The sequence below is a fragment of the Punica granatum genome, chromosome 7, assembly GCF_007655135.1.
Source record: "Punica granatum isolate Tunisia-2019 chromosome 7, ASM765513v2, whole genome shotgun sequence".
NCBI lineage: Eukaryota > Viridiplantae > Streptophyta > Magnoliopsida > Myrtales > Lythraceae > Punica > Punica granatum.
The window spans coordinates 23,127,059-23,198,613 of NC_045133.1; the positions used below are offsets into that span (position 1 = coordinate 23,127,059).

At 37.2% G+C, this 71,555-nt stretch overlaps 7 protein-coding genes and 1 long non-coding RNA gene across 10 annotated transcripts; 3 read left to right on the forward strand and 5 right to left on the reverse strand.

Moving 5' to 3' along the window:
- Positions 1–811: 811 nt before the first annotated feature.
- On the reverse strand, positions 812–1,768 carry LOC116213051 (ethylene-responsive transcription factor ERF011-like). Its single transcript, XM_031547857.1, has one exon. The coding sequence runs from the start codon at positions 1,600–1,602 to the stop codon at positions 1,129–1,131; it is 474 nt and encodes a 157-aa protein (XP_031403717.1). The 5' UTR covers positions 1,603–1,768; the 3' UTR covers positions 812–1,128.
- A 4,167-nt stretch (positions 1,769–5,935) lies between these two features.
- On the reverse strand, positions 5,936–8,119 carry LOC116213323. Its single transcript, XR_004158063.1, has 2 exons — positions 7,811–8,119; positions 5,936–6,360 (listed from the first exon to the last, which is right to left on the reverse strand). It is a non-coding gene; the product is annotated as an uncharacterized LOC116213323 (long non-coding RNA).
- A 13,902-nt stretch (positions 8,120–22,021) lies between these two features.
- Positions 22,022–24,544, forward strand: LOC116214768. The gene is made up of 2 exons (XM_031550226.1): positions 22,022–23,147; positions 23,846–24,544. Exons 1-2 carry the CDS (start codon positions 22,208–22,210, stop codon positions 24,355–24,357), a joined length of 1,452 nt encoding a protein of 483 aa, XP_031406086.1. The 5' UTR covers positions 22,022–22,207; the 3' UTR covers positions 24,358–24,544.
- A 278-nt stretch (positions 24,545–24,822) lies between these two features.
- On the reverse strand, positions 24,823–26,903 carry LOC116214769 (SUMO-conjugating enzyme SCE1). Its single transcript, XM_031550227.1, has 5 exons — positions 26,721–26,903; positions 26,504–26,587; positions 25,430–25,582; positions 25,222–25,335; positions 24,823–25,113 (listed from the first exon to the last, which is right to left on the reverse strand). Exons 1-5 carry the CDS (start codon positions 26,787–26,789, stop codon positions 25,051–25,053), a joined length of 483 nt encoding a protein of 160 aa, XP_031406087.1. The 5' UTR covers positions 26,790–26,903; the 3' UTR covers positions 24,823–25,050.
- A 1,363-nt stretch (positions 26,904–28,266) lies between these two features.
- Positions 28,267–32,241, reverse strand: LOC116215528 (probable inactive receptor kinase At5g67200). Its single transcript, XM_031551270.1, has 2 exons — positions 30,276–32,241; positions 28,267–28,992 (listed from the first exon to the last, which is right to left on the reverse strand). Exons 1-2 carry the CDS (start codon positions 31,696–31,698, stop codon positions 28,382–28,384), a joined length of 2,034 nt encoding a protein of 677 aa, XP_031407130.1. The 5' UTR covers positions 31,699–32,241; the 3' UTR covers positions 28,267–28,381.
- A 7,686-nt stretch (positions 32,242–39,927) lies between these two features.
- Positions 39,928–42,352, forward strand: LOC116213243. 3 transcript variants are annotated; one of them, XR_004158028.1, is made up of 3 exons: positions 39,932–40,243; positions 40,473–41,817; positions 41,953–42,352. XR_004158028.1 is itself a non-coding variant. In XM_031548112.1 (2 exons), exon 2 carries the CDS (start codon positions 40,401–40,403, stop codon positions 40,881–40,883), a length of 483 nt encoding a protein of 160 aa, XP_031403972.1. In that variant the 5' UTR covers positions 39,928–40,243; positions 40,375–40,400; the 3' UTR covers positions 40,884–42,352. The 3 variants fall into 3 exon arrangements, 2 of the variants coding, with proteins under 2 accessions (XP_031403972.1, XP_031403971.1); XM_031548112.1 differs by having other exon boundaries at positions 39,928–40,243; positions 40,375–42,352; XM_031548111.1 differs by having other exon boundaries at positions 40,473–42,352.
- An 8,823-nt stretch (positions 42,353–51,175) lies between these two features.
- On the reverse strand, positions 51,176–53,271 carry LOC116215025 (probable WRKY transcription factor 7). The gene is made up of 3 exons (XM_031550580.1): positions 52,375–53,271; positions 52,111–52,236; positions 51,176–51,729 (listed from the first exon to the last, which is right to left on the reverse strand). The coding sequence occupies exons 1-3, from the start codon at positions 53,088–53,090 to the stop codon at positions 51,567–51,569; spliced, it is 1,005 nt and encodes a 334-aa protein (XP_031406440.1). The 5' UTR covers positions 53,091–53,271; the 3' UTR covers positions 51,176–51,566.
- Positions 53,272–63,438: 10,167 nt separating this feature from the next.
- LOC116214030 (low-temperature-induced cysteine proteinase-like) lies at positions 63,439–67,520 on the forward strand. The gene is made up of 5 exons (XM_031549244.1): positions 63,439–64,070; positions 65,604–65,839; positions 65,942–66,082; positions 66,441–66,893; positions 67,113–67,520. The coding sequence occupies exons 1-5, from the start codon at positions 63,611–63,613 to the stop codon at positions 67,212–67,214; spliced, it is 1,392 nt and encodes a 463-aa protein (XP_031405104.1). The 5' UTR covers positions 63,439–63,610; the 3' UTR covers positions 67,215–67,520.
- The last annotated feature ends 4,035 nt before the right edge of the window (positions 67,521–71,555 follow it).

The window sequence follows — 71,555 nt, forward strand, 5'->3', positions numbered from 1 at the left end:
CATTTTTCTTCAAATAGATGATAGAGCCGCAGCCCAAAAGCTAGGTTAATTTTACTATGGTGATTGGCCCATAAAAGGAATTAAAATGTGCCCAAAAAAAATGTCCATAATTCGGAATCAAACTATAGTATAAGATTTCCAAATTATTAAGTACATATATCATATCATCACCTCCACCATCATCATCCCGCATGAGACAACCCGCTTTACGTAACCCTCTTATGACCCCAATTCAACCCCCACCACCCATCACAATGACGGCGACACCCTCTCCTCTGCCTACTCCGAGAACCACTTGCTTGCAGCCCTTCTCCATATCAAGGTTTCATTGGCCCTCCAGACACCACATGAACATGATAACCTTTTCCCTCCATCTTCGCCAACTCCTTTGGTGGGGCATTTCGACTTTTTTTTATGTCACCGCCCGATATTTAGAAACTTAATAAATTCGATTAATTCAGATTCGAGCATAGTTTATCTATTAAAGGAATCAAACTCTTCTAATCGTAAACTTTTTCCATTAACAATACTTGATCTTGAGATCAAATTTAAAGAGAATAAGTATCCAATCACTTCAATTAACCCACGTTCGTCTGGCCTTCCAACTTTAATTTATATACTGTTTCTCCTTCTTCTCCTTCTTATCTCCTTGACTAGAAAATTAATTTCTTGGTCATTGAAAACTTTAATCGGGCACGGCACTGCACAAGAAGGTCGTGGGTTCATCCGCAATCGCCGCATGTTGGGAGGCTTAAATTAAAGAACGTCAGGATGAAATCAATATCAAAGGAAACTATCTTCAATCAAAATATTCAAGACACAAACTAGATTTAGTTTTGGTTTTGCTCAAGGGCTCATATTATGCATACAATTATATGTCTATCATCAACCAACCCAGAGAACATACAATTGCGGCTTGTTGGTTCTTTCGATCCCAGGACGAGAGACCTATATGCATCTTCGCACACGATTAGCATGACCAAAATAGAAAACTTGCCTAACTATAGCCGCTTGTCAGTGCAAAAGTTCAAGAAAGATTAACTGGTTCAGTCGTGAGAAACATCGTATTACAAGATATAGTTCTATATGGAACTATCACATAATACGACGATTAATGACTAAAGAAGCTCAATCTTCGTCAGAGTTCTCCGACTTCGGGTACTCATTCAAGTTGGGCGTCTCCAGCATGAGCCGTCCAGAAGAATTTGATTCCGACGACCCGGGCTGGTGATCCTCCAATATTCTCACTGGTGCTTCCTCCTGTGCCTCTAGGGCATCGACCCTGACGCCGACCTCAGTGGCCTTCTTCCGGATGAAGGCGGCCGACAGGTCTGGGAGCTCGCCCCGGTCGACCTCCTCGAACAAGTCCGGGAAGTTGAGCTTCGCGTTGGGCCCGCGGAGGTAGAACACCGCGGTGTCATACGCCCGGGCTGCCGCGATAGGGGTCCGGTAGGAGCCCAGCCAAATCCGGGACCGCTTGTTCGGCTCCCGAATCTCGGCTACCCACTTCCCCCACTTCCTCCTCCTTATCCCTCGGTAGGGCTTCTCGTCGAGCTTCTGCTTCTGGCTGTGATGGTCATGTTCTTGGTCTGATCCTTCCATGGTTAGTTCCTTCTGTCTCTTCCTATTCTAGAAAACGATCATGCACTAATTAATAAAGAGCACTGAAGTGAATATTTATTTATAGTATAATAAAATTAAAAATCATTAATAAAAAAATAAGTAAATAATAATGGGGAGTGAGGGGGAGTGTTTGGTTTGGGGGAGTTCAGTGTTTAACTTAATAACTTAATTAATTAATTGCCTTTCCTTGCTTGGAGGTAGGGGCTGCGGCTGGTCTGTCGTCTGAGGACGGCGGCCACGTTGATGAATCGCTTTCAGATAAATCCAAACTCGGCCGACATACATAATACTTCTCTCTTTCCCTTGTATTTTTTGCATTAAGGGATCCCCTTTTCCTTCTTTCTCTTTCTTTTAGGTTTTTCTTTATTTTAAAATGAAAACCCGATGGGTTTAGTGATCATTATTTTGACTCTAATCATAAAGTATTTTTAATAAATTTTAAGAGTGCGTTTGGATTTAAAGTTAAGTTGAGTTGAATTTTGGTTTTAATTGGTTTGTAATGATTGTATTGTTGAATTATGAGAAAATATGTGAAAAAGTAATGAATAGTTGAGAGAAAATAATGATTAAGTAATGATTGTGTTGTTGAATTGTGAAAAAGGAATGAATAGTTGAGAGAATTTAATATTAAAAATTGAATTGAATTATTAAAAAAAATTAAAAAAATAATGATTGTATTGTTGAATTGAAGATAAGTGGAGTTGAGTTGAAAATTGTTTATAAAACAAACACACCCTAAATTTTTTTATTTATCATTAATAATATAATTTATCAATTATATCATATCTCGTGCTTAAAATTATTATCATAAACTAATGTTATTGGAATTGTTTGTTATTAATTCTTACGCTATTTGTGAATGAATATGAAATGGCATATTAACCATTCGGTTTTTTCACATATAAAAATTTCCAAATAAACAAACAAAATGCATGCCCAGCAATATAGCGGCTGGTTTGGCCGTGAGCGCCGACGTGGACGCTTCCCACCTTTCCGTCCCATATGCCACCGCTATTCCAATTGATCAAGCAAAAGCTCTCCTTCACCTTCCATGGGATGGGGACGCGATCATGGAAGGGGAAAAGGCTCATATATATGCCTTTATTGCACATGTCATATGGTCTACAATAGATCGATAACAGAAGTACATTGATCACCCCATAATAATCGTTTTTCACGTAATTTACGTGTCGGCTTTATGATATTAGACTATCAAAGTAGATTGACTACTTCTTTGGCCATAAAGTTCATGTTCATCACAAGTTCTTAGCATAGGATTAGTAGGTTACGTCACTGCTCACATTGTTGCACAACCTCCTATTAGCCTATCCACGCAGGTGCATTTAAAACCATGTACCCGATTATTTTGTTGGGTAGCCTTTATTCTACTGAACTAGTGATCTAGACGTTTCACATGTTAGACTTCTTTTCTTTTCAATCTCTGATTTGCCAGTGCAGCCGTCGAGCTGTCGATTCATGATTTAGAGGTGATGGCACCAGTGGTCAACTAATTCGTCCCCCATATTTGTATTGACGGCCAATACGACGGCAGTTGAAGTCCTGGCGGCGAGTTGCATTACTCATGAATGAAGAGGAGGGTTGTTTATGTTTCATGGCTTATGGTCTTAGTGGATTAACTATTATTCCATCGAACTTGTTCTCTCTAGTGGGCATGCAGAACCTTTTCTAGAAAACTATGTGATATATAATCGCTGCCGTCAACTGAATGAATCACATATATACCACCCAGGTGAGGAGGGATAACAGTACGGGACAATTGCCTTGATGTCCCAAGTTCGAATCACCTTTTGCACAGTTGCAGTTCTTCTAAGATAAAAGTTCTACGTGTAACTAGAGAAGTTTGTAAGAGGTTTACACGAGTCTAAGAGTGTTCAAGTAAGTTGTCAACCGATTACTATTAACACCTTGGTAGATGATTATGCCCTTTGAGAATAGTTATGCAGATCTAACATCGAAATTGAGGGGTGCGACTGCTTACGATTTTAAGTCCCCATTTCTCTGGAAAAAAAAAAAGCTGAATTAATTACAGAGGGAGGGTAATGTTTTGTTTTATTTGGTTTTTGCATGATGATGATGATGGTCATGTAGGGGCTGGTGAGTGCGCGGTGGCTCGTTGACGAGATGATTTTAAGTAGGGACGACCGAAAACTTCAACGAAAATATATACCTGTTGGTATCACCGAAAAATAAGACTAGAAAAATATTGGACGCACAATCTTTCATACATCTGTAATAATATGAACATTGTTCTGCACTCTGTGCTGAATTAAGTATAGACGGTGATATATTATATTTAATGACGGTGAAGGTCCCAGATACGCAATGTTCAAGGTCATGATGAAGATGTATCTAGTTTGGGAAATCCTATGATACAATCAATAAAAATGATTACACTATATAAACAAATAAAGTACTAAAAATTGAGTATTTTAATGAAAAAATTAATTATTTGAATAAAAAGTTAAATAAATCTAGTCGAGATCTAAAGTAAATTATTTCAATATTTCTATAGTTTATTTCGAACTTTGTATAATTTACTTTGAAATTTGTGTATTTTACTTTTCTTATTAGTTATTCACTGGAATTTAAATAATTTACTAACAATTGTAGTAATTTACTTTGATTATATAGTATAACCACTTTAAAGTGCGTCATAGACCTTCCTTCTTTGTTTGGGCCATAAGGACATAGTATTACCGTTTAAGCTTGACAAGGCTCTTGTATATATACATGTCAAATTTCGGTACAATTTAGTTTTTCTTTTTTGATGAGATTATGAGTATTCTCAATTAAATGATTGAAATTAAGGTGATGTTTGATAAATTAAGTACTTAAAAATTAACCACTTAATTAGTTAAGGGATAAAATGTATAGGAGGTGGGAATGAAGGATAATGATGAAAAAAAATTTGTGAATAACAAAAAGTACCAATAAGTGAAAATGATTTATTTTATTAAATCAAATTTTCTACTTATTTTATGAAGTCTTTTTTTCTAATGGTTAAATAGTTTAAATCACCATATCTCATTTTTCTGTATTTCTTCTATTCACTTTCCATTATAACTAACTATTTTTTACGCATTAATTAATTTTTATCCACTTATTTAATTAAGTTGAAATAAACCCACCATAAGTTGAAATGTTGACATTGCCCCTACCACGTAATACCACTTAGTTTGCCCATAATTAATTGTTTAATTAATTACTCTCTTGATATCCATTTTGAGAGGATTGGATAGGAAAATTCGTTTTTCATCGCTCACTTTCCGCCATGTATGATATATAATAAATTGCCACAAAGATAAGAAAAAAGTGATAATCGAGGACTCTGTGGGTTTTATTTTTATTTTTATTTTTTTGGCCAACGACGACTATGTGGGTTCAAATTAGCTCGTTTTGTCATTTCTCTTGGTCCTCGACTTAATAATAGACAAAAATTTAATTGGTGCTTGTATCTAGAAAGGAAACCTATGCAAGATGTCAAACGGATACACGCATATAAAGGCATTTTGTTGGAAAATCTTGTGGCTATAAATATTCGTATGTACGTGCAATCAGACCTTTCTTTCTCGATCCAAAGTTAAAAAGACCTTCATTAATATTCATGAGTACAGCCTGCTGACCAGCGAGACCTTCGCCGAGAAAAAAGGTAGTTCCAGATTCTGATAGAAAGATTTATCAGAATTTTCTTTCCAGGAAAATGCTCAACATATTCTTATAAGTACTCATATATCGTCAGCGCATTACGTGAGAATAACTAATTTGCTCTCTTTTTGCAAATTTTTAAAATATTAGGGATTTTTTTATTACAGGGAAGATTCATGAATTTATTATAATAATATAAAAATTTTAAATATTTAATAAAGAAATACAGATAATTTTATCTAAGTATCAATATGAAACCTCTTAATCACCAAATATAGATATGCGCCGCTGTTTTATCCTCTTTTCATAGTGTTGGGGAACTTTTAAGTGGTTGTCTTTGACATAGTCGAAACATTAACATAAATTTGTTGTTCTGGAGAAGCGCAAGAGAAGAAATTATCAATCCAGTGTCAAACAGATTTTTTTTTTTTCTAATTCTATCTTCTCCGGGATCTCTAGCTCATTTTTCTCCAAATTCTCACCAATCCCACCAATGACTCGTAAAACATCCGCCTAGAATTATCTCCAATATATTTCTTGTGCCAGTCCATTAGGTTCGATGTGGCCTATTCTACCTCACTTGGTGCCAAATGTTAACCCGATAGAGAGCGTAATTTGCATTGGGACCAAAGCCAAGTAAAGATGCACTTAATGTTAGACATGTGCTTGCATTTGGGCAACAGTTTCAAAGTCCATAAAACTATTCAAGCAAAAGAAGAATTTTGATCCTTTGACCAGCCCCTTCCTTTTCTTCACATGCATGCACTGATTGCATTTACATAGCCCAACTGTTGCTCCGAACCAAATTGAGTTACTTCTCATTTCCAAATTTTGAAGGAGAGCAAAGGGAAGAAGGATTCCAAATTGAAGACATATAAATATGCCATGAACCTCCAAAAATAAAAATAAAATAAAAACTCCTCTTAATTTTGATAAGATTTGCTAATCACACCCGTTACCTTCCACATACTTACCAAGCAATTTCTCAGCTTATGTTTCCTGAGCTCAAATACTCAATATGTGCTTCTCACAAAGCCTGAAGTCCGAAGCTGGAATGTGTTGAGCAACAACCTGAGGAGAGGAACAAACCAATAGCATATAAAGATCAGCGTACAAATAGAAAAGATGAAACTCTCAAGAACAAACCTCCTACCGTGCAACCGACCCATATTGACCAACATCAAGGTTGGAAGGAGTAGCTATACCGATAATTTATACACATGACAAACTTCAATGAAGCAATCTTTAACGCAATCTTAAATTAATCAATAAGAAATCAAGTTGTCAATAAAATAGAAAAGATTGAGGCTGCTGTCCACTGCCTATAGTATCGAGGTCCACGATTTCCACAACCAGATGGACGGGGTCAATGTTCGGTTCAACATGGGGATGGCCGGATGGGAATTCTTGATTTGCTTCCATTGCAGCCGACTATGATATCTTCTTCTAATATCACCTTCATATCTAGAAACGACCAAAATCCTTACCTTGAAGAAGAAGAGAAGAGAGTGCCAAATCAAGGATGAAATAAATTAGTATTATTTTTGCAAGTGCTGTTATCTCAAGAAGTGGAAAAAGAAGAGACTATGAGTATAGCGGTCAGGTTAAGTAGTTTCCTTGTAGGGGAAGTATAGGTATATCAAATATTAGGAGAGGGAGAATGTACAAAGTCGGTCAAAATGATATGAAGAGAGGGAGAGGTCTGGTAGTGCAATCAAAGTGGGAATTACGATAAAATAGTTATTACAATAAAATAATTATATATGTGTGTTAATTTAAGAATGGTGAATGGACATTTTATCAGGAATTGGGGGTTTGGTCATCAAAATTCGAGCAATGCCATTCATTCAAATGGAGTAATGATATTCATTCTTCCACTATTGTCTCGGATTATATATAGATCTGGTCATTTTTCGAAGGAAAAAAAAAGAATAAAATCTTGATGTAACCAAAAAAGAATAAAATCTTGAGTTAATATCAATTCAAACTTTTAGAGGGACAGAGATGTAAAAAAAAAAAATCAAATTTTCTCAACTGATATCATTAATCGAATTGCTATTTTTATCTTTCTTCTTTCACAAAAAGTGCAATCCTCTACAGTTCTACATTAGAAAAAGAAAAACAGAATGTAACTTTCGCATTTTTCAATGATAAAGAAAAAACCGTAGAAATTCACAATTCTCTCGTTTCTCTTATGAGATCTGTAAAACCTCACTCTTTAGGAGCCTCTCTATTGAAATTTATTTATTTATTTCTCAAAAAAATACTGAAAATGACATGAATATATGGAACAAATTGCCATTAAACAATTATAAGCATGTAACATTAGAATCACAAAGAAAGTAAAAATGATACCTTTATTTACCTGATAGATGATAAAAGAAATTTGGTGAAAGTGATTTGATGAAAAATCAGACATATGTTGAAATGAAACTCGAAATGATCATGGAAAGTAAGTAACAAATGGAAGCCATCTAGCAAATCCTCCTATCAGAATAAAGATAAAGAGAAAGAGTCATACCCGATAATCTAGCTTATGGAAAGAGCGGTGTTGGCAGCAAGGCGTCGATGAAGCAATACCAATAGATGGAAGACAACTGGTGAATTGGCACGTCGGAACTGGTCTGAGAATGATTTTCTATGGTGGGGTGTTTCACTGTTTGCAAAAGGATACTTATCGAAGATCGTTTACAAGAGAAAATTCGTTTTCAATGTTGGGTTTACCCTCGGGGGTGGGAAGTGGTGTTTGGATGGGCGGGTGGCTGTGGAGGAGGCCGATGGGGAGGAGAATTTTTTTGTCTTTTTGCTCGATGGGGAGGAGATAGTTGAAACCCACTATTTATGGCCCTATATATTTGAATGGGCAATGTTTTTCGATAGTTATTTGAACGAGCACTTTACTTTGATTCTTTTGTTTGTTTCTCTTTTAAGGCTCATCTTGGAAAAAAAAAACTAAGAAATACTGTCGAGATTCGATAAAATTAAATTAATACAGTGAAAATATCATCATTTTAGAGTGTCAAAAATCAAAAGGGTTTTTCAGAAGCGCACAATATCTCGAAATAAATAGTATCGGCAAGGGGTACAGTAACTTTTCGATGAAAAGGCAAGTGTACATTAAATCTAGGGGTACAATAGGAATTACAAAAATAGAAAGGCAAAAGAAAGGGTAAAATGGGAAATAAAAAATATGTGGAGAAACAAAAGTTTAGCTCCACACTTTTTATTTAGTACAGATATTTCAAAGGTGTCCAATTCAACGCAATTGATTGATTTTTACGGCAATAAAAATTTTGCATACGAAACACGTGAAACTTCTCAGATTATAGCAAGATTATAATTGTGGAATTCATGTTTATTTTAATAAAAATAAATCATATATTATATTATCAATACATTTTCAATAATTTAATACATGTATTAAATACAACTCACGTTTCGGCCTATAATTCAGACAAAAGGATTCTATATTTTCTTATTAAATTTCACATTTTTAATAATTAATAATATTTGAACGAAAAAAAATCCCCTAAGTGCGAGCATTATTTTCTATATAAAGTTCTATAAAGTATAAAGTGTTATATAATGAGTTGCAGGAAAATGCGTTGGCAAAAGTGATTTGCATAAATATAAATATACTTAATTTAAACAGACTCGAACTTGACAACCAATGCTACACCATTAATTATCATTATTAGCGCTAGACAATGATGGAACTCTATAGGAAGCATTGATATATTTTTGGGATTTATAATTGCAATTTAATGTTGATAATCTCTGTATTTTGAAAAAGAATCTTATAATCGATTTATAAGTAACTCTGGAATTCTAACTAATATATAGTGAAGTCTTAATTTAAAATGCATTGAAAGTGTCTCGTTATTGAAATCAAATTGACCCTTGAAGACACCTCATTGTGTCAGCTTAAAAGAGAGATATCTATCATACTTATATTGGATAATCCTTTAATGATGTAAATTTTAATTTCCAAGACTACCTTTAACGAAATATTTATAATTAATTACAACTATCTGGTTAAAGGTTAGGAATATATCATGGTAGTTTTGAAAAAAGAAAATGTCTTCTTCTCCACCACTCCCACTTTCTTCTCTATCTCTATTCCTCTGTCCTCTCGCTATTCTCCTTTTTTTTTTCTGCTTTTTGTTTATACTTTATCCTTTTTCACTCAATATATTTAATTAAATTTCAAAAAAAATTAATAGGACAAAAAATGTCGCGAGTTTGACATATTAAACGTTATCTCGAAATTTATTTTTTTCGATATAGATTGTAAATTTATAAATTTTTGAGGCGTCGCATGAGTATACTCTAATATATGTATATACTAGAAAAAGAAGTCCAGCGCAATGCCGTGGAATAGTTTTATAAAAAATGATTTATATTCTGAATTAACATTTTAATTACACAAAACTTAATATTTTTATAAAATTTGAAATTTTTAAAAACATTTTATTTGTAACATAATGTTCAGTAATATTTCTCAATATCTCATAAAATTAAATAAGCAAACTATAACATATTATTTGATGATAAAATCACGCTAAATTAATTAATATTTTTTCCAATATAAATTGAGATTGGAAGTTAAATGATAAAAAGTAATACCGAAATGCAAACTTAAAGTGGACTTATAGGGGTGGCCAAACAAACAAAAGAGGACTAATAGAGAAATTAATTGAGTGCTCATCGTGCTTGGATAAAAATAATAATTGGCTGAACAAAATATTACATGGAGTCTTTTGATATGTCAAACTTTATTATTTATTTAAAGCTATCTCAATATGAATTTTCTGTATTTATAAGGATTCGAACTTAAAATATTATTTAAACAAAATAAGTGTTGAACTGTTTGAACCGACCGACGTTGGTTAAATTTGGGCTTTATAATGGGTAAAGTGATTAAAAAAAGAAGAAGAAGAAGAAGGAAATAGTTGAAAAGGAAAGAAAAAAAAATTAAAATATTATATTAATGCAGTAGCTGAAAGGGGAGGAAAAAAGATCATATCTCTTTTATGTACGTGTAATCTATAAACCTATTAGAGTATGAAACTTGGCAAGCTAAGGGGAGTTTTAAAAACTCTCCTTTAGCTTATATAAAATGATGATGATGATGATGATGATGATGATATCTGCCAAAAGTGTGTGAAAGTACTGCACGATTAAGAAATGAGCCGCCGGGAAGCTTTATAATAATATTAATATTATACGCGCTGCCGTATCATAGCTTCCGATTGAAACAGAGCAACAGGATTCTCGTGGAAATCATATGATTTTAATATACATACATACATATAATATTTATGTATTACTTTCACATTTTTATATTCATTTAGGGAAGTATACTGTTCTATTTCAACATGTGTGTATTCTTCTCAGAAAAAGAAACATGACATAAAACTATTATCCAGCCGATCCTTTACCACTCCAATCTGCTTCTGGAGTTCATCTTTTCACAGCCCCATCACAGTTAATTTTCATCGTACCTACCTCCGGCTCCGGGGGGTTCGCCATTTCTCAGGAACCTTCTCCCGTAGTTCCTTCATGGCTTCTTCTTCAACCTTCGATATCTTCTTGCTCACTTGCAGGAATTCGGAGACAGCACTCCTTATCCTTTTCAACGTAACAAGTGGCTCTACCTTCCTTCTCTTTAAAGTGCAGTTCGTGTCTGCCATTCCAAATGTACCAGGACCTAAATGCCACTTTGGTGCAGAACTCTTCATCTCTAATATAATTAATAGTGTCATATTTTAACATTATTGCAAATACTACTAATAATCAGATTGTACATTATATGGTTTATAACTGAACTCAGCAACAAGAAGTGATTGTTCCAATAGTGTCATTTATGCCACAGGTGCGATAAATTTCTCTCCTTCCAGTCATTTAAGCGTTTTACCCGACGATTACTAGGTCGATGAGGAAAAGCTAACCGTAAATAAGGAAGTGAGGAGAAAAATCGAAGGGAAGAACTCAAGAGGAGGAGGAAGAACAACTTAGAGTACTATGGGCTTGACCCAAAGCAAGTGGGCCTCGATGAGGGCCCACACTATCCTTTTTGTTTTTTCAATAATTTTACTTGATTTTCTCGCAGAATGAAGGGGAACAACTAATTTATTGAAGTCCATTGTTTCAGAAATTTTATTTACACTGTACTTTGATTTTACAGAAAATAATTAAAAAAAAGAATGACCAATTAATCGGAGTGGTGAATCAATGGGATATATCTATATTTGTATAAATATTAAAAACCGGAACGACGCACCAAAGAACGCCACATAGGACGGAGCAAGTTTTTCCTTTCGTGACTTTTTGTGTCACTAACAATACCAATGAGGTAAGTGGCACAATTTTGTGATGCCAACACGCCTTCTTGAAACCAAAATGACATGCAATAGAAGACTAAAAGGCTAACCTATAATAAATCAATTAAATTGTCACATGAAGTCTTCCAGATGCAAAATTTTGGGATGAAGATCGACTGCATACATGCATATGAGAAACCATACCTCTCAAGGGTAGACAACATGTTGCAGTCACTAGACACATGAAGTTTCGATTGAACGGTCTCGAACACTGCTCCTTGAGTACTGCAAAGATAATTTAACATGCAAAATTTAGAAGAAGTCAACATACCATGTAATTTGGCAATTTCGTTTTGAAAAATAGCCTATCTTTAACACTTTATCACAAAATATGTTATACAATGATAGCAAAATAAAATAAAATAACCCGTCTGAAGGGAACGAAGCAACAACGAAGCATACAGAGAGAAAAATGATTGACTTCGAGTATCTAAGGACTTGGGATATGTTTGGACGGACTTTTTCTAACGTCCTAACATATTATAACAAAGACAAGACCTACGTGCACAATAACAATATAAAATATTAGAGGAAAATATATTAGACATGTAAATCTATTTTTCTAGATTTGTACACCGAAAATAAATCTATTTTCTAGATGCTATTTTTCTAACTTGTTGCCTAATTAATGAAACGCCTTATTATGTTGTATGCGCGTCCCTTTCGTCTAGTATTTCTTGAAAAGTTTCTCAATTTCTTTCTAGCATTTGTCACGCTTGAATATTGTGAAGCACATATGAACTAGCTAGAAAATATATTCACATCCATATTAATTGACCAACTTATTTCTATAAAAATTTCCCTCATTTTCATTTCTTTTAAGATTTTAATCGTATTATCATCTGGGGGGCCAATGACTTTTCATTTTTTTTTTCCTTTTCCAGCTTTTGAATTGTCTATATCTGTAATTCTTTATAGGTATGCAGTTATCGACCATAACAGATCTCGATAATAACCTTACAAGTTTACACCGGTACCCCATGCAGGGCGGGGCGTAGTATTCCATTAGAATATTGAAAATCAGTGTCACACTACCGATGTAGAATTATGTTTTTTCGAAGGTTCTCTTATCATATAGATGTTGTTATGACATTTGTTTTCCTCAAGATGCACTCTGAAAATTGTCTAAGGCCAAAATGAAAGAAAATGAAAATTGTAAAAAAATTATATGTTAACATTAAAAAATGATATACTATCTTTTTTTGGGCTAAAAAATTGATATACTATTTATCCAAATGGTGGATATGTTTCTGACTTAAAATAATTACTTTGTCATGATAGAAACGCGAACGATATATCTTAAGAGTGCATTTTAAGGAATACTCATCAAACAATAACTCTTATTTACTTGCTGACATAATTTTGACGTCAAGCAATACGTCACCAACTCCTATGTTATCCTCTCTTAACAAAAAAAAAAAAAAGAAGAAATTTTCACCAAAAAAATGAATTAGTTAAAAGAGGAAAAGTATATATAGATATATATATATATATATTGGTAATAAGAAAAAGTATACATGAAAAGGCCCAGAAAAGGTTAAAAGTTGCTCCCTGGCAAAACCCTATCGAATGAATCATTAATGGTGAGAGGCATGTCCGACAGGGGGGAGGCAAATTGGAATGGGGGAGCTATCTCTTGATTATATATAGGCCTATGGCCTTGCATTGCCTCGATGATTCTACCAAATCAGGATTTTTTATTTTTGGAAGTGGAAATGTCGGGACAATATCGATTAATGAAATTCGATTTCGGTAACATCATTAGTAACAATTGCGATAGTTGCTTTCCTCTTTTTACATCTTATAATGGAAGAAAGCCTTCTCCTGAACCTTTTTCGTTTTATCGTAAGCTTTACCCGTACGTACTTGATCTGATCAAGAGCAAATCTCACGTCCAATTCTTTGAGCGTTATGAACTCTTTTTTTTTTTTTTTTTAATCCGATGGTGGTTGATTGAAAATTTGAAACAAACAACTATGTTAATTTGACTAGCTATATTTCTGTGGTCGAATTTCAATCGATAAATCTCGTCCTCTTTTCATAGGTCTTTGCGCGGTTATTTGAACTCTAGCTTTCAATGCATATCTTTGTACATAGAAAATGTTTTTTCCTCCGAAAATTGCTTGTTCTGAATCCATGCGAATAAGAGACATTGATTTCAAGTGCCCCTCTTATTGTATTTAATTACAAGTCTGTACATTGTTTTTCATTTCGGGGGTCCGAATTCGGAGTTTATAGCATCGCTCTTGGTATATACATGTAGCATTTATTGTTTATTTCTTTTGATGATGATCGCGTATCTCCTTGATTTCTGGGAGTAGTTAATATTAGTATATCCTTGGGGAATTATGATAGACACCTTTTCTCAACTACCTCCACCTAGAGATCGATTCATGATAATATATGATATACATACATCTATACATACACGTATTTTAAACAAGCAAAACCTCTATAGGATATATTTGTGAATGTGTAAAGAATGATTTTTAATCACACTAATAATTGATGGCACTCTCTACCTTGTTATCTCTACCATATATTATGATGTGCCTATGTCACAATATATCAAAAGCCACACCATCCTATCATTTTCTAGGGTTCATGTACCTTATTATAAGTCGATATCAAGTAGGAAGAAATTTAAAGAAAGACTCCTACTACTAACTAATGAAAATAATTAAACACTTGTCTAAAGATTATATATGCTGTATATTGCAGCTGATTGATGCATCCAAGCTTTCTTCTGAGATGAAATGGGATTGCGAAGGAGGAATTTAATATAGAATTGAACAAAACGCAAAATCAGTTCTATTTAATTAGTGCAACTGGTTCGATGCATGCACTCTATTTGAACAAGCTTTATTTGCATAGTAAGGATGTAAAATCTGCAGAAAACACATCGTGATGAGGATTAAACTAATATCGAAATAAGAATTAGTTTAATATTTAAGCGGAAGACACCTTGTGAAGTTAAAAAAGAAAAAAATTAATTTAGACCAACTTATTCCCTCTACTAGCAACACAGTTGGCATAATCTTTAGCTTACCATTCGAGTCAACTCAAGGGGGAACATATCCTCATCTTTTGCTTAGCCTTAACAAGAAGAAGATATCCTAATATTAAGCGACATTAGCCCTTTCTATAACAAAAAAGGTGATACCACCAAGATGGTAGCCCAGTTGGTAATGGACTTCATCTTCCAAAGGGGAGGTCAAAAGGTCGAAACTCGACTTAAATATGAAGGCGCTTGCGTTAGTAGACCATTGTCCTCTACCTTATGGGAGCTGCTCTGGTCCACTGTGCACTTTGGTGGGATAATGATGACCTAAGTAGACTATGTCTCACTGAGCCATTTACCCATTCAGACAAATGGAACATTCCATGGCGGCTATGGAGCCCCTTTGGTCTTTAGTGGGGGGTTGTTACGCTGGTCTCCCCCTCTCAGCCTTTTATTTATCAAAAAAAACAAAAAACAAAAAGGCGATATTATTTTTCCGAAAATAAATTTAAATTGATTGATTTTAATTGGAAAAATACCTGCGTTATTGATAAAAAGAAAAAAAGGAAAGAGCAATATACTTTTATTTTGTCTTATTTATGATTAATCTAATTTCAAACTTTCTTCTTCTTTTTTTTTTTTTCTGGTAGAATTTCAAAATATTTAAAATTGCTTATGCCTTGATACATAGGTTCCTTAAATTAGCATTCTCTTATGAAGAAATATAGGGGTTCAAATTCAAGAAATAAAGAAAAAGCATTTTTTGCCATTTGACCTTATCGAAAAGATGCATTCCCCCTCCCCCCCACCAACCTTCTAAGTTTTTTTTTTTTTCAGTCCCCACCTCAGCTTTGCACCTGAAATAAGAACGTTATCAACTGCGAATAGAATTTATTTTGTTGACTATATTCGAAATCCCAGCATCCTATAGCTTCCTATTTATTTATTTGTTAAAAGGGCATAAACATAAAATAAAAGCATTTAAATTTTTTTTACTCACGATAACCGCCTATTTCCACTTCATATGAAAGGAAATGTAAGAAAATGCACTTCGTATTCACCATATAAGTATGTCGTATAAATGCAAATTAAGTTATTTACGACCGTGCAGTGCCTATTTGATTGGCACAATCGACATATAACAATAATCTATACATACTTTTTAGGGTGGAGAAGCGACAACAATAAAATGGACAGATATTCACATCATCGAACGAAAGAGGCACCGACCGATCAATGGTGTATCTAAACAACACAACTAGCTAGCAATGCAATTGTTGGACAAGAAATAGCCCTAAATGTTGGAACAAACAATAAAAGATTCACGTCTCTGTACCGTTTAAATTAATGGCTATTTAGCTCAAAATTCCCCCAACTAACTGGACACGCAGTGCAGTCTCCATTTGTTCTCGCGGGCCGGCCGGTGCCATCAAAGTGCCGCAACTGTGCCCTCCCCAAATCCAAATGTCAGACAGACAACTAGACAATCGGTGAAAACGATAGCCCCTTCCGCGTCCTGCAAAACCCCCCGGATTTCTAGAAGAATTGCCTTCATCGACTTAATTGTATCATAACACAATTTGTATTATAATCCCTCTGTAATCCACCTCTCCATAACCCGCAATTCGAACAAGCACTTAAAGTTAGATATGTGATTTTTATGAGGTGAGGTGTAATTAGCAAATTGCGATATCATCAAATATAATATATAAAAGTTAGAAATGGCCTATAAGATGCTATTTATTTTAAAACTCTCAACTCGTAGTTAATTGCCTTTGGGACTTCTCGAAGAATTCAATTCGCAATAGTGAGATTCGTGTATTTGAGTTTTTATTTATTCTGATTAAATGAATTTTAGCCATAATTTATTTGTATTATATTCAGCAAATTCTGAATATATGTTTATATTATTTGTATATATTGGTATATAATAAGGGTTAATTACCTAAAACAACACATGAACTTTGCACTTTTTTTCTTCTAAATATATCATGATCTCTGGAGAGTAGCACATAAATGCATGAACTTTTCATTTTTAAAATATATATATATAACGACTTTTGAAAAATAGCATAAAAATGCACGACCTTTAGGTTTAGTTGAGCATCTAACACGACGTCAATTATTCCGTCAAATTGTAACGACAACAGCTAATGTGGAGCTAACGATGTTACGTGGCATAACATGATCGGATGAGTAGACCCTATATGTTTTTATGTAATTAAAACACAATTAAAAAAATTAAAATTATTAGAAGAAAAGAAAGGGGATTCAACTTAATAACGGAAAGGGGGAGGGGGCCGACCGCGATGGCTACGCCGGTGGTTACCATCTCCCAATTGGGGTCGCCGGCTGTAGTAGGGCCCCAATTATGTGGGTGATGACCGTAATCGGGGCACCATCGCTTGAATCGAATGAGCCCCAAAATTGGTGGCTTTTTCATTTCGACAATGGGGGCCTTGATTGCATCCCCCGCAACCTAGAATCATCTCATTTCTTAAAAAAAAAAAATTCTTTCCCTTTAATTTTTTTTAATTTAGAAATATTTTTAATTAAATAAAAATATGTGGGACCCACTCGTCCAATCATGTTGTGTCACGAGACGTAGTTAGTTGTTACCCTTATATTTGACGAATAATTGATGTTGTACAAAAATAGTAGCTAAACCTGAAGGTCGTATCTTTATATACTATTTTTTAAAGATCGTGATATATATAGAAAAAAAAAAGAGCAAATGTCGTGCACTTATGTACTACTCTCAAAAGGTCGTGTTATATTTAGGAAAAAATACAAATATTGTGCATTTCTATGATATTTTATAAATGTCGCGCTATATTAGAAAAAATTATAAATATTGTACTTTTTTTGAGTAATTAACCCATATAATAATACGTCTTTTTGAAAAATTGAAAGTCTTCTTGATATTTTATAATAATTTGTTAAAATACCACATATTTTTCAAATATAATGCACTAAATATCTCATCAATAGATGATATGAAATATATTTTATATATTCTGTTTATTTTACTTTTTCTTACTCCTTTATTCTTACAACATATATCTCTAACGTTGATTTACTCTATATGTTCCCCGCATTTTTATAAGACTAGAGTAAGTATTTATATGTCAGTTCTTGCTCATAATTGATAGTGATATATCTACTCGATATAGATTTCTTTTATTTCAGTTTATTCATATTATACGTGTTGATTAAATATACTTGATTATAAAAAAAAAATTGATAAATTGTTACTGTGCAATATATGACCTTGTGTCAACTAATTTGATAGAATTTTCATGCGGTGCAGAATCCAGTACCTGCCAAACGCTTTGTAATAAAAAACGACGGTCGAGCGAGAAATAATGGAAAGATAGGTCGATGACATTTCGTAATCGCAATAAAAAAACATAAATATTAATTTATATGTGGTGATGACTCTCTCTCTCTCTCTCTCAGATGAGAAACAGCATAATTATAATCAACCAACCAACGCGTACTTTAATGAGGACGAACTGTTGGTTCGTTCGTGCCAAAAAGCAATGAACGCTACCGATTATTAACAATAATAAGGATGCACGACAGTGAACCTAATTAATATAAGAAAAAGAGGCAAATATGCTCCATTCCCGTCACATCTTATGTTGATAAAATTGAGTAATTTTGAATGAAATTATCATTGTGAACCAGGAAGATGGACGTTGGGACCATGTAGCACCCCGGGACTTGACGGCATTAAAAGAATCTTTGACCTTGTACTTGGGGTTGCAAAATGCAGTTAAATCTACTCCTCATTAAATAATTTTCTCATGATCCACGCCTTCGATTGTTCTGAGAATTATCTTAAACCAAGTAAATATATGAAACGGTGAGATGGTTTCAGTTTATTTAATTGTTGATAATGTTTGACTCGGCAGCAGCCTGCAGCATTTCTAGATGCAAAATCGTAAACCAGAAAAGATATTTGTTGTTCTTTTCTTTTTTCTGTTTTAATTTTCAAGATATATAGAATTGACTTGTTGTATAATTTTATTATCAATTCATTCATTCACAAACGTGCGCCCTCCCTTGCTTTCCATACGTGCTAAAAAGTCTTTGGTTTGAAGGATCAACATATATTTTTTGGTGAATTTTGAAGGCCGAACGTGACTTTCTCGCGAGGGGACTAACAAAGCCTTTTGCCACAACATTGAAACTAGTTCAATTATATTCATATATATGATTGAGTTCATGAGCGGTTGGAGATTGCTAGAAAGGTAGATGTATTCTGCTCGTACGACAACTTGTTCTTGTTGCCAACCTCTGGTAATTGATCTCTGAAGACACGAAAATATCCTAATATGATCATCAGTGATTCCAATAGACACTTTTTATTATTTTTCTTTTCATAAAATGTGAATTTGTAACGCATTAAATTATATAATTGGCTAAAAAATAACCATCATTTGCGGATTATAACAAAGTAAGGTTAGAGGAACATAGCTGTAAGTAATCCTAGAGCTTATAAATTTCTTTTCATATGTATGGGTTTATTATTCTTAGTCTTGTGTTTTTCTGAATAAAATGCTAGGTCGGGTTATTAGTCCGCTATGGTTGCCACAACTAAGAGAACCAAACCGCCACGGAATATACCTTTCGCCATAACTCGCTGAGACTTTAACCCAACTTGATCACCGCAACTTAGTGAATTAAGTCCAAGGCCCACTCGATTAAGCATTATGGGCTGACCACCGCATCCCATAATATATCCACATAGTGACGAGCTTTACATTCTTGATGAGATTCGAACTCATAATATTCAAATAGAGCGTTTGATACTTAATCACTAGACCACCGTACTGGTGAATTATTATTCTTAAGCATTACATAATAGAAACATGCAACTTATATGTTCGGAAACTTTGGAATGACCGAAAGACACCTCTCGTATTGACATTCAGCAAAAAGACATCTCTCGAATTGATCGGAGGGTACAAAAAGTCATGACAAGACCTATCGAAAAAGGGCAATATAATGATCAATCGTGCCATGTCTTTGGAATTGCTACCTTTACTTTGAATGCACATTCCTATAAAGGCTTGACTTTGATTTGATCAATTATATGAAGAGTTAGCCCCACATAAAGAAAAATTTTACATTATCTCGCCACAACACATGGAAAAAAAGAAGAAGAATGAATTAGATTGCAATTAACAAAAAAATAAATACTAATTACTTGAATCATTATCATAATTTTGATAATACATAATTGCCATAATTATTCTTAATGAAAGTAATCTCATTTATCAAAAGCAGGTATAGTATAGCACCCTTGTTAACCTAGAGGTCGGAGATTCAATCGGAGGTTCGATACCTAATAGACTACCTATATCCCTTTATTAATTATTTAAAATTTTTCTTTAATTGTATTAGGCTTTTGGCCACATTCGTCATTGTATTAGGCTTTGAGCCATGTTTATAACTAGAAAGTAATCTCACTTATTATTCCTCATCACATCAGAGAGTTTGACTAAGTTCAAGCAATTCGATATTTGTTTCTCTTAAATAAGATCACGAATTCTAGTCTTGTGAATTGAGGAATTCCACGATGAGAGAGTTTTGCCGACTTTAATCGAGCTGGATTAGTCGGTACACATTAGACTTTCGCATACTAAAGTAGACCAAAGAAAAAAAAACTATTGGAGAGAATCAAGAATAGGGATTGATATGATCTAAGAGATTATGATGAATCTTTTATATTTATGGGATGTTAATTATTATGTAATAATATATTTCTATATTGGTTGTAATAATGATATATAAAGAAGAACAATCTCAACACAATTATGTATGAGTTTTGTACCAATTATCTATATCCTTTATGGTATCAGAGCGTGACGATCTTGATACTGACTGAGACTTTCGTAAGTACATTATTTGCTGGCTCATCCGGCTTTAACTGGGCATGCCCGGCAAACTCAATTTTGCGCAACACTCCATTTTCGTTTTACCTCAATTCTCTGAGGGCAACCAAGGCTCTTTCGATATCTGAATTCTCTAAAACCTCATTGATTCAACAACAAGCTCTTGTGCTTCTTTCTTCCTTCTCCCCCTTACGCATGCATATTATAGAACCTCTACTATTTTTCACTCACTCCCGGTGGTCTTAATCCTCTTTCAGAGTCATCCTCTCCTTCCAAGCCACTCTCTCATTCTATGGCCGTCTTTGCCAACTATATCGGTAAACTAATCAGTCTGGCCCTCTCTATGTCAGGACCTAATCTTCTATTCTATCTCCTCTCCTGAGTTAAGTTGTGTTATACTCCTCATTAATCTCTCACTATGAACAAAGTTCCTTTCTATTCTTCTTGTGGGCCACTCCCCGCTGCTACTCCTGAGATATAGTCATGATCTTATCATCTTGAGCTTCCTCTCAATAGTATCCCTTCTCATATTTCTTTCAACATCTCTTTCAAGCCACAATGATTCGGCCCATACCGAACAAGTTTCGGTCACATTTTCAGCGTTTCTATTTTAAGGACCGTTTCACTTACGAGGGAGTAATGCAAGTCATCACTTTAGCATGTTTGATTCCTACTGATCTAGCATTTTGATATCATCAATCTCTCTTCATAGCATGTTTCATGGGACAAATTCAAGCTCAACGTCCGACGTCTCCCCGTTGTGTTTGTGGGGGAGTATTGGAGAGAATCAAGAATATTGATTGATATGATCTAGGAGATTATGAAGAATTTTTTATATTTATGGGATGTTAATTATTATGTTTCTATATTAGTTGTAATCATGATCTATAAATAAATAAGAACAATCTCCACACAATTATGTGTGTAAATTTTGTATCAATCTTCTATATCCTTTATAAGGTTGTGTTTGGTTTTAAAGTTGAGTCGAGTTGAATTTTAATTTTAATTGGTTTGTAATAATTGTATTATTGAATTATGAGAAAAAAATGTGAAAAAATAATGAATATTTGATAGAAAGTAATGATTATATCATTGAATTGTGCAAAAAATAATGAATAGTTGACAAAAAATAATGATTGTGTTATTGAATTGTGAAAAAAGTAATGAATAATAGATAAAATTTAATATTAAAAAATTGAATGGTTAAAAAATTTAAAGAAAAAAGTAAAATTAATAATTGTTTTGTTGAATTGAAGATAAGTGCAGTTAAAATGAAATAGGGTTGAATATAGTAAAAAAAATTTCTTTAACCAAACAGGCCTAAGAGATTGGGTTTTATAACCAATTAGCTCGAGTTTTTGAATTAGAGATGAGCTTAATCATTTATAGGCTTTGTAGGTATTTTTACAAATACAAAAACAAAAACAAAAATTTGCAACGACATTGCTTTTGCTGCCTTTCTTGAACCAGTCCATTTTCATAAGTTTCAGTCCACGCCTGCCCCTCTCTTTAATGGAAGTCCTACAGACTCCATGATCTTTCTGACCGAAGATTTCCTCCAACCTGAATTAATCCCAATTGACAAGCAGCTTCACCGGAATCATTGATCGTCGAATAGGCGAAATTTGGAGATGCCGGAATGGATGCAATTAGCCCTCGCCGTGTTCTTCATCCTTGGCCTCGCGGCCGGCCTCGTGCTGTTCATATGGCGGTGCTGGTGCTGGAAGTACCGGCCGAAGCCGGACCAGTTCGTCACGAGGGACACCGCTAGAGTTGGGGCTGATCATCGCTGGTCCCTCCGGGCCGGCATCGCGAAACTCCATCAGACGAGCACCCTCCACCAGGACAGCCGGAGGCGGCTGGGTAACTATGCTTTCCGAGGGTCCTATGGAGGGGGAAGGCGGCCGGGGCCGCCGTTCTTCAGCTGGGCCGACCACCCATCCCTTGTCACCGACGCGGTCGAGAATGGGTGGTCGGGGTTCGCCTTTGCGACCCATGCCCTGGCGCAGCAGCCCTCTCGAGCGTCCCTACTGGGGCTGTGCGGGGCCGGGGATGTCGGCCGGGACCCGGAGCCTGATATCAGCTGGGAAGTCTGTCAGGGGTCGGCCGACTTCGTACAGAAAATCCGGCTGAATCCCAGCTTCAGAAGGATAAACTCGGCCTCCACCGCCGGCAATAATCATAATCATCTGCCCTTCTCTGCTCTGTCAGTGATCAAAACCTCTCTGCCATTGCCGGGTCCTCCCCTGGGCAATTCGTCTTTCCCTCAGGAAGCCTACTTTGAGATCACGATTGTCGGTTTCGCCGGTCATCACGAGTCGATCGGGCGAGTCAAGGAAGGGGAAAGGACGAAGCTGATCCAGGAGAGCTTCAACTTGAGGTCCAATTCAGAATCTTTGGTCCACATTAGTAAGGCTGAGGAGTTTAAGCTCACCGTGAGAGATGACGGCAAAAATGAGACCGTGGCGGCTTCGATCGGGCTCACGGCGGGCGGCGCTCTCCCGCTCAAACTCCCTGGCAGCTACCCCGGTTCGATTGGGTTCAATTCCACCGGTTCAGTTTATCTCGATGGTAAGTTAAAAATTTTGATTATTTCAGTTTTCTTTTTTTCTTAAAGCTTATGCCTTTCAATTATGAGGAAACTCTTAATGCTTGTATTATTGTTTTTATTTTATAGAAATAATTATAAGATAGTTTTCTTTTTGGCCTCAAATAAGATGCCAAGTTGAAACAAGATGGTTTCATCCAGTTGCTAATCTTGCATCTTAGTAATAGTCAAAAAGTTTATATCAAAAGTTGTGGCTTATGAGCCACGTCGTGCCATGTCATGCTCGGTTACATGTTTTTATTTGTTCAAATTATCTTACTATCAGGATGCAATAGTCGTTTTTACCGGTAAAGTTAGACCATCGTGTCGCATTGTGCGATAATATCTCTTGAGACATTAAATTGGGTTCACCTCATTTATTATGTTGATCACACAGGGTTGGTTGATAATGCGTAGTGGTCGCCAATAACTCATTAATTTCTTGCCTCGGAGGAATTTTCAACATTGGTTAAAGGTCAAATTTGTAGAAAGGCCCGCATCATGAAATATTATCACTAACCTAACCTATGTATTAGTCAATTTTAAGTTTGACCAATTACATTTTGGCTATCTCAATCTCAATGAAAAATAAAATTTATAAAATATGAAAAGTATTACAATGGGTAATTCCTGTGTCATTAGATGAACGGTTCCTGAAAAGACTGCTTTCCCCTTCTTGCAGGAATCAAGCTTGCGTTTGAATCCAAAAAGGCGGAGTGGGGGATGGGGCCGAACAAGGTCATAGGCTGCGGGTTCAACCCGAGGCAGAAGAAGGTGTTCTTCACAGTGGGGTCGGACCTGATGCACGTGATCCACTGCAAGCCAGAGGAGTTCGGGGCGCCGCTCTACCCTACCCTCGCTGCAAACTCCGACATCACGGTCCTGGTGAACTTGGGGCAGTGCCCTTTCGAGTACTCCCCTGCAAATGCCCACAGGACTTCTAACCCATGCTTCATCGGGCCAGTGGTGAACTCTTCTGCAGCTGCTTTGGGCTACGACGACAGCAGGGAGCTGTTCTCGATGGGGAGGATAGACTCACAGTGGCTCAACGGGTTCATAAACAGAGGAAGCTATAATCATAACAACAACAACAATAATAATAACAACAGGGGCGTGGAGTTTGAAGAAGAGTCCGAGGCCGATCTGTTCGAGATTGTCTTGGACAGCAGCAGCGGAAGGTCTCCAGTGTCATAGCAGCAAACAGCAACACAGGATCCAATTGAAGGTTGACTCTGAAAATTTGACATTTTTGGGCACATTCCTTTTTCTTTTTTAAATTTTATTTCTTCCCCACATTTGTTCAATTTATGACGAACTTTCTTGATCTTTTGTATATATTGTTTATACAACGTGTACATACTTCTTTTGGTCTATATTCTCATATTGTATTCTTTTCTTGGACATAAATCATTTAAGACCTGCAAGATTTAAAGTACAGACATGAATCTCTTGATTTCTGGCCAAATAAGCAGAATTTTGCGAGGTGTCTTTACATCATTATTAATTAAAGAGGATTAGAGCATATATTAGCTGTCCAAATATTGTTCTTTGTTATCACAATTTCACCCAAAACATATACACGCACAACAACTACTTCGATTTTTTGGCTAAAAAGAAAAATATAACCCGAATAAAGTTTAAAATGGTTGTAGGGAGAGGAGACTGTAATTTTCTCGAGCTGAAAAACTTAGCCAATTCAAGCTTTTCACAGTTCCTTTCATTGTCTGTCAATAAGCTGCATATATTGGATAACCGTTCATTAAAGCCTAGCTACTTTCATGGTCACGAAAGACATGAAAGTTCCCCGACTAATTAGAAAAAGAAGGCAGTGCATCTACCATGAAATTCCCAGCTAAGAGATGTCAATAAAACGCTTGCCCTACATATCTAAACAAGAGGCGGATATTGCTTGGCTTGTTGCTTCACCCTTCTCTTGTACTCCACTGGATCCTGCACATTGAGGGAAGCTTCGATAGTAAGTCTAACGTCTCATGTGGACACATAGCTGGAAAACAAAATGAATATCTATATTCCGAAAATATGTAGAATTTTACTAACCTGAATGAAGAGTTGATACCCATCAGTTTGTGCAGGATCAGCAGGATTTGGCTGATCCAGCAGATCCTGAATCCCCACCAGGATCTGCTTCACTGTTATAGCGGGTCTCCAGCCCTTCAGAATAGAAATAGAACGGTTAAGAATTGCTGGCAAAGAAAATGATCCAATAGTCTGTTGAGCCCAGTGAGCGACAGAAACATCAACTTACACTATCCTCATTGAGGATCGACAGACACACAGTACCAGATGGGTAGACATTAGGGTGGAAGAACCCTTGAGGAAACTTGCACTTCGGAGGCTTGCTCGGGTAATCCTCAGTGAAGTGGAGGGTAAGTGGAAAGTACCCACCTTCCCAGTCCGTCTGCAAGAGTAGAAATGGCATCATAAGTTCTTGATTCACAAACCTGTCGATAGTCAGACTCATAATACCACCAGTGGCCCTCGTTCAGATAAGTCACATATTTACCCAGAAAGGAAAAAAAGGGATTGCCAAGCCCAATAGTTCTCAATCCCATCAAAATAATCTAGAAGATGAAGAAGGAAGAAAAGATGAGAGTTAACAGTACATGTTCCCTGAATAAATCATGTTTGTAGAATAAATTACCCTCCAATCCATAAATAGTATAGGCTATAGGAGGAACTTGAAAACCGACTATTAAGCTAACCCAGCTTTAGGCAAACTTCTGTAAAAACAGGCAATCTGTCGTTTTAGAATCCAACCCTAAAGCAGCTAGTGCATGACCATTGATCAACCAGGTCAAGTGCATATGATTTTCAACTAAAACCGTGCTGGACTACTTATATCGATGTTTTACATTGGGAGTCTCAACTGAAATCAAACAAACTGATTTTTAGTTTGCACATCCATTGTTCTCCCACTTCTCTCAAATCATGAACAAGCAACCACTTGAAACAGGTACAATGATCCACGATCTCCGAGATTTCGATTCTAGCTCTACTGGTTAAACAATCAAGCTTCACATTCTTATAAACAACAAAATAAAGCACATGCAGCCCAATAGAAGACCATTCGATCATTTACTCTCCAGGAACAACGGGTAGAACTTTACCAACAAGTTTAATTAAGCGTGACAGATCAGGTCAACATGAGCTGAAAGGCCACAGCCAGGCTGAGGCCCGTCAATGGCCAAAGTCAAGCACCCACAAGCATCTAAAAGCTCCAGAATTACAACAACCCAGCAGCAGAATCAAAAGGCCACAGCACTACAAATTAGAATCAAGAGAAGGGAACCATGCGGATTGATGGATAGAGAGGACTAACCCCAGCCTTCCCGGGAATGATGCAATGCCAAACCATCAAATTGACAGACCCATCAGCGACAGTCTCCGGCTTGGCCACGAAGCCCTAGTGTTCAATCAAAATCAAAATCAAAATCGTCAACGAGCAATCAAGAAGGGGGGGAAAGGAATTGAATTGACTCCACCGGAACATGCAACCAGTGGCGGAGGAGAAGGAGTAGGAGGAGGTGGGTACGGACGTGGGGGTGGTTCTTGCGCCATGATTTCCGCTCCTCAGTGAGGCGGCCGCGCGCTATGCCTCCCGACATGTCCCTCTCTCTCTCAGCTCAGCTCCGATTCAGCCTCAGCCGCCCCTCTGTCTCTCTCTCTCTCTCCCAGTGCTCTACGACTCTTTGGTCTTCTCATTTTGGTCTTCCGCTTTTAATTGGGATCTATATATATATATATATATATATATATATATAAGATGATAAGGATAAGAAAATAAAATCAATAAGCATAATAGAAGATTACGATCTTGTTTATTTGTTATATTTTTGGGGCAAAATCTTGTTTAGTTGTTTGGAAAATCCTAATATCCTACCTTCATATCTGTCTCATTAGCAGATTTAATTTATTACAATAATGTTAGAATCGATGAAGAACATTGACTGGTGAGTGAGTTAGTCTACAATACATATCCATTTCTATTATCTATTATTATTTATAAGTAAAGCGGAAGCAATTTATCTTCTAAGCAAATAAAATAAAATAAAGCGGAAGGATTTCAAGAATTCTCGCGGAGAATACAATACAAGCGGAAGCATTTTGAGAATCCTTACGAAGAATGCGATAAATTTTCATACTCTCATGACTTTTTTAGTTTTTATAATATAAAATTAAAATTTTTTAATTTGAAAAAGAATTTAAACCATACATTACTTAACTATGAAGCAAGTAAGTAAAAATAATGATAATAATATATATATATATATAATAACCTATTATATGATGCATGATAAATAATAATATATAATAATTAATAATTAAATAAATATTTACTTAACTATGAAATCACTAAATTTGAATTAATTATGTCACATTTATTTAATTATTACAAAAGTAAGTCTTACTTAACTCTAAAAAAAAGTACAAGGACATTTTAAATTGTCAATATTTCCAATTTCCCTTGTGCGCACGAGAATTTTACTAGTATATCGTATATTCAAATAAATTATGTAAATTGTGATTTTCTTGCTTTACAATGAGTATTTGAATTATAAATGAATTATTAGAATTTTTTTATAAGTTGTTTTTATATATTATATATGAATTTTAACTAAATATCTTATAAGATTTTCATGGGTGAACACATTAAATACTTGTTTGGATCGCGGGTTATAAATGATTAGGAAAGGTGAGTTGCGGTGAATTATAATATAAATTATTATAACACTCTATAACTCATCCCTCCAGATCCGGCAATCCAAACAAGCCAAAGTTTGACTTTGTTCGATCTTCTGTGACTGAGTAAAAGATTGACCCAAACTTGTGATTTTATCATTATGGAATAACTGAGAAATTAAAATACATATATATCTTTTTTTTTTCTTTTTTGTGAACTGTATCTCTATTCTAAAATGTCTCAGTCGGAGTCATCTTTATCCCTGTTTCTTTAAATAGGAGAATCGAGATTGAATGAAAATGGACAGCTATACAAAATAAATACCAAAATCAGATAGCGCATATATATATATATATATATGGGTTTGCAACCAAATTGCCAAATCCACCTAGAAATCAAGATGAGGCATAAAACGAAATTTAGGTCTATCTCTTGAATAATTTCTATTCATCTGAAATTGTCAAATTATAGTACAAAGAAAGCTACAATACTATAGAGAGAAGGAGACGTTGAAAGCTAAGAGACAGATCCATTGTTGCTGTGTAGGTCCAATTCATGATCATCCTCCCCCACCCCCTCCTTGATCTCCTGCAACATCTTCAATACTTGCCACATAGTTGGTCTCTGCTCCGGCGATCTCAGCCTACACACCAAGGCCACTTCGAGTAGCATCCCTAACCGATCGTCCCCTCCCACCCCATCGTCTTCCCTCGTCGACCTCACCCAACCCATCACTTCCTCTGCTTGTGCCCCCTCCACATTCGGGTGCTGTGACGGGTTCTTGCTGGTCAGGAGCTCCAGGAGCAGGGTGCCAAAGGCGTAGACGTCCGACTTGGTGGTGGGCTGGGACCGGGTGGAGTGGCGGGTCTCTGGGGCTTTGTACACCAAAAGATTCGGATCATTGTCGTGATCGGGTGGTGGCAGAGGGTTGGGAAGGAGGAGAGTGGCGAGGCAGTAGTCGGACACGCAGGCCTCGAAGTCAGGGCCCAGAAGGACATTGGAGGACTTGAGGTTGCCGTGCACGAGCCGCCACGCCTGGTGGATGTAAGACAGGCCCTGGGCAACATCCTCGGCTATCTTCAGGCATGACGTCCAGTGGAGCGGCTTCGCCCGTGACGATTTAGAACCTGAACATGAGCATCATCAACACCGGTACACCGAATGATATGGTATAACTTCTCGACAAACCCGACGCTTCATCAATAACTTTTACTACCGCAAGATCTTGAATATCCGACATCAAATGGCACAAACGCAGAGAATGAAATGTTGGGAAATCAAATTAAGGAAAAACAAACACGACGGTGACATATACTTTTGGGCAGGCAAAATCAAAGTAACCATAAAGTCGATGGGGAAAAGAGGAAACATGGGCCCTCAGAATGGGCCTCCTATATAAGGACACTGCCCAAAGGTTGTGAAAGCAAATGGATACTCCCTGGCCCACCGCCACTACAGTCTCCGTCATTATAATTCAACTATTGATCAAAGATTCAATATAGTCACACCATTCGTCGACTTGAAATCATGAGATTTTAAATTTGATTTTCATCTAGAAGCTTTTTATTGCGCTTCTTATGTATCTATTCTACAATGGATCAACAGGAAGTAATCATGATTCTTTTAGATGAAAAACTGGTCCAAATCATATGGATCATCCCAACTAACAAGAAATAATCATGATTCTCTTCATTATCAGTTATTAGTCCAAATCATATGGATCATTGGATCATCCCAATAAGATGAAATCCATTTTCAATCACCAAAAAACTCGAGCTTCTACGACGTTGGATCAAACTTAAAGCAGTGCACCTCGAACTTTTTCAAGTTAAAGGGTGTGATTGAACATACTGTTTTACCCGTGAGTCATACCCTATCGTACACATTATTCTATTTGAAATGAACATGGGAGAGCAAGGCCTATGTTCCCTATGGAACACGCGTGGGACAAAGTGCCTAATAATACGACAGCATCTCATGCACCATAGTCTTTCCTAAAGCTTTGATGAATTGAACTAATCAAACACGAAGCATCCATTAATTTTTGTCAATTTCGCACGGCAGCAAGATTCTCGGCGTGGAAAGGAAAAAAACATAGATACACCCAAATCTATGCATCATCCAGTCATAACTACTATACTCTATATATCTACCCACGTAAAGAAAATAAGACCAATTAATTTTTAATTTGATTTATACCCTATATCCTTTATAATTCGGCCCTCACATGTCACATAATTCACTTTTGACCTTCTACTATACCTTTTATATTTCATGTTTCCCTTATACTAAGCGGTAATATAATCGACCGACCGTGAAATGTGTTATAGGCAGATATTATCGTGAATCAGTCGATTGTACCAAGTGACATTTCCTACGTGGTTATAGAGTTTAGAGGTGAAGGGCGTACCATGAATGAGGGAGAATAGGCTGCCGTTGGGCTGATAGTCGTAGATGAGGAGCCTCTCTTCCTTGGCCTGCAGATAAGCCCTGAGTGGGACCAAGTTCGGGTGGCGGAGACCGCCCACGGCCTCCATGTGCCCCTCGAACGCCTCCCTGTTCACCCCCGCCACCTTCCCGGAGTCGAGCCTCTTTACGCTCACGATCAGCTGGCCGTCCAGCACCGCCTTGTACGTGGTCCCCACCGTTCCCCTCCCCAGCAGCTCCGCCGACGCCCTCATCAGCTGCTCCAGCGTGTACAGGTGCGCCTCCCCTGCACAGAATACCAGGCTGCCGCTCCTCCCCACTCCGGCTCCCGCCCCCACCTGCATCATCCCTTCCTGCACCCTCTTCACCTTCTCCTCCAGCTCGGCCTCCTGCTCCACCCGCACCAATGCCGCCTCTTGGGCGGCCGCAGCCACGTATTCCGCCTCGTCCGCCTCTGTGCCAGCTCGGGACCTCGTCCTCTGCCTCCTCAGAGCCAGCACGAAGCAGACGACCGATCCCACCAGGACGAGGACCCCGCACGAGAACCCGATGATAAGCGGGGTCCGCTTGTGGTCGCCTCGTGGGGGTGGTCCGGTGAGGTTCACCCCGTGGAGCTCTGCGCTCTGTCCAAGCGTCACTGCCCCTGGCGGCGGCGCTGCCACCACCGGTGCGGAAGAGTTGAAGAATGGCGGCCCTGGGCGGCACTCCTTGTGCACGATCTCGCCGCAAAGCCCCGAGCTCGGCAGATACGAAGACACCCCGAAATGGGAGAGCACAGGGGTCACCGGGATTGCGCCGTTGAGATCATTGCCGGAGACGTTGAACGTCTGGAGGGAGGACTGGTTAAGCGGCGGGACGGTCCCGTTGAAGCGGTTCGAGTCGAGCCGGAGGTAGTTCAACCGGTCTAGCTTGGTCAATGACGGGGGGAGCGGCCCAGTGAGGTTGTTGTGGGAGAGATCGACGGTCCTGATGCGGTGGAGGGAGAAGATCGACGGCGGGAAGGGGCCGGAGAAAGAGTTATGGTCGAGGAAGAGGGTCTTGAGGTTGACGAGGCCGGAGAGGTCGGGGATGGGCCCGGAGAGTGAGTTGTTCTGCAGGCTGAGGACCCGGAGCTGGTCGAGCCGGCTAAGCGAGTCCGGCGAAAAAACGCCGCCGAGATCAAATCCCTCGACGACCAGCCGGACCACTCGGCCTTGGAGGCACGTGACGCCGGCCCAGCTGCAGTAGCGGAGGCTGCCATTGGTAGAGAACGGGAGGTTCCCTTTTAAATCCGCCTTCGACTTGAATGAGAGCAGAGCCGCCGCGTCGGACGGAAGTCGACCGGTCGACCCGGAAGACGCAGAGACTGTAACAAGAAGATGAAGAAGAAGGGGGGCAAGGAAGAAAGGTTGTTTTAGCTCCGGCATTGTTAGAGGGACATGAGATTTGGCAGTGGGAAGGGTTCTTCCTTCTGTCGTCTTGTTCTCTACTCTGCCTGCGGCTGCTTCGTTAAGGAGGAAATCTAGCAATCATGGTCTACATGACGACATGGCTGGTCCATTTTGTTTCTTCCTTCGCAGGGAGTAAAGCCATGGGAGAGAGAGGTGAAGAGAGCAGAAAGAGAGAGAGAGAGAGGGGTGGGGACTGAGAACGCAAGCTCAGAGTCAGTCACGTGAAGATAACACCGGTAATGTATGGGGCAGAGTACGTTGCAGTGAAAAGAGAAATGTCCCGTTTAAAATTACGGAGACGAAGTAGGACTCTGATGCCTTTGGGCATCAACACGCACCTTACGGGTCGAAGTTATTCGGGTTTAAGAATTTTTCACCAAGACCGAACTCATATGATCGGAGAGTTCGTTGTCGCTGCATGTCCGTCTAGACTATTAGATAAAAGCTTTTCCAGAACGTGTGGTAACCCCTACTTGCATTACTCGGAATTCCTTGTCCGTTGGGAATCCCCATATAATAATAAAGGGAAGAGAGTGGGGAAGAGAGTATAGTGCAATGCATTCATCACGATTTGAAAATCAAGATATTCCAAATCACTTGCAAGACTCCACCTTCTCATTTGCCTATCCCCAATTAGCAGGCTCCGGCTCATGAACCTTCATTGTCACCGGAGAATAAAAAATTCATATCTATAACCTTACCTTGACATCCCTAAAAAGGCCGTCTATTGTGCTAGCCCGGGAAAATTTGACACGAATCGGGGAAAGGGGTTTCGTGAAAATAATGAAGTCGGATCGGCAGAGTCATTTTCTGAAAGCTTTGTCTTGTTTCAAGCGACTGTTATCAATTGTGATCGGTTTAAACCCGACCCGAACCGATTAAAAAAATACCCAAGGGATTATCTGATAGCCAGTTAAAGCATAGTGTACGGTTGACTGTGGAGCTTTTAAAGACTTGGCAACAGATGGCAGTCTGGTTGTTGGCTGCCTCATCAGTACGCAAGAACCTGAGAGGAGAAGGCTGATGCTGGATGAGGCCCAATCTCTCTTCTTCAATTCAATTCAATTCAAAACTTGGGTCATCGGGAATAGACGACAGCCATGCTCTTTTCCACTTTCACTTCTTGTTGGTATCTTTCGGTTGGGGAAAATTCAAATTGGATACGGCTTTCTCGTGTTCCTCGGACGGTGCCCGCCATGGGATCTTTCAGCGGAGTCATTAGCGTGAAAAAGACCAGCAGCTAGCTATACTTTGGCTGCACTTATTTACTTTACCTTCAGCCAAAAAAAAAAAAAAAACTTTACATTCGGTTCTCGCTACTGGAAAGACAAGTAACAGACTAACTGGTTGGTAGCTAGCTAGCCTTCTTCCTGGTCCGTGAATCCTGGCTCGTGTATTGGCCGAGATGCTTCACGTTTTCGGGTCTATGCTCGACTGAGAGTCGAGTTGCTTTGAGCTTACCATGGACATGGAGCTTTTAGCTTGAACAGTTTTTGCAGAAGAATTGTTAAGTTGGGCATTATTAGATTCAGGAATTGAATGCGGAGTCTTAGTAATTAGCTCAGATATTGTAGACTCCCTGGTAGCAGAGTCGAGTATACTTCTCCCGGTGCAAATTTCGCATGTATTCGGGAGAGCCAGTCCCTAGAATCCAGTTATCATCGGTATTCATGGTTTGAGACCTTTGGCTGAGAAAATGCGAAAGGTTAAGATATATCATAAAAAGATTAACCAATTGAGTCGAATCAAATTATTCGGCGCCTATTCATCTTCGGTAAGATCTCGAGTTCGATGAATAAAGAGCTTTCTCCCATATTGGACAGACCTGGCTCATACCTAAATTGATCGGAACTCATTAAACTTATCCAGATAATGCATTCAGGAAAAATAACTGTATTGAAGGAATGGGCTTGGATTAGATGGATCCTTTCGTTCAGCTTCTGCCCATTTGGAATAGTTCATATTCTTGTATTACATTTTGGGATATACCAATTACATATAAAACTTTCTCCATTTCGTAGGCTGCAAGCATTTGGAAGTGGGATGGGCACCACAATTTGCTAGCTATGGTTTTTTTTTGTGAACCCTGATATCTAAAAGTCCAATTGAGTCTCGACTAATCCAGTCGAGCCGGGTCAGCCCATTAAGTGGTAAAACTCTCTCAGCATTGATTTTTTTGTAAAAAACTTGAATCCAAGACCTTGCTTAAGCAGAACAAGCGTCGAACCGCTTGAACCAACTCACGTTGGTAAAATGCGATCACCTAATAACAATCACAAAGTTAGTAAAATCTTCATAGCATCCTTATGCAAGCCCTTTATGCTACCTAAGCAACATAAGCCTTTGGCTTCAATGCCATCTTAGTTTCTCACCCTCTTTTTATCGATATCGGTTAGAAAGAAGGTTCCTAGACAGTAGACCTAAAACAAAATATTAAATGAAATAACGACGTGGTATGCAACTTCAAGAGTATTGCACATTAAGCTATATATGAAGCGTACGTTTCCTTTCACATTTTTCTAAATGTTTGATTGAAACTTTTCGCTTCTTACTTTGATATGTTTATAGTTTCATCTAATATCTTATCTAATAGAGAATAGAGAAAAAGAAAACAATTAAAACGGAAAATTATACGAACGAGAATTTCATCCAAGATTGGGTTTAGACCGAACGCGACTACAATGAATTTCCCTTTTTTTTGTTATCCTTCGTGTCATGTAGCTAGTGACGCACGCTCTCGCCCGTTAATCTAGATGTGTCATGTTTAATACCTAGTGGGACTACCCGTACCCCTTTATTAGTTATTTAAAATTTTCTTTTATTGTACTAAATCTTGGACCTCCTTTGTAATCGAAAAAATAAAGCGGGTTTACACATGAAATAATATGATACATTCCAGCATATACTTTGTAAAATCCATCTATATATGATACTTTGTTATTTTCTAAAACATTTTTTTTTTCCTGTGGACTTCTAAAATGATTTTGTGTACTTCTAATTCAATGTTATTTATCATGTTCTTTGACCATTCTCTCCCCACTCATACCTCTTCTAAGCTCATGAGTAAGGCTGTACAGAAGAGAGGCACCACAAAGAAGCGGGCCAACACATTTGCGTTCCTAATGGCTTATGTATTGGTCATGTTAATACTCCTTCAGTAGATACGCACTGTTCTGTTAGGAAATTCTTCGACTTCATGGCTCGCTTCTGTCTCGATTCAGTGGACACAGCATTTGACGGGTGAGATCTCATTTTAGTATTTGGGCCCAAACGAATTAATTCAGTGCGTTAAGTAAGGATAATGGGCTCAGCTCCTTAAATTACTGTATCGACATTATAGGGTCGAAGTTCCTTAACCGGGAAGGCCATGTTCGGAGTGTAAATCAATAAGGACTTCCTATCAAGCCAGAGTTTTGCAGGTAGAATCATATAAACCGACATAAGCTGTTTTTACTAGGTTCATTAGTCTCCCCTCGTTAGAAAAAAAAAATGTAAAATGTAAAAAGTGAACAGCCTAGTGGTTTGGAAATTAAGAACATGAATTCATATATCTTGGCTTTTCATAATCCTTTTGAAGCTCAATTCCGATCAAGAGATGATTTCAAGTCAGTTCCCGATTATACAAAAGATTATATTTACACGTCCAGGTTGAACGAATAATATATTTCTTTGTTTATGGACCAAGCTTCATTTATTTCCATCCGCGAAACTCTTAGTCATTAGTTGGAGCAGACGAGAAAGCATCCAAATCCAAGAGTAATTGAGACTTATAAGATGAATATGTACCACAATTATGTATATTCTATTTATTTGAAACATTCTGCTGGATCACATGACACCCGAGAGCCAAAACCATACGATAACACATCATGACAACGACGACGACATATATTATTCAGCAACAACATAATTTTATCACAATAGGATACAAAACATGCATATTATTATACAGACTCGATCGAGAGCCCTGTATGCGTATTTACCAGCTCTTGGCAGCATAACCGTACTGTTTAGCACAGCTGAAGACAATCCTCATGATATTTTCGCTCTTGAGAGCATACTTGAGGATGTTCTCGATCTCCTTCTCCGAGTAATGCGGGTTGATGTAACGCAGAGCTCCCTTTATCTCTTCCACGACAGGGTCACGCTGCAGCTTCTTTGCTTCTGGAGGAGGAGGTTCTTCGTTGCCGGCAGCTTCCTGATCTTGATCGGAGATGTTGCCTTCTTCTTCATATGGGTAGAAAGCATGTCTTTTCCTTTCATAAGACCGGCAAGGTCCCATATTCGCGCGACCGATGGAGAGGTTGAGCGCAAGCGAAAACAAACCTATAAGAATAATGCGTTTATATATTAGAGATAAGAGATTCCCCCGGTTTGTATGTATATGTAAAAATGTTAAAATTATATATTACTTTTTTCTATCTATTCATCTCCTTTTACTTTTGTATGGTTTAATTACCCATAAATGTCAAGGTATGCGACAAGGCATAGCTCACCTCCTAACTCAATAATTCCTCAATCCCCGCCTCCAAATTAAAACCCAATTTATAATATATATATATAGAGTTGTGAATTTGGAAATCATTTCGCTTTTATACTCTTTTTTTATTATTTTTAATATTGTCAGACTTGAGTATCATAGTCTTTTTGATATTGTAGGACTCGAATGACATTTAATTTATGTTGAACTTGTTAATGCACTGAATATTTATAATATGCGGTCTGGTTGTGATAAATTTTATTTATTAATTTTGTATTTGAAAATTGGTCATTTCAAACTCAAAACTGAATAAACCACCTGAAAAAATCGTAGATGTTGGAGGGTGATTTTTCTCTTATCCTAAATAGTTTTGAGGTGATCTTTAGGCTAAAAAAATTACTCGAAAAAAAAAATCGTGCCCGAAATTTTTACCAAAACCAATCAATTTCACCCCTAACTCTAATGTACACCATTACAATGTGCGGGGACGAGCATTAACTCTCAAATTGGATTGTGGATGAGAAATTAGTTGGCTATATAGATAGCCTTTCTTAATTTCTCCTCCTTAGGACGACTCTTAAGATGCAAACATAGTTCTTCCCTTGGAATATTAACATCAATTTTGCAACCCTTGTTGGCGCAGTTGTTTACATAATGGAAGGATTGTATGACTATTTTCGTAAAAGTTAATACTTCGAACATTGGGTTAGTCAAGGTCCATAAAAACTTTTGGTTACTAGAAAAAAGCGAATTAATTAAACGGAGATTTCGTTGGTTTCTCGAGTGCATCAATTTTTTCGCTTGAATTTTAAGCAAAACTATAGAAGTTGAAGATCCTGTTGGAGCATATTCACAAACGAGAAGACTCCTGCAAAAGGGTCACTACGACGAGCCTTATGTGGACGGTATGTAAAACAATTTACGCAGAATATTAACGTCACGTCAACAGAAAAGTAAATATATATAAATATATATGTCACTCTCAAAATATTCGTCGAGTCATTGGTCTTATTAAAGATGCTCCTCTCGTCTTTGAGACGTGGCGGTACCTTTAGTGATCTTTCGTGGGACAATTAATTGTTGAGCTTTTGATTTTTCAACGCAGGACGAAAAGAATATATTACGGATTTAACTGCCGTAATGGATAAAGTGCCGTGGGCATCAATCGCTACCCGCTTCTTAAGGGTGATTCGCCATGCTTAATATTGAGTTCAGGCCTATACTAGATCTTTTCAGAACTCATAATCGGTTTATAATTTAAATTTTTTAAACCCTCTATTTGAAAAACTCTTATATGTAATCGATATATCCTATGCGGCGTTTATAATAAACCAATGATTGTTAAAAGCATTAATATAAATGGTATAAAATCTGTAATAAATTGTTTTAATTTTTATTTTGTACGTATGTTGTTATGCAATACCATATGATATATTTTTTATGCACAAGACTTTCTCAAGTAGGTAACAAAAAAGAATACATATATATTCTATTCCTAAGTTCATCATCGGTATGTGTGGACCTTGTCACTTTTCATTTGGACTCATTACAGTTACCATCAATTATATTTATTTGAACACTTTTATGGTATTATTGTTTTCAATGTGAATTATGATATCTGAAAATCCATTTGAACCCTCTATTTGAGAAAGTTTTATATGTAATCGATATACCACAACCGACCTTTATATAATATAAATATTGTCTTTTTTACTTTTCGCTTTTACATTTTACACGTTTTGCCATCGTTAAGTGAATTGAGCTATGTAATTGGTCAAATTTAGTGCGGAATAATACATATATATATATATATATATGTGTATATATATGGTAAATTACACTGATGGTCCAAAAATTTTTAATAATGTATCAAGTTGATCCAAAAAGTTTTTTTTTACTACTTAATGGTACAAAATGTTTCAAAAGTGTAACATGATAGTACAAACCGTCATCTCGCCATTGACATGGGTGGACCTTTAAGTTAATTAAAGAAACATTTTGTACCATTATGTTACATCTGTAAAATATTTAGGATCATTAAGTGACAATTTCAAAAGAATTTGAACCATCATGTAACGTTCCACCAACTCCTAAAAACATATCAGAGCTACGTTTCGGCCATGTCAGTTTCGCTTGACGGCGTCAATGGTGAGATAACGGTTTGTACTATCATGTTACAACTTTGAAACATTTTGTACTATCAAGTAGCAAAAAAAAAAATTTGAACCAACCTAACACATTATTAAAATTTTTTGGACCACCAGTATAATTTACCTATGTATGGAAGAAGCCTCACTTTGTATTTCCCTGCAAGACTTATTACATACCTATCCCATGTTATGATGTAGACCATAATTTCCATAAATCTGTGGCACGACAGTATAACTTCAAGACTCTTTATAAAAAAAAAAAAGTATAACGTCAAGACTGGCCATGTCATGATGTAGACCATAATTTCCATAAATCTGACCATTAATTAATGCTACAAATTGACCGTTAATTAATGTTCTCTCTTGCCAAGAAATTAATGATCACCGTCACCATGCACTTTTTGCTTTATCAACCTCCCTTTACGAGATAAAATCGAAAAATGAGTAAGTAAAGTAACCGAAAAAAATTTAACCAAAACAAAGGTAAATAAACCACTAATCTATCTACCTATTTATAATATATAAAAGTTGAAAAAGCACAATTGAGACGCTGATTTTTGGAAACTCTCTGCTTGTGAATAAACGTTTTTCAATTGGTCGAACAACAAATTCTTGATCGAAAGTTCGTGTATGTGTCCAATTCTATCATTAACACTTCGTAAATACATCGTTTTCACATTTTTCTACATTCTATTCATGTAGGATATGGAGAAGACATCTTTTGTATTCTACGTGTGTAGGATATAGAGAAGATTCATTTAGATAAATATCCCAAAATGTGAAACCCCGACCCTCAATCCATTTATGTTGCTTATTATGGAAAAGGATCATCCAATTATGCCTAAGGGAAAACCAGTTACGAAAGAATGATAGGGCCGAAAAAAGGGATTTAGTGCGGTGTCATTTCTCTCCTCAATTTGGGACCAAGAGATTTAGTTTGATTCGAAAATTATTCCTGCATTAAGGTTATACTTAGCATGATGATGCCCAGTCTCATATTTTTGCAGAGTTGTACGTGCTTATAGTGGAAAATCTATATATATATATATATATGAGGAAAGAGTAGAGATATCAAATATACGTGATGGCATGAGTTCATTCTGTGACTGGCTAAAAAAATATATAGAATAACTCGACTTATTTATTAAGTTTGGTGAAGACAATAAATTATCTATGAAATAAATAATAAAAAATATCGACACAATATGTATATATATATTTTGCTAACGAGGGTATTGTCAAACTAATTCCCTCAGTCTCATAAACACATTACAAACTCATGGGACAGGTAAACCATCGGGGAGACTGTGAAGGTAATTCCGAGAGGATTCGAACCAGTGTGAGGAGTGTGGCAAACTACTCATATAACCCGCCAAGACAAAGTACCCCTCGCGGTTATCAACATTAAAATTGATAAAATCCTAAAAAGATCAACTAATTTATTTAATTCTTTTATTATAAGGGATGTCTATGTGCGTAGTAAATGTAAGGATAAGAATTAAAATGAAAAAAATAGGCATACAAGTCCCACTTATGATGATCGAATCCAGAATTTCTTAATTCCGAGCTGACGTCCTTGTGTCACTATATTAAGACTCGTTTCTCCATGTAATTTATTTAATTGTGATTGATATTACTTTTATTCTTAATTAATTATTCCATTTCCCAAAATGACATATCATTTCCAATACCTTTTACTAATTAGAACCCTTCTCGAGATTATATAATTTTGCTCTGGATTTTTAACCCACAAGTTTTGGCAGAAGGATTAGGATTTTACTAGCTAACGGGATCCCCAGAAATCGTCAAGATGATCATCTTAAAGGCTACAATTGCTTCGATACTCATCTCGTTAGCTGCCGCCGGTGAGGAAGCCGAATTTGTCAAGGAGGTAAAAGGATCGATGCTTAATTTACCACATACTGATCATTATTCGGTGTCTAACTCTGCACTGTCAAAAATGAATTAGTTTGATTTAACCGGAAACTCTATCTGATCATATTGTGGCGTCGTGTTAAGCAGCAGTAATTTTCAATTAGTTGACGTCAATGTTACTGTGTCTGTCATCGGGAGTTGGAGTTACTGGGAGTTCAATTTGCTCCGCTCGTGCAATAGGGCAGGTCTGTAGGAAGAGCGTCGCAGCTGTGGTTCGGTACGATGACTGTGTGCAGGTGCTGAACGGCGACTTCCAGCAGGAGACCAAAAAGGACCTCTATACGCTCACGATCCTGAGCCTAAACTTGGCCATGGCCAACTCGCCGCCTGCACTGAAGCCAGTGATCCAGGCGTGCTCCATCTGGTTCCTAGGCTCCTACAACAGCTTCCACTCGACCATCATCGATGTCAAGGCGGGCTCGTCGCTGGCCGACTTTTATCTCCTATATGCCCATGACGGGGCCACCAACTGCCGGAATTTCATGAAGCAGAGCAATATCAGCATTCCGGCGGTTGCGAACCGGTGCAATCACGTGGAGTTCTTTGCCTACGTCTGCTACACCGTTACTGAAATGCTCATCCTCAAGGGCAACTAATTAATTAATGTTCGCATGTTTCCTTATTGTGATTTTCCTTTGAAATGAGGAGCACAAAATTAATTGATGATGTGCATATTTTGATGGAGTCCTGGTTCAGGGTGTGTTTGAGACGTGCTATGTCGATCGGAAACTAATAAGAGAAGCCAATCGAGGGTTAGCTGTCCGATTTGGCCGGCCCTCGGACGGCCAAATTGGTGGTCACTAGAGGTTGAGAGTGTTGAAATAAAAGTAATTTTTCATTTCCGGTGCTATAGCACCGGCGAACGCCACCCCTACCAGCAGGTGCAGGAGAGGTACTCGCACTACTAAGCGAAGTCACAACACTCGTCACCTGGGCATTTGCTGAGGAGGAGGCAGCCAACTCTTGGCTAGGGCACGGGCTTACGGATGCACGGAAATTCTTCAATCAAGGGTCTTAACCTCCAGTCACTCATTGTCACCGTTAGATCTTGCAAAAGTTAAAGACAAAGATCGGACGTCTTATACGAGACCGGTAGAACAAGTTGCCGGTTTCTTCACCCCCATTCCACACCCAAGAAAACCCTCTCTTTCATTTTTATTTTTCTTTTCCTTCTTCCCCACTTTCACCTGTCCTTCTTCCTCCGCCCACATGGTCGATGCCCGCCTCCCTCTTCTCCGACCAAGTCCACAGCTCAGGCGAGCTTCGCACGACGCCTCAGTTTCACCTCCTTTCTTGCTCGATTTGGGCATCAGGCTCTCTTCCCGCGCCTGTCGAAGCTTTGACAGCAACAGCACGAGCTAAGCTTCTCTCCCTCAAAGGCGAATGGATTTCTTGCGTATCATATTGGGGAACGTGGTGACAGAGATCCTAGTCGCTGCAAGAGGGAAAGTAAAAGCGACCACTTCCGGAAATGTCCACGGCTATGGAATTTCTTGCGTATCATATAGCTGAGTTGTTTTTCATTCTCGGGTCGGGTTCTCATGTCCCTGGATTTCGAGTTATTTTTGTTGTCTGATAGCTCGTGATTGTTGAATGATCCATTCTTATATGACATTACAAATGAAAGCAGATTTTGTACTTAGCCAGCTATTGGGTGTCTTACAGTTAACTGCAAGATGATGCAGGAACAACAATTCGAGATCAGTCAGAACTTTTATTTAGTTGGCTGGAAAGTCTACTGCGGTCGACTATGATTCACTGGGATGAAGCGTCGTACACATGCCTTGGAAATTCGTACAAAGAAAAAAAAAGAATGTGACAAGAATGAATCAGAGTACAATGCAAATTGTCTCTTTGAAGTTGAAGATTTCCTCTGAAGCTCCTCTTCAAGCCGACCTAAAGGACATCATCATCATATATCATGCCGTGTTTTCATCTCTCATGACTTTTGATTGTGAACGCTTGTTGTGCATTTTAACCCGATTATTTGTTGTTTCTCGTTCTCCGTATTAATACGAATGAACTAATTTTCTTTTCAATATTTCACACATGTATTGGTTTGGTATGACCGATTAATGTGCAAAATTGTGTGGCTCGACTATACAAACACTCAGCATCAAATAGGTACAGTAGTGGACACTATTGAACAAGTCAAGAGTCATAAGCCAATTGTGTTGAGTAACCTGCCATAAACACAACTAATAAGGGGGAAATCAATGACTATTGGAAAAGTTATTTTCTAAGGTGTTACACGATAATCTTTGATATTGTCACGGATTTAATGACAAAGAGGAAAAATAAGTATATCGAAACACCGAGAAATCAATCATTAAAAAATATAAGAATGTAGTTTAAAATTAAATTGGTCCAACAAGTTGGGCAGATCTCGTGCCTCATCATTTCTTCTTTCGATTCCTTTTCTGCGTGGTAGTAATCGTCCTAAGAGACAGATCAACAAAAACAAGAAAATAAGATTTTAAGGAATCAACGGGAGATCAATCATAATTAAATATAATAAAATTTCCAGCCTAGATTCGCTAAATATATACTATTAAGGAAATGGAAATGAGATTATATCATTGAAACAAACATATTATCTATAGTGGGAATCAAATTAATAAAAATTAGATTACGGTGAGATTGAACTAACATACGACGGTGACGTCGAACTCGAAGCAGGCTTTATATATGTATGCAGGTAAATGTTTATATGGGTTTTTTGTTTTTTGCTCGTGGGGCCCAGTTGGGAGTCATTTGTGAGAGTGATGTGGGCCCAGACGAGAAGAATGTATTAGAGGGGGTGAGCCCCATTTTGTGTCAGTGCTTTTGTTTTGTTTTGTTTTTTTTTTTAAAAAAAGAGGTGACCTGCTACCCAGCTTGTAGCAAGTCACCGAATAAGACAAAATAGCAAATGGAGGTTAAGTGATTGAGTGAAGAATCTCCGTACCGGTGCGAAGCTCACTGATACGAAGCTCATGTCGCGCTATCACACGGGTCACAAGCCTCTATACCGAGCTCGGCAAACCGAAGATCAATGTAATTTAATCGTCTATGGCCTTAGATGAATTTTTGGTTTTGCCTAGAAGAAGAGTCTAGTTGTCCTATCCTAATTTAGTAAGGACTACAAACGTGCGAGCAATGAAAGAGTTACGTGATGCAAAGTTTCTCTAATCATTACGTGGTATATGATAGCACGATAATCAGTTCCTGCCGTGCACGCTCATGATGGTTTTCGCTCGAACCGGAAGTCATTACTGCAACAAAAAGAATTAGTTTTGGAACGAACGACGCACAACAATTTTATTAAAGAGAGAATTTCTACATACTATTATTTTTATAACGAGGGTCTCGAGTTTCGCCCTTAAGTTTCAAGGTCCATGTAAACACTCCGCAAGCTCACGGGAAAAGTCAACCCAGCCACATATGTTGTATAGATGATCCAATAGGGAGTATTCTCCTCTATAATTTTTTAGATAACTTGAATTTGGAATTTTTTCAAGGAAGATACACTCCTTCTCGTAATTTATATGTTCAATAAAATTTTCGCTCATAAATTCCAGTGGATAATGGCCAATTTAATTAACTTTTTTTATCTCTTCTTCACCCGAAAAACTCGTGATCACCACATCAACGAAAAATCACCTCATTTCAGAGTCAATATGAGTTCATATAATGTATTCACTTCAAAAGTTCTCTCTGTGTCCACAACCAACAAGTTCAATTATAAATTAGGATAAGATATGAAATTTGGTATAGTGATATCATTTTCAAGTTAAATTTAGATTCAAAAGGTCGTGAGTCCAAAGATTCAGCAGCAGAAATATCCGTAACTTTATATTTTCTCTTTCCTTTCAATCCCATTTTTAACTCGGAAAATAAACGTTTTCCCCGGCCACTGCATTGAGTACCGAGGAATGTATTGACCAACTTGAAAGAAGACCCTCTTGAAAATGAGAGAGCCGCGAGTGACTAATGGATACCGGTTTGAGTAATAATACAACCTAATATAGTGTGTGTGTATATATATATATATATATATGATCTAATTAAATATTTGTATAATGTGAACATTGAAAAATGTGATTGAGACAAACGAGTAGGGATATTAGCTTTCTTATTTTAAAAGCACTTTTTCTATCTATTTGTCAATAGGCGTATAAAATTCATTGGCAATTGGAGTGGTGATTTTATGAATGGTAATCTTCATTAAAATGTGAACTTACCACTATAATTTTGGATGCATTTGCACATACTTTATGTAATTTTCATTTTCTTTTATTTTTAAAATTTTCTATAAAGGTTGATTTTTATCTTTTTTATTTTTTTATTTTTCTAAAGGTCATTTGTTTTTTTATCTCCTCCTTCAATGTACATCCTCTGTAACATAATTTTGAAAGTGTATGTTCTATATTTATTTTAGAAATTAATTAAAGTGTAATAATACCAATTTACAACATTAACATATTAATTATTTTTTGTATTATTTATTCCTTTAATATTTCAATTTCCCATTATACTCTTATCATACGACATTTTGATTCTATTCTTACCAGAAATAGTCATTATGATATACAAATGTATCCTACTTAATTCAAGTATATAATGTGAGAACTGAAATACTGAATCCCTAAGATAACACATGATGAATCCGTCGAGAAATCGATCAGTCGGAAGCGTACTTGAATACATAGTATGAGGTTGTATCAAATGGTCTTCGAAGCCGGTATGTTAAAAGTGTGAGCTGTTTGATTCTTTGAGTAATAGGGCCTCGGTATACTCTCTATTTAACGTATGACTTGGGGATCATAACCTCTCAAATTACACTTTAGTGCAAGAGGTTTATATAATTTCAATTTTGCCCATCGTAGAATTAGTAATTGCCCTTTTGGTATATGCACATTAATCTCATATTCTACTGAGATATCGAGAAGACCAATTGTCTTAACTTTAGGGCAAATTACACAAAAAATTTAAGTTTTGTAAAACATCTCAGTTTTGTCCTAAATTTTGTTTTGTAAAAAAAAATCACGTGTTTTGATAATCGTTTCAGATTTAACCTCCCGTTACCATTCTGTTAAGTTTGCTGTCTATTTGCCTACGTGGACTTCATGTGACCCACAAAATTTACACATCATCTTATTATCTTCTCTTTTCTTTACAAAAATAACCTAAATTTTCAGAAAAGTCTCAGTTTTATTTCAAATTTTGATTTGTAAAAAAAATACATATTTTAAAAATTTCTCAGAAATGGTCCATGAAAGGAGATACTAGCCGAGGCCGACTTTAGGAGCAAAAACATATGGTTTTTTTCATTACAAACCAAATTTATGATGAAATTGATACTTTTTTGAAAATTTAAATAATTTTATTTAACCTATCTTATTTGTTTATTGATTTATGTCTGAAGTTAACAGTCCACATATGCAAAATTGACGGAATTTATAACGGATGCCATTTTTTAAACAATTTAGAAAACATATGGTTTGTTTTGTTACAAAACAAAATTTAGGATAAAACTGAAACGTTTTACAAAACTTAGGTTTTTTTGTGTAATTTGCCCTTAACTTTATTAGATCACTCAATTCGGGCATATTAATAGGATAACACATAATACATAACGTGATATGCATATGTCGGGCCACATTGTTGAACAATAAAATTATCAAACGTTATAAATTACGATATACGGGATCATAGATAGATGTAATGTATGTAATGTATGTATGTATGTAATGTATGTATGTATGTATGTATGTATGTGTACAATCTAATGATCTATATGTAGAATATAATTGTCGTGGCACACTCACCATCTTCGATCATTTTGTGCTAAATAAAAATGTTAATCTGTATATCCTCATTCACCAACCCTTCAAATGCTTAACTAAGCATTCATAATTATTCATAAGTATTTATTACCTATAATATTTTCTAATATTCTAATAGAATTTTAAATTTTGTAGGTAATTAATCATTATACCGAAAAAATATAAAAGAGCTTTTAGAAAATTTAGAATCATTTGAAATCCCAATTTTGATATTAAATACCCCTAAATGTAAAAAATAACTATTGAATAAAATCATGATACTTACAATAATTTTATGCATATGTATTTTATACTCATGCAACTTTTTATGTACAAATAGATATAAGACTTTACCTTATTATTTTCAAGTAAAATAATAAACTTAATTTATATAAAAAATAATTGTCTCATAATGAATTACTTTCTAAAAAAATTAAGTGATCTTTAGAAAATTTAAGAAAATTTTCAATTTCTATGTCAACATAATAACTACACTACAAAGTAGTTATTATCATCATCACTACTACTATTATTACTACTACTACTACTATTACTACTACTATTATTACTTTGTTGATAAGGGGATCAATGACGCATATTACCAAAAGAAATAAATTCGACTGACACTTTTATATATCTATATATACAACACTCGTTGATTTAGCTAGAATCTTTGACTAAAGTAACAAATATCGGCAAAAAAAATTAAATAGAAGTATCTGAAATAAAGTAAACAATCTTTGAAAAATAAAAAAAAATATAATAAATTAATTGATTGTAATTAATCTGAATATCATCCTACGAATCATTTCTTTTTCCAGTTTTTAGCAAATAAAAATCTATTTCATGAATCATAAATTGCGTGTAAAGTCATACTTGTTAAAATATAATAATTAAAATATTTTAAAAAATAAAAATGCTATTCATAATTCAAAATTATTTTTTGAGGAATAATCAACATTGATTTGATATAGAACTTTTACTTAAAAAAATAAAGCAAAAATAATTAAACAAATTTAAGAAATGTTTTAAAAGAATTAGAAACCAAACTATAAATGCAAGATTTCAAAACAATAAGCATTAATAAAAATGTTAAGTAAACTGCACAATCCATGTGATTTATTTATATTGTTTTAAGTTGAACATTTGAATTTTGAGAGTAATTTATTATTGTATAAAATATGTAAAATTTGAAAATTTGAAATGTGTTCTACGACTTCAATGTTAAAAACTAAAAATTCCTTTTAGAAACTACATAATTTTAGTTAATTGCCTCAATTTGATTAAAATAATTTTATCAATTTGTTTTTGAATTTTATTTATAGATATATAAATCAATATTTTTAAGTGATTAAAGTAGTCATATTTATATAACCAAAGTTTTTAATAGAGTTCATATAATGCGTGTGTATATATATATATATATATATATATATACACTTTTCAAGAGGTAAGATTAGTGTCCTTATCAACGGGGACAGTTGTCGCATAAATTTGTGATGCTATAAGGAAATTTACATACAATTGTCCTCCTTCTTTTTTTTTTGTTGAAATTCCTTATACTTATCCCCTAACTCTTGAAATTACCACCTTATTTATCCCCTGAAAGAGTTCACCCCCTCCCCTCAATTCCAGCCTGGGTCCCTGTCCGTTCCTAGTCCTTACATCATTTATATGAAGTAAATTATGTCCTTAAGATTGTCATCGGAAAAATTGTGTCCTTTGTTAGATACTAAGGACTGAACCAGCTTTTTTGCCCGCGCATCATGCCAGTAATTGTTGCCGCTGTATATCATTTCCTGCAGTATGTAAATCTTTTCTCTATGCTTTCCAGCTGGAAGAAGAATGCACTCAAATATCGTCGCGATTCCTTGATTAACGTCCCCGCGGGCTGCTGCCATAACCAACATTCCTTTTCTTCATATACAACCTCCAAAATTTGTATTCATCTCTTGGTAAAATGGTGGGCAGCGGTAGTAACGACTTTGCCGCCCCCACAACATAATATTCGGACTCTCGTGTTCAGCCGCAAACATATCAGACGAACTAAATAATCAGCAAGCACTGACTATATCAGCGTAACACCACCAAAGGTCTATAGTTTACAGCACCGGTGTCTTTCAACCCCAAACCAAAGAGCACACAATTAGTAATTATTTTTGACAAATACATTAGAGGGTCCAATAATTTACAATAAGGTTGTTAATCGTAATCACTGCCTGGCTATATTCATCTCTTTTTAACTTATATTATGTAAAATTCTCACTTGGGCCCATATAGACTTGAGCCCATCTGCAACCCAAAAACTTAAGCTGATAGGTTACTGGACCCAAACCTTATATAAGCTTGTGGTTTTTTTCTCATTTTTTCTATGTGGGATAACGTATCTCAACACCCGCCCTCACATGGCAACGTGTGGTCCAACACATGCCACGTGCCCTTAAACACCCGCCCTTAACAACTGACCACGAGCCGGACATCCTCTTCCGTGCTCGTGCAAGGGGGGACAAATATCAAACTAGCATCGAGCTCCACACTCGGGCCTAATTAGAGGTGCACTTTTAGTTACCTCGGAACTAGACCAGGCCACTCTTGGCCCCGATTAACATGAGGGTACTCTTGGCTGCCTTGAAACTGAATATGCGTGGTGTGAGCCCACACGAGCGCGCGGAAGTATAACTCGCTCTGATACCATGTAAAATTCCCACTTGGGCCTATATGGACTTGAGCCCATCTACAACCCAAAAGCTTAAGCTGATAGGTTACTGGACCCAAACCTTATATAAACTTGTGGTTTCTTTCTCATTTTTTCCATGTGGGATAACGTATCTCAACAATATACAATGGAAAAATATTTGTCACGGCACAAATTTTTAATTTTGTGTGTATTTTATCACAACCTTTTTAAAATTACACTATATAACACATCATTTAGGGTGTACTGTCAATCATAACCCAACATTTTGATTTTATGTTAGTTTTATCATAATCATTTAAAATTATACTATATAGAATATCATTTAAGATATAGTGTCAATTATGACATGACGTCTAAATTTTCGTAAATATTAAACGAAAGGTTGATGTGATGCATCCCTAGGTGAATAGTGAGCCTAGACTCTTACACATACGAACTAATCCATATTTTGATATGCCCGATGCCATTTTTTCCTACCCGACTCCCTCATCATCAATACCCAAATCTCGTTCCTGCCTCTTCACACATCTTCCACATCACAGCAATTCCAAATTTCTCTTCAGTTGAGCGCTTTACCCTTTCTTCCCTTCTTCACTCACGAACTTGTCAGTCTCTTTCTTCACACTTCTCATCTTTTGTTCCTATAGAAGAAAATGAATTAAGGTTTGCATTTCTTTCGATAGGTGTGAGCTTCCTTCTTTTTTTTTCCTAATAAATTTTCATCCACTGTTCTATATATGAATTGCAATAAGTTCAATATGTGATATTTTTTCAATCTATTGATGGTGTGGTTATTTTTAAAATGAACAATTCCGTACGTGAATAGACGGGAATGAGATTCTGGTATTGATGGTGAAGGAGTCGGGTGAGTAAAAGGGTATCGAGGCGATCGAAATATGAGTTATTCCGATGTGGCAAGAGTCTAGACTCATTTTTCATCCACATATGGCACACATCAACCTTCCTTTAAATTTTCATACAAAATTTAACGCCATCCGATAATTAACACTACGCTCTAAATGATATATTATATATTTTAATTTTAAAATATTATGATAAAATTGACACAAAATTAAAATGTTGTACTTTGGCATGTATCTTTCCTTATATACAATAGGGTCCAATCCATTGCCATCGTGATTCATCCTGTTCGTGATCCTTAGATGAACGAAAGAATAAAATAGATGCTTATGTCACGAGTCCACTATAAAAGTTTCCTCTCGTGCGTGGCCACCATCATGCTCAATCAGAAAAATAATCACGCTGATATTATTATATATATTAAAGACATCGACAGTCGATATATATACGATAATTATCCAACACAAAGCATCAATTATCACGGGGTCAAGTGTCATCAACTTGGAAATGTTTTAAAACTCCCCCGCATCTGCATTGACTACCACCAATACTTCATGATTAAAAATTGCATAAATATCACGAACTGACATACAGTATAGTGATACACTTCCTCTCTTAAAATGCAGAGGCTCGGGAATCGATTCTTGCAATGAAATATTTTTGTTCTCTCAGTCTTTCTTATAATGAATTAAAAATTGCATAAATAGTCGACAGGCCCTTAGTGCGAATGGGAACAAGTGGAAGTGGCCATTGGACATCCTTGCATAAGGATGTTCATGGCAGGGTTTGGGACGACTAGATTCTATTCAAATTCAGACCATTTAGAAATGATCCGTCTTTAAATCCTTCCCAAATCCATTAAGAACTTGTAGGAAAATATTAAACTCTTCGCACTAAATTATTGAGTTTCCACTTGAAATTCATATTTACCATTAATGCACTTATATTCATTATAAAAGAACATGAATATAAGGGTAACGATGTGATAGGGTGATAGCTTAATAAGATCTGTGTTTGACTAGTAAGGAGAGGCTGGAATAGGAGAGTAACATGAGGGTGACGCGTGAATACGGAGAGGACAAAGGAGACGGGGGGGAAAATAAAAAGAGAGAAACCACGAAGGAAGTAATGATGTGGGTGATGACTAATGCCTAAAACCTTAATAGAAGGGTATTTTGTAAAATTAATAAACGAATAACGAATGAGATATTTTAGTAATTTCTAGTTTAACAAAGTTTGAGATGGATTTTGATACTAAATAGAATTCCCTTCCTAATCCTTATAATGTTTTGACGAAAAAATTTTCTAAACCCCCAACGAGTAAAACTTTTTTATTAACCACTAGAATTTAGGCCGGTCAAAACCCGTTTACAAAAACCCAACAACATCTCTATCCTTGCAAAATCCGCCACTATGTATATATAGCATTATATATATATATATAATTATTTACGAAAAGAAACAAATGATCCCATCAAAATTATATATATATATATATATATATCACATAAGATGTAGTTAATTTATCTAATATCTAATCATAATAATAATAAAATAAATGTCCACTAGTAGAATGATTCATCTTCCACCAAAGTTTCACAATCCATTCCTCTTCCATTTTCATTTTTCTCTTTCAATCACCATAGTCTACCATCCATCATCAACACCCAACCAAAAAAAAGAAAGAACAAAAGAAAAAAAGAAAAAATAAAGGAATCCTATACGTACACAGAGCTAACATTACATTACCCCACTAATAATCTTCTTGGGAAGAGAGCCAACCCCCCAACCCCCCCTTCTATCTCGTTGACCTTTTTCGCGTCAATCTCATCATAATATATTAATATTCTACTCGATGGACGGCTAGGATTGGAAGCTGCCGAAGTCGAGCTGAGAGCCGTTGGATGGGTTGACTATGAGGACTCGAGGACGAAGGCTGACTTGGTGTCGGCGGCGGAGACGGGGTGGTTGTGCTCGCCCTCGTAGGTGACGATGAGCATAGTCGGATCGTCCAGCGCCCGCTCCACGTGCTTCCTCGCCGGACACCCTCTCATACTACTACACTTGTAATATCCCCTGCAAAACCAATAAAAACAATTAATTCAATTGATCATTCATTCATTCATTCATTCAATTTCAAAATTTCAAACCAACAAATGTCAATTGGTCACACAAAATATCTTTTTTTTTCTTCCCAAAATGGTAATTTTTTGGCAAACTTTGCTGGTCGGGAATCAACGGCGACAGCTGATTTGGTCAGATTTGCAGATGGACGGGTCTTTAATGAGAAAGATCGGAGATTATTATATGGACACTGCTTGGATTCGGTGTCGTTAATTGCCGCAGGATATGTGAGCATATCGTTAAAGCGGACATCGATTTAAATGTCATCGAACGATAGATCGCCCGTGTCTGAGAGGATTAATCGGTGAAAGAGGAACTATGGATGGTACGGACCTCGGATGAGGAGAGCCCTTGATGGGTTTCTGGCCGTATTTCCTCCAGGAGTAATCGTCCGGCGGAATATCCGCCATCTTCGAGCTGATTGCCGGAACCCTCACCACTCTCTTCAACCTCGATTTCCTGAGAATTGATTAAACAATAATCCAACAAACAATTCAGATCCATGCCCAAAATTGGTGAATTGGTAAAAGAAAATAAAAAAAAGAGGGGGATTTTTCAATTTTATATTTTGACTTCGGATTGATCCATTGAACGAACCTTTTCTTGGAGCAGTGGCACCGGCCCGAGGAGGAGCCGCCGCACTTGAGGGCGCCATCGTCCATGGAGGTGCACTTCCTCTTCATCGTGGAGTACGAGGAGGACATGGACAGTGGCGGCTTGTGGTGGGTGGTGATCTGGAACCCGGAGGAAGACATGGACCTCTGCACGCTGTCGTTGTCCCCTGTCGTCAGCGACGACAGGAACGACGAGTTCGCCGCCGAGTTCGAAACCTGCTGTGACGGCGCGAAGTTGATCGTCTTCGTCACGGCCGTCCCGGGAACGGAATCCTTCCTCTCCGCCGCGGGCGGCGCGCTCCTCTGTGCCCCTGGATTCTGGCTGTGGGGCAGGGGAGGCAGCCGCTGGATCGGGGCTGGGCAGTAGACCTTGAAGGCGGAGCCCCCGGACAGGGCAACCTCCTCGACCCGGGTCGGCCCCTGCTCCGGCGAGCTCACCGGCGCCCTCCTGAACCGGGCGTGGCCTGTCCTCGACCTGTCGAGCAGGGAAATCACCTTCCGGAACTTGTTGACGGCGGCGTCAGTGGCCACCTCGATGTCGGAGCTCTCGGGCCTGGGGGCGGAGGAAGACGGGGCCGCTTCGTGGTACGGCTGGGCCAGTAGCTTGATTAGGTTCTCGACGCTCTTTATGCCGGCCGAGGCCGCCTCCGTGAGGGCGTATCCGTCGCTGCCGCAGTCCATCATCAGCTCCACGGCCATAACAGCAAACACCCTCTCCCTCTCTTAACTCTCTCAGTCGCTTACGACGGCATAGATCTCTCTGCTCCACCGCTAAAAAAAGAGTCGAAAGTCCAAAGGAGGAGGAAGAAGAAGAAGGAGACGAGGAAAAACGGTAACAAAGAAAAGCAAAAGAAGAGTAAAGAGAGAGAGAGAGAGAGGAAGAAAGGGAACGATTCGGGTCAAATTTACGAAAGGGGCATCTGATCTCTCTCTCTCTCTCTCTCTGTCCGGTCACTGACCTGTCGTTTGTGGGACGCTTGCGGTCAAAGCCCGTGGCCATTGGGAAGGTGACACGTGGAGGAATAGGCCTGAGGATTGACCGGTGCTGTCAAAGGGAAGGGGGGAGGAGTGGGCCCCAGTAGACCTGTTGGAGACCGTGTTAAAGAGGAAAGTGGGGGGATGGGATGAGGTCAAAAGGAATGACGGAGGATCAGAGCCGTTGGATTGGAGAGAGGGGGATGGGGTGATTTGGGTTGGTGCCAGTGGGAGAGTTGACCTCGTTAACAGCTTTTAATGCAAAAGTCCAAATCGCAGTGTTCGGCTTTAACCGGACACCGGAAGCTGCGTCAAAGCCTATTCCCGCAAGTCACATGGGATTCTCATCCTTTCCCACAATATTCCACAATCCGCCCACAGTACTTTCATTTTTAGCCCAATCTGGTCCATTTTGCAATTTCTTTTCTCCTAGGTTCCTAGCTATCTTCTCCTTTTGGGGTTGAACACGGAGGACCCCTAATTTCTCATGGTATGCATAAGTCTCCACATACTTTCTTAATTTTCTCTAATTCCTACCCTTCAGTTCTCATACTAAGGCAGGTTTGGAAATACTGTTGATGATAGAAAAGTGCTAAAACAGAATAGTTAAAAAATCAATGTTAATTTCAGGATATACTTAAGTATTTGGGAGACATTAATTGGAAACTATTGAAATAAAAAAAATTGATATTTAAAATAGTGAATAAGCAAAAACAATTCACATAGGCACATATTGACATGCTGGACAAAATCACGTTAACAACTGCTAAAATTAGTAATAATCATGATGTTGAGAATCTTTACCAAATACTATTTCTTCTTAAAAAATGATGAAAAAGTGCTTATTCAACCTCTCACCTCATACTCAAATGAATTTTAAAACTTAAGTAGTTACTTGTTCATTTCAACACATGACACCTCTTATAATACGCCAACTTAGCTCTTATTACTTAAGGAGCAAGACTATTATGGATCTTCTGTTCCCATGTGATGAATTTTTGTGATGTAAGTTCTGCCAGAAAAACTCGAAGGTCGCGACGGATTCTTGAAAGGGGCCGAAAGAAGCACAACACGCATAGACCGCTCCACCCAAGATGAAAAAAGAAAAAGGCGGGTATAGTACTTTTCTTTAAGGACTATATATGCAGAAAGTGGAAAGTATACGACGTGAATTCAAAATTTGAAGTGAAATCAAATCGTCCATCCATCGGTCCTCTTTTGCGAAATTCAACGGGTTTGCTAATGCAGTGTGTAGCCCACTTGGGATTTTTCTCCCTTTGCTTTCACAGTTTGAGAATTGCTTTTCCATTTGGATTGTCAAATGTCGGGGCCCCCCTTTGAGATTGAGAGGGAGAGCCGTTTGTGTCACGGCTTAACCATCTACACATATATCTCTATCCATCGATCATGAGATAAAACTCCTATTCGAATTCCGCATCAAGCTCCAATCCCATCGCATGTGGGATCGTTAAGACCATTGACTAATATGAATGTTATGCTAATTCTCTGTCAACTTTCAAATTATTGCCCCTAACGAAAAAGACAAATGACATTGCATTCAGATTCGTTTTTTTCGTAACCTGCTTAATAAAATCTATTTTCACATAGATCGTGCTGATTCTCGCATTTTTTGCTGGCGTGAATAATGAACATTGTGCGAAGAAAATTATGAAGTCTCCTTGGTATTTTATTTGGTTGAAAGTCACCCTAGTACTGACTTTCTTCAAACCGGAACATCCCCGCTCTAACTGTAGTCTATTCTTTGCCCTAACATTGACCGGAAACTGAAGGGCCTTCTCGGCTTTTCTCACTAACCTCATGCACTTGTCATCCAAAAAAAGAAGAAAAAAGAATTGAGTTTATAATTAAAATAATATATGTATATATATATATATATCATGAGTTAAAATCAAAATAATGTAAAGCAAATATATATATATATATATATATATATATCATGAGTTATAAACAAAATAATGTAATTCAAAGACAAACCCAGAATTTGGATCGTTGGTGAAGTCCTTAAGAAGGCACATAGGAAGCTGATTTTTTTTTTTGCTGAATAAAATATTTCATTAATTAGAATTAGATGAAGTCCTTAAGAAGGCCAATAGGAAGCTGAATTTTTTTTTGCTGAATAAAATATTTCATTAATTAGAATTAGAGAATACAACGGCCGATGGGTCTAGATTTGGATGCCCTTCAAAAGTACATAGAGAATGAAAATTTGACTTTGAACCAAAATGACTCAAGTCATGGGCAAGGGTATTGTGTTCCCTAGGAATCCATCAGCAAGACCATTCCGAGAAGTATTTAAGGCTAGAAATTATATCCACTACTAAGGTCCTCATTTCCCACGGTGTGTTGTGCTGGTGCAAAATGGCATTTACTATTATAAAGGCGTCACTTCGTAGCCAAATCTTTGTCATTCCTCTTTCCGCAGCTATTGATAGGGCGACTCGGGCGACTCGAACTTCTGCTTGGAGTGGCTTGTCCTCATTAGAGATCGGGAACCAAGGTAGTATCGGTGGGCTACTCGACTGTTGTATGATTCCCGAGAGGCATGCTTTGTTGCTGTTCCAAGCTGCATCCATGCTGATAATGCTCCAATTTGATCCAATGGGTATTTGCCATACAAAGAGTTGCAGGGATGTGTCTGCGAGGTTCCTTGTATATGTTCCGTGCTACTTCCACTCCTGCTATGGTCCGTGAAAGACTTCTTGATTATTTTGATAGTTTCATGAAGATCCGTCGGTTTACCTGCATGCAAAGCAATATTTCGTGAGTTCCACAATTGATAGAGAGTTATTGCTGCATATAGAGAAAATTTGGTCTTATCATGAATGTTCGATAGAAGAGATGAAGGGGGACGAGCAACAAAATTAATTGGTTCCAATGCACTACTGTTTGGGAAAAAACTGGATTGGAAATTCCATGGTGATTCCCTCCAAGCAATACGATAAACGATACACTCTCCATAGAGGTGGTCTCGTTTATCGGAGCTTGTTTGGCAAAAAGGACAAGGAATGCTATCTTCGCTAAATCAGTGGAGGCTTTCACTTGCAGTTCTCCACGGGTGGACTTTAAGATGTTCATGAATTTTAATATTCCAAATGTCTTTTCACATTATTCCACTATGGTTTTGGAATCTATGCTGTTGATCCGCGAGATAAAATAATTTGACTGAATGCTTCCCTTATGTATTTGGCGTCCAACGTGCTGAGTCTTCGAGGTCGTCCTGGGGGAGGTAGATCTTGAGAATGTTCCGCATTGTTTCTTAATAGGAAGCTGAATTGTTCAAGACATAAAATGAATTTCAACTTTCTCCTTAAAAAATTAAAAAACAATGGACAAATTTACTTGAAGTATCAAAATTTTAAGGGGAGATAACCGCACCACTTTATGTACTTAATTAGGTCCACTTCTTTTGTGTTCTTCGTTTTCTTTCTTTAAGCTCGCCTAAGATGAAGTACTTTGTATATTCACGTATACTTTGTTCTTCACTCATAAATAAATTCTTATTATTCATAAAAAAAAGACCGCACCAACCCTCACCTCAGTTGTCTATCCATATACGTAAAAGATGGTGCAATTGAGAAAAAGGGTGTAGCGCAATGGCGCACACCTTATCTTGCGGGTTTGATTTTTCACAATGAGATTATTTGTATCTTTTTATTAGTTATTAAATTAGTTTCATGAAGTTTTCTTATTAAAAAAAATAATGCAATTTCTCTCCCTTAATTCTTTTAAATCTCATGTGACAGTGCAAGGCGGAGCATATAATATTATTACCTCACTAAATTTTGAACCGACATGCTATTAAAACATAAACAGTATAGTACTTTATCATTTGGCAAAATCAATCTTTTTGGATCGGACGGTCGAGATAATTACCTCAATATTGTTATTTGACAAAATAGACCACTGCAATTACCGGGAACTTTCACATATTTTCCAATCAATGCCTGCACACTGAATATAGCCTCAAGATAATTCCATTCATTAATCTTTGATGGGGAAAAAAAGAGAATTCAATTCAAAAAGTTAGGCCATGAACACGGAAGAATGAACGTGTGGAAAGAATTAAACCATAACATGACGTGAAACGTCAGATACCTCTGTTGACAAATGCAAAGAATATCACGATTTGAAAAGAGAGAGGAAGTCTAAATACAATGAAAATGGATAAAGGGGGACGTTGCCAAAGGTCAAGGAGGAAGGAGGAAGGGAGCAATCATTCGATTTGATGAACAGAAGCAACGTCATATGCAAGTCTTTGTCTTTGTAGGCTAGCTTTCTTTATTATTGAAAGAATATTAGAGACGATAAAGAAATCGATTGGTGGGTCACGTACGTACGAGAAGGAAGGACATACGAATGTGAGAGGTGTGTGAACTTGGTCGTTGGCCCCGCATGGAAGCAGGAACTGATTATTCGTGTTTCTTCGCGAATGCCCGAGTTGAGCTTAACGTGCCGAGACTCCATTGATACACTTTTCATTCGATTAGCTCATGAGATACGAGGTTACGAGTAGCAATCTCCCGAGACAAGTTGTCTGTCATTTGGTATGTAATCGAAATAGTAGTCTATATCGTAACAGAAGTAAAAGGCTCTTAAAGTAAAATTAGTAATAAAGGAAAATGTTCCTCGATATCATCTAATATCATCACTAATTGGTCTAAATTAGCACACACTATCAAATTCATTAAAACAAATATTCCCAAGCTTATTTTCACGTCTTTTCAATTAATAGAATGTTTTTCTTCTGTTCAGTTTTCGCAGGGTTCAATAGCTTTAAATCTTTCCTCTACAATTGTCATTTATCATGAACATAAAATCAAGAGATTCTACATTCGATCTTCATCAAAGATCCTTTATTTCAGTTTTCCTTTCTCTACTTCATCCATGGACCTCCATTTAGTCGTGAAAAAGTTTTTTTTTAATAATAATAATAATAATTGTTATTACTGTTATTATTATTATTTGGGCGAATTATTATTATTATTACTGTTATTATTATTATTTGGGCCGCGCCCAGGTTTAACAGAACCAAGTTGTGCAAGATATGGGTCCATCCAATTGGGCCGCCATTTGAAATTTCTTTGGGTCAACCTTGAGATATAGACATGAAATCCATTTATGGACGAGGATATGAAATCCATGTCCAATCCATAGACATGATGGATTGGATTTTATTCGATTTGTATCCATATCCATATCCAAGAAGACCGAACAACTTATGTTTCTAGTCTTTTTCGATTCGTACTTCGCACCATGGACAGATAAATATGACAGAATATTTCAATTGAATCTTCACATCTTGGAAGGAATATATAGGACCTACATCGACCTCATTTGGTCGAGGTGGCTGGCGACTTTGTATTCCTTCGAAAGCCCCTATGGAGTATATGTGGAGACATAACAAGGGTGCCCTTGGGATGTTCATAAAGGAAATTATATGACTGTTCAAATATATACGGATGTAATTGTTTGATCCCTTGATACCGAAAAAAGCAAACTATCTTCAGCAAGACAGCTCAATCATATATGTACTCGTTTCAGAGGCACCACCACAATTTTTAGGTAGCTCGAAATTCACAATTTCACATCAAGTCGATAAATGCGGCACATTCAATAAGACTAGTGCCAGCCGTGACGCAAAATTTCCCGAGCTCAATGAGATATTCAAATTTTAACCTAAACGCTTGATTTGCATTATAAATGCTATACTATAATTCTATAAAAAATTTGATGATGTTACTTTTTTCCTTTTTTAAAGTTTTTTTTTCCTCAATGAACTTTGTTCTCGATTGCAACACTCTCGAATGCATGCCTGCCAATGCCATTGCCAACACCACTCCATCATTCTACTATACCCTCTGGCGAAGCCTGCAACGATAATGACTTAAGCACGCTGATTTTCGCTAAGAAAATGCGAGAAATTCTAATTTGGTGCAGAGCCAAGTGGGGAGGCTTTTATATATGGAAGAAAAACAAAATCTGAGTTCGGTTTGCTTTGAAGTCATGCTGCAGAATACTTCTTTATATATTGACTTAATTACCTAGACCTGTGTACGGCTGGAATTACTGTTCGGTGGGCTTGCAGGGCGCATCACGACTATTAGTCGGGCAAAATTTGGTTACCCGTCATCCTACAGAAAAGGAAAAAGAACAAAAAAAGAAGCAAATGCGGATCCAAAACATTTAGCAAGAGAAAGTGGCTGAAAAGCGATCGTGATTAATTCAAGCGGCGTGGAGTCAGTTCTTCTTAAATAAAATCTCATGTTCGAATCTTATAAGGAAGAAAATTCACGTTGGTGAGAACTCTACTAAGACTGACCCGGTTCGAATTGAATTAATTAAGACTTATTGAATTTTTGGATATTAGGATATACGTCAGAAGAAAAATAAAATAAAAATAAAAAAGACTGAAAAAGGTCGAGAGGAGCGGGACCCCTGGGGTCTCCAGTGCCCATCCATCCAGCTCAAGAGGAACTAACAATAAGTCTGCTAAATTCCATTAAGTCTGGCAAGAGAATCTCTGCTTCAGATCAGATCCAGAAAGAGATCAGATCGTAGCGGATAAGAGATTTACTCCGGCCACATTTTCTCCAATTTTGCCCCATCAGGCAAGAAATATTAGATAAGTGCCAATCCAAGAAACAGGGCCACGAAGGGCTTTTCATCAGATCAGATCAAGTGTCTGTGTGTTTGAGTCATATCCATATCGAGTGTCCAGCATCCGAGCACCGGTACCTTGTAGTAATTTCACCATTGAGGTGATATAGGTTCTTATTACAGGTAGTATATATTCAGGGATCAATTTAGCACGCAGTTACATTTATATATATACAAAAATTAATTCAGATGGATAAGTATTAATTATAAGAAACGTCACGGGCAACAAATGTGGTGTGGTTTATGACACTGAAATCACTTTGTAGGCCGACATCCGAGCGGAGATCAGGCAACAGGTCGAGGTTCCCTTATCGTCTTACCGAAGAGAAATCGGTGTATATGCCATATGTATATCGAGAAAGGCCAGTGTGTGGCCACCTAGAAGGTTAACGGTCCGCATGGAGGCTCTTTTGGAGCTTCCAAGCTCCGATCACATGAGAGGCGGCTTGTGGCCATAAGCTCACTTTCCCTCTCCTAAATTCCAATCCAATTTGGCCATTGGCGGATGAGTTCAGCCATTTTCTGGGATCCCACATGGGACCAGATGCTTCATATACGTACATTCATATACGTGTATATATACGTATACAGTTATATATATATATGTATATAATAATTTTCACTGAAATGAGGGCAGAAGCCAGTAGATGGCTGGTCGAAGAAGAGCTTGTGGCGGCGATCCGTCCGTGCATGAAGAGTTGGCAAATGAATTAATTGATTATTAACCATATATGTTATTTTTGTTTGGATATCGGAGGATTTCACGTTTTGAATCGAAGATAAGTGTCTTCATTCGGTCGACTCAACTAAAGTCTAGATTAACTGATGGGCTTGATAAATCAAAGTAGTTTCTTATTATTTACACTTGTTATGGAGTGGTTTACATGTACTGTTTTCGAAAAAATTATTGCATTATGTTTTTTCTTATGAGGTAGGAGGAGTCGTTCTGCTAAAAATTCTTAGCACGAGGTGACTTCCCCATCGTCCTGGCATAATGAAGGTACGAGATAACTCTGCAATTGCTACAACTGACATGGTGGTACATACATAGATCCGTATTGATTTCAACTAGGGAATCATACATGGATCTTTGACTGATGTACTTGCAAATTGCATTAGCTAGTTGTCCTTGAGCTTTGTAGATCCTATACATTATGTTGCTAACTCCACGATATCGATCGAAGTTTTTTTTTTTTTTACTTAAATGATAATGAGGATCTTTCATTGATATCAGTCACAGTCGCATATGACGGCATTAACAAATGATATTTTCCCCCCATAAACATCTCCTTTTGATTTAAGACCTGAAGATTGTTAGTTACAACGAACCAAAAAGTTGTTCGTCATCCATGCATGGACTACCAGTGCAATGAATGGTATTAATGGAGTATATGGTCAACATCATTATGATTGTTGTCCTTTATCGATTAATAATACATTGTATATATGCATATGTATATATTAAATACATTAGTGAAGATTCATAAGATTCCACTCACCCTGGCCCGGCCCCATCAGGGCTGCTTGCTTTCGAAAGTTTCCAAGCCAACAATGGTCTCTATATATAATTCCCATCTTCTAATTATTTCGAATAATTTTATGATATATATATATATATATATTCATTTATATTTTAAATCATATTAATTGTGTTGGGAAACCTAGTAGTGTAGAATTATAAGATTAATATCATATTAGAAAGGGTTAATGATTAAAAAATATGCACTTTCACCCTTTTTAAATTTTGACACAATTTTTTTTTTTGACAAAAAAAAAGTACAAATTTTGATTTTCTTATCGAGTTAAGTATCTGTATCATTTTTCATCAGATTTGCTGACGTGGTGAAACATGGTAACTACGTGGCAAACGGTGTCAAATCATGTTAGCAAAAATAATAAACAAATCTAAAGAAAAATATAAAAAAGAGAAATGCTTTGATAGGAGAAAAGGTGAGGTCTCGGATAGCCACTGTAACCCTAATTGGGGTCGTCGGTGAACGCGAAAGGCGTCGACTACCCCAATTAGGGGGTGATGACTGAAATCGAAGCCCTACCCTGCAAAATCGGAAGAATCCCCAAGGGTTGATGGCCGGGATCGAGGCCTCACCCGCCGAAAATAGAGAGAACCTCAATTTAAGGATTCTCCCGAGTTTGCCTGTCCACCACTCCCCTAATTAAGTTTGTGGATGTCCTCTAGGGTCACCGACGACTTCAATCGGGGAGCGGTGGCTCACCCTTTCTCCGATCAATGCTTTTCTCGCTTTTTTTTCCTTTAATTTTTTTAAATTTTTACTAAAGTGGCATGACACCATTTACTGCATAGACACTATTTTCCGCAAAGTTAGCAAAATTGATGAAAAATGGCACGAATGCCTAAGGCGACAAGAAAATCAAAATTCTTGCATCTTTTTTGTCAAAAAATAAAGTTCGTGTCTAAAAATAAAAAAGGGGTCACAGTTCATGCCTTTTTTGGTCATTAATCCTATTAGAAATTTCAAGAATAATTTCTCTCCTTTCTTTTTAAATTAAATTTTGAAAAACGGGGAGGAAGGCTTGCTATGAGCTGTATATATATATGTAACAAATTGATCAGATGAAAACATGAAAATTAAGGCATGAAAAACTTATATTAATATTTAATGCACCCAAGGCATAACATATAAGGCATGTGTATGATAAATGTATATTAAACCTCTATCCTATCGATTATTTAGATAGTCTTGGGTCTTGAATTGAATTTATGTATTTTGAAGAAGGATGGAGCTGCACATGCAACGCATGTGGCCAAGTTGCTGCAACATAACTTGCAGAAAGCTAGCAATATGTCTTCATGTGTGTGCATATACATATATACATATATATATATATATTTATACGAATATATTTGGACAAAATACAGTTTTAGGAGAAAAGCTCCTTAACCTTAAGCACGACAATATGATTATTAACATGATCAAAATGGTTTGACAGTGCGTGCAATCCTCGTCGATCTAAACCGATGAGATTCACTCTCGATCTAAAATAATGAGATTCCGAGTTCAGTTTTCATGTCAAAAAGCTATCTATTGTGGCAAAATTCTCTATATATTGTGGGCTCTCTATAAACTAACTTTTTTTCCTCGCGCGGCCCAGAAAATAATTGGCCTCGAGGAGAAAACTAATTGGCCTTGCGGGAGACGCGCGTGGGAAAAAAACGCCCCAATGGGCAGGTCCCGCCCTTTTCAATTAGCCAATCAAAATTCAACCACATGGACCTGACGTGTCCTCGTCTCATTCGCCATCCTTCCCACCTATTATCGACATTTTTTATTTTATTTTTAAAAAAATTATCTCATTATATCTTTTCCTTTTATTTTTTGGTGAGAATTATATCTTTGCTTAATGAATGAAGATTTCCCCCACTCAATTATTGCCATTGTTTTTACCTTAATTAATTCTCTCCCTCCTCCGCTTTATAATCCCTTCCTCCCCCTCCGCCGATCCTCACCACCACCACCGCCATCACCACCTCCCTCTTCCGTCAGAAACCGTTCCTCCGCCGCCGAGAGAGACAGAGAGACGTAAACATGGGGCTGTTCCAGTCCGCCGTGCTCCTGCTGGCCCTCCTGGCCGTGTCCTCCGCCCTCGACATGTCTATAATCAGCTACGACCGGTCCCACGGTCAGCGGACCGAGGCCAAGGTGAGGGCGATCTACGAGTCCTGGCTCGCGAGGCACGGCAAGGCCTACAACGCCCTCGGCGAGAAGGAGAGGCGGTTCGAGATCTTCAAGGACAACCTCCGGTTCATCGATGAGCACAACGCCGCGGAGAATCGGACATACAGCCTCTGGCTGAACCGGTTCGCCGACCTCACCAATGAGGAGTACCGGTCCATGTACCTCGGGGCGAAGAGGTCCGAGGAGAGGAGGCTGCACGGAAAGCGGGTGACCGATCGATACGTGCCTAAGCTCGGGGATGAGCTGCCGGCGGCCGTTGACTGGAGGAAGGAAGGCGCCGTCGCGGATGTCAAGGATCAGGGAAGTTGCGGTAAATCTTCCCATTTTCCCCCAATTTCCATTTTTTGAAAACTGAATTTTTTTGATTGGTCAGTAGTTAATATTATCTTTGACTGGAGTGTCGATGGCGTAATTCACGGGATCGGAATTTATTTAGGATTCTGCTAACAATAGAGAAAAACGAAAGTACTTGATTTGCCTGATGCTTCGAGGCAATTCACCTTAAATTTTGCTATCAAGGCATATTGATCGTGAAATTTTCGAAATTTTTGCCGCCGTTGGTTTCAAAGTAGTATTTTGATTTTGATTTTGAAAAAATTTGAGTATAAATGGGATTCACTCTTTGACTTTATATGAATTATTTTGTTTTGTTGTGAAAAAAAAAGTGATATAAATGGAATCCATCATTTCATTTTGTTTTATTGTTGGCGGAATTAAGTGACAGTAGGATTTTAAAATTCTACTTTGAAATCAAATAAGTCTTTCGTGTTTGGATTAGCAATTTGCAAGGTTTGGGAGGGCAGATTTGTTAACTTGATGGAAAGCTTCGTGCTTTACTTTGCTTCTGCAATTGCACCAGTGGATCCCTGGCTGACTGTCTATTTGCACCGGGGTTCCAATATGGGGGCAGCTCTTTAATTCCACGGATTAAAATTTATTTATCTAAATAGCTCCGAAGTATTCTGGAATGGATTTCTGAATAGAATTTTAGTTATTTTTTTATTTAACAAGGTCTAGCAATCTGATAGATTACGCAACTTAAGGTTAATCAATTGGTTTATAGTGTATGGTGGGCTACCACTCCCGACACGGGAGGGGCCCACCGGACTTTTTCTAAAAAGTGTAGGCGGAGTTAGGCGTTGGAGGTGGGGACTTCCATGAAGTGGGGGGGCCCAAGTGGAACTTTAGAAAATGACAAGGCAGAAACATGGGGAACACCGGTTTAGTGTTCTTCGTCCAACAATGGTGGACAAGTTGGCACGTCTTTCCTTATTATATATTTTGCTTGGGAACGGACAAATTTATGGTACTTCTGGACTTGCAAAATATTTGTCTCGGGTGATCGTAGTATGCTTCATGAAGAGTCCGTTATCCCCAAGCGAATGGTCCGGGGACTTTTTCAGGCGGTATGACCTCGGGACCATAAAAATTTCTTGAATAGGCTAGTTAACGTCGATCGAGTTTAAAATGGTTTTATTGTTGGAAAACTTTATTCGAGAAATAGAGTACATTCCACGGCTTTCTATTTTTTTACTCTTGGAATTGGAAAACTATCTGCCTTGGATAGGTTGAATGTATTCATGAAGGGTCTAGTGATATGTCAATTAAATGTTTAGAGCTTGTGGTGTTAGCAATCTTTTTTAGTTGAATCGGTTCAACTACCGGAAAATAATTCTGTGGATTTCACTTTCGACGTGCCATGGGAATTTCAGAACAGGCTACTAAAGACATGCTTTGTTAATCTTGTAACATATGTCCGATTGTGCTTAGTGTGAATCTGGCATTATGTATGTGCTGGCTCAATCCTTTCTAATTGGTGATGCTGTGGTATTTTGGAATGAAGGGAGCTGCTGGGCCTTCTCCACGGTCGCTGCTGTGGAAGGGATCAATAAGATCGTGACTGGTGATCTGATCTCACTGTCAGAGCAGGAGCTGGTAGACTGCGACACCTCATACAACCAAGGGTGCAATGGTGGTCTCATGGACTACGCCTTCGAGTTCATCATCAAGAATGGTGGACTTGACACCGAGGAAGACTACCCTTACAAAGCTGTCAATGGCAGATGTGATCAGTACCGGGTTAGTTTAGTGCCTGGAATCATGACCACTACAGGCGATTAAATAAGATGTGGAACATGAAAATAAGGCCTTTACATTTTCTGGTTTATTGTGTTTTTGCAGAAGAATGCAAGGGTTGTCTCCATTGATAATTATGAAGATGTTCCCGAGAACGATGAGAAAGCTTTGCAGAAGGCAGTTGCTAATCAGCCTGTCAGTGTTGCCATTGAAGCTGGTGGAAGGGAATTCCAGCTCTACCAATCGGTAATGTCGTGACATCCATTTTTCTTTGCTGGAACAACAGAGTTCTTGAATAGTCTCAATATAAATCTCGGCCATGACTCTGCAGTGTCTGCTTAACAAGCTTTCCTATAATCTGAAAGTTGCTTGCTTACAGATGAATTCACTAATCAACTGGATTGAGTATTCCCTAATCAGATTTTGACAAAATTCATCACCAACTGTGGAAGGATATCCATCCAAAAGAGATTCTGGACTTATAATGATAATTGTGGAACATTGCTCAGTTCGTTTAACAACACTTTTATTCCTGAAGAAATAAGAGAATAGAAATGTTTTTGACCATGAAAACTTATTTGTATCTTACTGCTGAATCTTCCAGGGCGTCTTCACTGGGCAATGTGGGACAGAGCTGGACCACGGTGTTGCAGCTGTTGGTTACGGCACTGAGAATGGGGTTGATTATTGGATCGTGAAGAACTCATGGGGCTCCAGCTGGGGAGAGGAGGGTTACATCCGCATGGAACGAAATGTTGGCGGCACAGCTACTGGCAAGTGTGGGATCGCCATGGAGGCATCCTACCCCATCAAGAAGGGCCAAAACCCTCCAAATCCCGGGCCATCTCCCCCATCCCCTATCAAGCCCCCAACCGTGTGCGACGAGTACTACTCATGCCCAGAGAGCAGCACGTGCTGCTGTATCTATGAGTACGCTAAGTACTGCTTCGCATGGGGATGTTGCCCCCTTGAGGGAGCCACTTGCTGTGATGACCACTACAGCTGCTGCCCGCACGACTACCCCATCTGTAACCTTAACGCTGGAACCTGCTTGATGGTAAGAATCGCCCATAGCTCATAGCAGTGCTGGAAACTGGATTATTCTCAGTTGAAAAGTATAGTATTTCTTTTTTCAATATGACAATACAGAAATCGGAATTGCTTTCCATAATAATTTGGCTTTTATTTTAATTACTTCTCTCCGGAGAAGAAGCCGAATGCATCTTTTAATTTGCAACTGTGTGTTTTTTGCTGATATTTATGCATTGCCCGACAGAGCAAGGACAATCCGCTCGGAGTGAAGGCGCTGAAGAGGACCCCTGCTCAGTTCCATTGGGCCTTTGGGTTTGGGAGTAATGGAAAGAGGAGCAGCGCGTGAGAGCGGGAAAATGGTGAAGAATCTGAAGCAGTACTTTCCATGAAGGATGCCAACCAGGAGTACTGAAGATCCGTAGTATAGCTTGACTTCGATCGCCTCCTTAATTCAGCTCCATCAGAAGTACTGAAGATACCAAATGATTGGGACTTCTATTTTATGTCAATTCGATTCTCTGCTGCTTTTGTAAATAGTGCTTTATTTATGAATCTTGATCGATTTGAATTGATCTGCTCATTATTCTCAATTTCTGGTTTCTGTTATGAAACCATAGTCGTTCAGAAAAGAGCTTCTGTCAGTTGTTTTCAAGCTTTCGTGTTGTCTCCGATGAATGAATATCAAACCCGAATACGTGGTTCAGGTCACAGGCGCATAAAACATTATAAAACCTTGTGTAATCAGCAGTCTGATCCTGTTGACAGCAGTATATATCTATTCTAGGACTGAGACTAGCGCCGCTAGAAGGTTTATGCACGCTATTTCCATCAGCAAGATGTGGTTCTGTTATATTCGACTACCAAAAGTCGACGATGAAGCAGAGCCGACATCAAGCGGGCTCTTTACCCCTGCTCTGGATATGGACCGTCAAAAACTGAACCCGAATGGCAGATATACAACTTCCGTTCAATTTTACCATCTCAATATGTTTATACTCCAAACCTCTTCTTAAGTCAAAGTATTAGTTTGGACAGTGAGATTCCTAAGCTGATTAACAGATTAAAGATCCGTTACATCGAACTGGAATACAGCTTGCTTTGATTTGCCATTGAGGATTAACTGATGGAAGATGCCAAATTAATCAAAACAAAAACAGCCATTATCTACAGAGAAGCCGAATTATTTGTCCAGTATGTGTATGCGGAACAATCCGACTAATTCCTGTGAGGGATAGAAATATACCTGAACACCTTAGGTAGTCAATTATGATTGATGATAAATGGGTTTCCGCTTATTAATTATCTGGGAATAGAGTAGTTAATTTGTTACAAAGAATACGTTTCTGCACTGCTCGGAAGAGGAGTAGAAAGATAATGGAATTCTAAGTTAGTAATTCATCAATTTGATCAAATAGAGAAAGAAATATCGATTTTGTATAAGATACTAGGGGAAATTGAAAGATTTAGATTCATGTCCATTGACTTTACTCTTATTTACTTTATCGCTCTAGTTTAGTTTTTAGATTTAGTTTAATCCACTCTTTCGAAACCTGATCGTCTGGATGAAAGCTAGTTGTTACGGTTTTAATACTTAGTTAGGTCTAGATCAGTCTCTGTGAAACGATACTTTTATTCACTCTATATTGCTTGTTCTATAACATGCACTAGCATTGATCTATTTTTATCGCAACATGTAAGTCCCACATAAGCCTTTTTCGTGAACTCTCAGCTCTTGGCGAAGTGTCCCTTGGAGTCTAATATATACTTTGACTTTTAAAATTTTTTATTTTCAAATTTTCATAATTATTTTCTTTTAATTTTCACTTATTGGGAAAATCAATTTTTTTTTTGTAATAAATTCGTCCTATTTACTGATATGAATAATGATTCATTGTAAATACGATCTCAATACTATGCACGTCAGATTTTTAATTAAGCATTAACAATCTTTTCTATTTTCCAATTTTTTTGCGAGTAATTTTTATGTTATATTCATCCTCTTTACAGCTATATATTAGTTAATTTTAATGACAATTTCATTATTATGTTCATTTCATTTTAAAAATAAGCATTATAGATCTTTTTTTCAATATTTATCAATATCACATATCATTATGTATTTTTTACTCTTGAAATGAATAACACAAAAATAAATTATATTTTTTAAAATTTTTCACTAAATCCGCCAAAAAACTATTTGAACATTTCAAAATTTAATTTATAAAATATTAACTAATTATTTATTGAACATTATTATTGAAAAAATAAAATGAGGATGTCTGTGCAATGCACGAGTGACATGATTAGTTATTTTATAAATTTATTTATGGATTAATTATACAAGTCAAAGCCTAAGACCCAATGATGAGTGGTTAGGATACTCAAGATAAGAGTTGAAGAGGTCGGATTCTCATCAAATTTTACAATTTTTAGAATGAAATTGCTGATATATCAATCAATACGACTTGTTTTTCCCACTATCCTAATAGGAGACAACAAATGAGTTGAGGGGGAGGACATGTAATGAACAATTATACATATACATATATATATATATATATAGATATGCCGATATTAGAAGAAAGGTCCCCAACAATTTCCCTTTACTTGAATAAATTTACAATTGTTGTTATTCCGGCGTTACATGGCAATATTTTATTTGCCACTACACCGATGACTGAATGATTATTTGAAAAAAAGTAATTTAGAATCAATAATAATATACTATTAGGTATGTAAATATTCTCATTAAGAAATTTTCTTGGAAAAGTTCGATCAGTCTTTACATATTTTTATCACTCTTTTGAAATTAATAATTTTTTTCATGTCGAAAATTTTCTTTTACAAATTTCCACCCAAAAAGAATTTATTGAATTACAAAATTTATTTTCTATTCATCTTCATATAGTTTGAAATTAACGTGAATTTTTTTGACATTTTTCCCTCCTTTTTAAGAATTTAATCTTTTATTTGACCTATAACATGATAATCCCCAACGAATCTCACAGTTTAATTATCTTATTAAGAAAATTTCTTAGAAAAGCATTTTCTTTTGCTTCCTAAAATCTTCAATTGATCAAAGGTTCGATTTAGATCAATTTTAATTTTCTTTCCTCAGCCTTATCATTTATGTTTTCCATTTTGTCATCATAAATTCTCATCCCTTATTTATAATTAATAATTTTTTACGTGTCAAGTGATTTATGTTATGGATTTCCACCAAAAAAGAATTTATTGAGAGTTTTGGAAAAATCAAAAACATTATTAGGCCTAATTAGATAAAAATCCATATATATATACACAATAATAAAACCCGAGCCAATTCATAGGAAGACATCACATATGACGAGTCTACACTTTGGTTGAGTGACTTTTTGAGTCACGGCCTATGAAAATGTGATAAATGACACAATGTTGTGGTTCTACATCATTCATAAAATTCAAAAAGTCTTCTAACTTACGAAGTTGAAAAGTCACTAATACACGGGATTCTAAAAATCCTCTAATTCATAACTCAAAGAAGTTGAAAAGTGTCCAGCTTAGGAAAATTCAAAATTCTATAACTAGTAGACATATATCTCTTTGTTATTACTAGATGAAAATATAGTCTCTCTGGATTTTCGTAATTGCCGACCCACTACTATAAGATTTCCCAAGACCTTTTTACCAAAGAAGATTGGTAGCAGAGAAGTTCTTGACAACTTTAAGGTAATAAGATTAGGATTTGCTCTCCTCCAGTTGAAGGTTGCTTTTGTAGGGAAAAGTGACATGCAGGAAATCGGCTTCTCCAATTGTTGTTGGTACATTTCATTTTTTGAGTTTGTAATATTCTGATAAAATTGAGGTGATTCATGATGTTCTTATTGAATTCAAGCGATATTCTAATTGCATATATAGTTGTTGTGTGATCGAAACAATACGAAATATCTTTCAGTTATTTGTTGATATTATTGATGTATTATTGCACCATTATGTTCAAGTGATAACGTAATTTAAATTTCATAGATGGTATTGAATTAATTGTGAAATTTCAATTATGCATCCTATATAAACATAATTTTATAGGTTAGATTGTATCTGAAGAGGAGCTACATTGGTAAAATACTATTCCAATTCTCATATAAGCAATCATAATTATATATTAATCTAACATTTCTAATAATAAAAATTGTTGAGAGTTAATCCCACACCGAAAAATAGAATATAAAAGTATGGGTTTAGAAGAGATTGGGTTTTACAACCTATCAGCTTGAACTTTTGCGTTGAAAATGAGCTAAATCGCTTATAGGCTCAATGGTCCAAATAACTTATAGGCCCAGTGAAATTTTTCATGGAATTAGAGCGGATTATACATCTACACACTTGAGTGGATTGACGCCACGCCGAGTCTCTTGCTGACTTCTGATAGTTCAGTCCTAGCTCGTAGTTAGTTCTTGACAGCGGGTTCTTCGGGTCCACGTGGCACATGTAGCTGAAATGTTAAAACCACACGTTGTCACGTGAGGGCGAGTACCAAGAGTTAATCCCACATGGAAAAATAGAATAGAAATGAGTAAAATCGCTTATAGACTCACTGATCCCAATAGCATATAGGCCCGGTGAAATTTTACAATTATCGATTATTTTGTTGTCACCATATAATGCACAGGCCCTTCATCTACTATATTTAATAAGGAGAGTCGAAGAG

Coding starts and splice junctions, on each gene's coding strand:
- LOC116213051 (XM_031547857.1), bottom strand. CDS start 1,602: ATGGAAGGATCAGACCAAGAACATGACCATCACAGCCAGAAGCAGAAG.
- LOC116214768 (XM_031550226.1), top strand. CDS start 22,208: ATGCCGGAATGGATGCAATTAGCCCTCGCCGTGTTCTTCATCCTTGGC. Junction 23,148..23,845: donor CGGTTCAGTTTATCTCGATG/GTAAGTTAAAAA, acceptor CCCTTCTTGCAG/GAATCAAGCTTGCGTTTGAA.
- LOC116214769 (XM_031550227.1), bottom strand. CDS start 26,789: ATGTCGGGAGGCATAGCGCGCGGCCGCCTCACTGAGGAGCGGAAATCA. Junction 26,588..26,720: donor GGCGCAAGAACCACCCCCAC/GTCCGTACCCAC, acceptor ATTGAACACTAG/GGCTTCGTGGCCAAGCCGGA. Junction 25,336..25,429: donor CGATCCTCAATGAGGATAGT/GTAAGTTGATGT, acceptor TCTATTCTGAAG/GGCTGGAGACCCGCTATAAC.
- LOC116215528 (XM_031551270.1), bottom strand. CDS start 31,698: ATGCCGGAGCTAAAACAACCTTTCTTCCTTGCCCCCCTTCTTCTTCAT. Junction 28,993..30,275: donor CCTATTCTCCCTCATTCATG/GTACGCCCTTCA, acceptor GCTCATGTTCAG/GTTCTAAATCGTCACGGGCG.
- LOC116213243 (XM_031548111.1), top strand. CDS start 40,163: ATGATCATCTTAAAGGCTACAATTGCTTCGATACTCATCTCGTTAGCT. Junction 40,244..40,472: donor AAGCCGAATTTGTCAAGGAG/GTAAAAGGATCG, acceptor GCAATAGGGCAG/GTCTGTAGGAAGAGCGTCGC.
- LOC116215025 (XM_031550580.1), bottom strand. CDS start 53,090: ATGGCCGTGGAGCTGATGATGGACTGCGGCAGCGACGGATACGCCCTC. Junction 52,237..52,374: donor TGCCACTGCTCCAAGAAAAG/GTTCGTTCAATG, acceptor ATCAATTCTCAG/GAAATCGAGGTTGAAGAGAG. Junction 51,730..52,110: donor AAGGGCTCTCCTCATCCGAG/GTCCGTACCATC, acceptor TTGGTTTTGCAG/GGGATATTACAAGTGTAGTA.
- LOC116214030 (XM_031549244.1), top strand. CDS start 63,611: ATGGGGCTGTTCCAGTCCGCCGTGCTCCTGCTGGCCCTCCTGGCCGTG. Junction 65,840..65,941: donor GCAGATGTGATCAGTACCGG/GTTAGTTTAGTG, acceptor GTGTTTTTGCAG/AAGAATGCAAGGGTTGTCTC. Junction 66,083..66,440: donor AATTCCAGCTCTACCAATCG/GTAATGTCGTGA, acceptor TGAATCTTCCAG/GGCGTCTTCACTGGGCAATG.